The 72089-nt window shown below is 40.1% G+C and overlaps 2 non-coding genes across 2 annotated transcripts; both read left to right on the plus strand.

The window, feature by feature from the left end:
- Positions 1-24632: 24632 nt before the first annotated feature.
- Positions 24633-24739, plus strand: LOC118491952. Its single transcript, XR_004892397.1, has one exon. It is a non-coding gene; the product is annotated as a small nucleolar RNA R71 (small nucleolar RNA).
- Positions 24740-39411: 14672 nt separating this feature from the next.
- Positions 39412-39518, plus strand: LOC118491953. Its single transcript, XR_004892398.1, has one exon. It is a non-coding gene; the product is annotated as a small nucleolar RNA R71 (small nucleolar RNA).
- The last annotated feature ends 32571 nt before the right edge of the window (positions 39519-72089 follow it).

Here is a 72089-nt window from a genome sequence, read left to right on the forward strand (position 1 = left end):
ATTTTGGCGCTAGATCATGGATACATTAAGATAACTAAGTTCTTCCTTTGAATCTTCTATAAGCAAAACTTTGCCCTTCCCTTAGTAATTCAAACCTCCTAAAAGTGACACTAGCTTTATGTTCAAGGTCTAGTGAGTTCAATGGTGGTTGTGTAAATGTCATCAATAAAATAATCATGGCATTGAGTGGCTTTTACATCCATATAGGGCCTAGAAGTGGATGAAAACATGATTTATGTTGCAATTAAAATTTGTGACTTACACTAAGGGTTTTCTTCGGGTAAGCATTGGTTTTTGTTACTTGGTGGAGTTGTTTTTGGTCTTCCCAGGTTTGATCTTTGGGTTGTCAACACCAAATGAACTGTTAGAACTAGAAGGGAGTATGAGGTTACTAGGGGAAGCCTAGATGTGTTTTGTGAATGTATGTGCATCATGACTTCTATGCATGAGAAGTAAATGTGCAATTGAGAGAGGAGTATGAGGTTGCTAAGAGAAGCCAAAAGGAGATGAGGGAGGATTCACAAATTAGATAACGAGTGTGATTGGGTTGAAGCCTAATTGGCCAATCTTTAATTGGCCTAAGCCCAATGGACGTAGTCTAACTATAGAAGTCTAGATTGAAGGTATCGTGTACCATCTAAACAAAGAACGAAGTCAAAGAAATCGTAGCACATTCATGCTTCATTAGGCAATTCACCAATGTTTTAAAAACCGGTAAATACCGACTGGTTATACCGGTATTACTGTTTCCAGATGTAAATCCGGTAGGAAGCACCAGGGTAAATAAGTGAAACGGCATAAACTTTGTACCGGCGGTAAAATCCGGTATACCAGTTTGAAACGTAATACCGGTACCGGCCCATGATTATTTTAGTTTAGGTTGTAACTTATATTTATTAAATATGTTACTTATATTACGTAATTTTTATATATTATGATTATTCATAACTAATAGATCTTATCTAATATTGTATGAAACGAAAATAGTTATCCTCTAGTTGATGAAGATGGCAATAATAGTGAATTTCATCTTTTATGAGATCGTGAACTTGATGTATTCAACACTCAAATGGCTTAAACATATCGTACACTTTCATTTAAAAGAGCTTGTTGAAAAATTGAATGATTTTCGATTATCTTTTGGATTATTTTTATTATGGATTTACTTTTGGATTATCTTTTAATATGTAATCATGCATTTTTGGATTAACTTTTGAGTTGATGTTGTAATTATGAAATTATAGAGTTAGCTAGTCAATCCGGTTGAACCGCTCGGTACAACCTGGTTCAACCGGTTGAACCATTTTTTAGACTAATCCGGTTTGATTTAAAAACCGGTTTTTAAAACATTGCAATTCACCCACCCACACCCACACCCTCACCTTTTTTTTTTTTTTTTTGCTTTCTTTTACTGAAAATCAAATCAAACAAAGCAGTAGGTTGTAAGTAAAACATTTAATCCATAGTAGTCAATCTTTTTTGTAGCTAATTAGCTAAATGTGTGTAGGTCCGGCTAGGGGGGGGATCTAGTCGCCTAATCCTTGTTGTCAAACACACCCGGTTGTGCGGAATCCAACCGGAGATGCAAACCGAGATAGAGAAAAGGAAACACAAGATACAAAACACGGAGATTCAATGATTAACACCCTTGTCTTAATACTTGAAACAGTTACAACACAATGTTTACAAATTCTCTCTGTAAACTCTCTCTGGTTCTCTCACACTTGTGACCTCTCTCTTGTTAGTTGCTTCTGTCTAGTGATCTATTTATAGCACCAGTATGACGAAACAAGAGTGGACACGGCGAAACACAATGAGCTCTACGAAACAGGAAGGCAGACGACGAAATGGGATCAAGGTCGACGAAACATGTCTGTTTCGTCGACATTCACGTGTTTCGTCGACTTGGGCTTTGGCCCAAACAGTTGAGGCCCAAGCTTTCTGTTTCATCTACTTTGTTTAGCCCAATGATGTGTTTCAGCCCATGTCTGTTTTAGATGAACACGACGGAGGAATGTCGTGGCTCACACCCAATCACGTCGAGTCGCGTCGAACCGAGCTGCGTCCACAAATCATGTATCAACAAACTCCCCCTTGGACGCTACTCGTGAGATTCGTCTTCCATGTCTTCTATGTTGGAGGATCTTCAAAGTCTTCACGTCAAGCAGAAAGTGTATCAACAAACTCCCCATTGCATTTAGGAAGTGTGTTAACAAACTCCCCCTTTACATAAGCTCTCCCTTGAGTTATGCTCGTGAATCTTTTGGTCTTCAGTACTTGCGATCCTTGTGGTGTTGATGATGGTCAGCGGCAACTCGATCATCTTTATCTCTTGAGTGCCTCCATGTCGTGTCTTCATTCCGAAGCTTGTCATCGATCATGCTCTCCTTGCCTTTAGAATCTGCACATGCAAGAAATCTAAACGCGTAATGAGAACAACTGCTTGGAATATAGTTTAACATAAACAAATAACACACATCCGACCATTGTTCAATCAACTACCATCCGACAGTTTAAAAGTTTAACAAATTTATCAATTTTAGTTTTTAACTTTCAAAAACTTGCAAATTTCGACCGTTTATGAAGATTTAGTCGATTTGGTTTTCAATCAGGTTTCAGGTAACGAAGACTCAAGATCCAACATCGTACAATCGAAAATAAGATAGAAATAAAATCTTTTTGGCTTTTATAAAGTTTATATTAAAACACACCTAAAATCTTTTTGGAATTTTTGAATATTTCAAATGTAAAGACAGAAAGCAGTAAATAAATATACAGAGATGCAGAAATTGAAAGCAGTAAATAAATATTTATAGACATTCTTTTTGCGAGTTTCGAGGGTAAGAGAATCATATCAGTGTACGGTCATGTCAAAACGCTCTTGTTGTTTAATTAGTTAACATTTAGATAAGCATCCTATAAGGATTACCGGTATTGTTGTCCACTTAAGCTCAACTTATCAGATGTAATCATGGTGAGGGGATACGTTAAGGGTATGATTTATACTTACCGACCGGTGTTCATCCACACACGACACATTCCCGTATCAAGGTATGCACGCGGGTTCATCTTACCGGTGAGTATACCATTTATCATCTGTTTGACCGTATATGATGTGAGATTTTCACTTATTTTGATTTGAAAACAAGCCCTATGTGATAGAATCACTTATTGATGAGGAACTTGATTTTCGATGCATGAGGGCACAGGAGCAAGTCCGTGAACAGGTCAGTACTTTCGTACCGCAGAGAGACGAACTTGACTCCCGAATAAATGTGATATATTATCACTTATTTGTTGGACATGTGATTGTTGATCACTTATTGAGTTCGTATGCAGTATGTACACGTATGTATGGTATCATGGAAGATCTACACTTGCGTCCCCGTTATTTTTCGGTAAAAGATAGAACCATGATACCCAGATGATAAGCAGCATAAAGACCGAATATCTCAGATCCTTGGCAATATCTCAAACGAAATTTTGGTACTAAGACCATATGCCAATGAATGGTTCTCACCTGGTCATCAGTCGATTTAGGTTTATATCACCCTGCACACTTTAAAATGATTGTGAGCCTACCGATACATCTTATATAGAGCTGCTTATCGTTTTTCAGTTTAGGTTTAAAGAGGTTTGGACAGACCACTCATGTACTATCATTTTCTCTTTTTCTCGCCAGGAAACTCATTTTTGTTTTTCTATTGTTTTTGTGTTTTTAAATTTTTCGATGTTTTTGTATTTTTCAAATTTTGGATTTACTCCCCCTAAAATCAACAAACAAAGATAAAATTTAAATGACACAAAGATATGTACAAAAATGATTTTCCGATGTTGGTTTTACTCTTGCTTGACCTTAATGCCGTTTACCAATAATAAAAAGTTAAATCTTGATTTGTCAAATGCTTTGGTAAAAAGGTCGGCACGTTGGTCATCGGTGTGGACCTTAACAACATAGATTAGCCTTTTATCAAAGCAATCACGTATGAAGTGATATTTGATTTCGATGTGTTTGGTCTTTGAATGCTGCACAGGATTTCTAGTGATCTGTAAGGCAACAGAATTATCAACGTAAATAGGAGTAGTTAGGAATTCAAAACCGTAGTCGCGCAATTGTTGTTGGATCCACAGGACTTGGGAGCAACAACTTGAGGCAACACTGTATTCAGCTTCGCATGTTGATGTAGCGACACACGTCTGCTTCTTGCATTGTCATGTGACTAGGCGATTTCCCAAAAACTGACATCCAGCCGTTGTGGATTTGCCGTCGATTTTGCATCCGCCAAAATCAGAATCACTGAAAGCGATCAAATCAAAGTTATTATCCCTAGGGTACCATAGACCGGTGTCAGGGTAACCCTTCAAATAACGAAAAATCCTTTTTACAGCTGCAAGATGTGAGGCCTTCGGGTTGACTTGATATCTGGCAAGCAGGCACGTTGGGTACATTATATCTGGTCTTGATGCTGTGAGGTACATAAGAGATCCGATCATTGCGTGGTAGTATGAGGGGCTAACAGCTTCACCTTTCAAGTCTGGATTAATTCCGTGATTTTGCTGCAATGGGGTACCGATGGGCGTTGCATCAGACATCTGGAACCGGCTCAAGATGTCACCAACATATTTAGTCTGATGGATGAATATCCCAGACTCAGTTTGTTGCACTTGTAGGCCCAAAAAGAAAGTCATTTCCCCCATAGCACTCATCTCGAATTTATCCTGCATAATGCGCTCGAAATTCCTACACAAAACATCATTAGTAGAACCAATATAATATCATCCACATATACCTGTACCAGTAGAAGATCTCCATCTTGTTCTTTGATGAAAAGAGTACAATCGATAAGACCTCTGCGAAATCCATTCTCCAGCAGATAATTAGATAAGGTTGCGTACCAAGCTCGCAGTGCTTGATGTAGACCATATAGAGTTTTGTTGAGCAACCAAACCCGATCGGGATGGATATGATCTTCAAAACCTGGAGGCTGTTCGACGTACACTTCTTCTTCAACCACACCATGTAAGAATGCACTTTTGACGTCCATCTGGTAAACCTTGAATCCTTTGAATGAGGCATAAGCCAGAAAGATCCGAATTGCTTCCAGACGTGCAACAGGTGCATAGACTTCGTTGTAATCGATCCCTTCAATCTGACGAAAACCTTGAACGACTAATCTTGCTTTGTTTCGAATAACGACTCCACGGTCATCCTTTTTGCATTTAAACACCCAACGGGTACCAATCTTCTTATAACCAACAGGTTTCACTACGAGTTTCCAGACACCAAGTTTCTAGAATTGTTGCAGTTCTTCCTGCATTGCTTCAACCCAAGAGTTATCTTTCAAAGCTTCTTTCCAAGTTCTTGGCTCTTCCTGTGAGACATAACACGCGAAAGACCAATCGTTTTGTTGACCGGATTCTCGAATAGCTGCATATAGGCCTGCATTGTTGTTGTTTCGCAATATGTTTCTTGTTTGAATGCCACTTTGTATATTTCCGATGATGTTTTGTTGAGGATGGGTATTGTGAATCCTTGTTTCTGGATTATCTTGAACTGGAATATTTGTACCCAGATTGTTGAGATTGAGATCAACAACCAATTCAATACCCGGAATTGACGAAGAGGATGATGCAGTAGCTTCAGCTGTTCTAGGGGCGTCCACTAGAGGTGTACCCTCTGAAGTACCATGAACTGCTGCTGTTGGAGCTTTTTGATCTGCATCGAGAAATTCATCATCCTCTGAAGATTCGTTCAATTCGGTAGCATCGTGAAAATCCTCATTGTCGAGAGCATTATTGTTCACTGAAGATGGTTCTTGATTGACAATAATTGGACGAACCAACGGTGAATCTGTTGCGTTGTCACTCTTGAAAAACATCCTTGCCGCAGCATTTTCTTCAACTGCTTCAACATTGATCGAATTGAAAAAGTCATCGTACTCAAACATCCAAGGCTGACCAGGACATTTGACTGGCAATGTGTGCCTTTGTACTCTGACTTCAGACCATTCCTCGACCCTTTTAGTCTCTAGATTCCAGACTCTTAAGTTCGCGGTGGCATACCCAAGAAAGTATCCCTCAATTGCTTTTGCCCCAAACTTTCCATTAGGATCAATTATAGTGCACGGAGCTCCAAACGGTTCAAGATATGACAAATCTGGTTTCCGTTTGTTAAGAAGCTCGAAGCAGGTCTTGTTGTGCCTTTTGACTGTAAGGACTCGGTTCAACGTGTAACATGCAGAGACCACAGCTTCACTCCAGAATGGAATGGGCAACTGCAATTCTACCAACATAGTCCTAGCAGTCTCGATCAATGTACGGTTCTTACGTTCAGCGACGCCATTCTGTTGAGGAGTATAAGCCGCACTAAATTCATGAAGAATACCTTTTGAAGTGCAAAACTCTGCCATGGCATGATTTTTAAATTCAGTACCATTGTCGCTGCGTATCCGTCTAACTTTCAACTTATACAAATTCTCAATCTGAATGATCAAGTTTTTGATAATACCGAAAGTTTCACTCTTGTGTGCCATAAACGCCACCCAAGAAAATCTTGAATAATCATCAGTTATCACGAGGCAATATTGATCATTTCGGATGCTTTTATGCTTGACAGGACCGAACAAATCCATGTGCAAACGTTCGAGCGGAACGGCCACCGTGTTGATTTTCTTCATAGGGTGTCGCTTCTTCGTTTGTTTTCCTTTCTGGCACGAAACACAGACATCTTGAAGATGGAAGTTTTTAAGAGGAACACCATTCACCAATTCATTTGACACCAAATGATTCATTTTGCGTAAGTGAATGTGACCCATTCGTCTGTGCCAAGAGATTGAGTCTTTTCTGTGGCTTTGGAAACGAAACAGGTTGCTTGTGCATACGTTGTAATAGCTTGGCTCATATCAAGGACATACAAATCATTTATCCTTGGAGCAGATAAGAGAATCCATTCTTTTGGAATTTTGAAGCCGGGTTTCAGCACATAACATCCATTTGCATCAAAGTGTACCGAAAACTTCTTATCACAGATTTGTGAAACGCTGAGAAGATTGTGATCAAGTTGTTGTACAAAGTTGATTTTGTCAAAGCTTACAACCCCGTTGGATATCATTCCTTCATCAGTAATATATCCGCATTTATCTCCAGCAAAAGCAACATAACCTCCTCTAATAGATTTGACATCGTAGAGAAGCTTCATGTCGCCTGTCATGTGCCTGGATGCCCCACTATCAACAATCCAATGACTACTGATAGTTACTCCTGGAACACCCTGCACATGAACTCACTTGATTAGTTAGAGATGGGGACCAAGCCATTATGGTCTTGGGTCTTCCATTTTCATCAACAACAATAACTTCCACTTTTTGATGATTAGGAAATTGTGATGGTCCCCCTGAATTTGTGGTCATCTTAGGTTTCCATGTCTGTTGAGTTTTACCAATTTGACTGTTTGAAAGTTTAACTTCGTGATTGTTTGAAGTTTTTGAAAATTTTGAACTTTCTGGTTTAACTGAAACAGATTGTTTTTGAACCACATCAGTTTTAAGTGCTTTCTCAATCACCTTGACTTGTTGACGTTTCTGTTTCTTTTCCTTTTCCCTTTCTCTTACAAGTCGGGGATCTTCTTTTACAGAAACAGATCACTTTTAGTGATTGCGTTCACGGGGATCAACTTTGGCCTTTAACTTATGAAGATATGGACAATTTCGAATGATATGCCCAATTTCACCACATTCAAAACATGATCTTCGTTCAACAAACCCCGAAGTAACATGTGATTGTCTTGTTGATGATGAACTTTGTGATCCCGAGGTACTTGGCTTTGAACTGTTTGATTCATTTCTTTTCAACACTTTTGTTTGCTTAACAAAATCTAAGTTAGATTTGTTCTCAAAGGTTTCAATTTTGTCCGTTCCCTTTGATTTCACAAAGTTCACCTTCTTGTCCCTTTTCTGACTCTGTTTCTTTTGACCTTGAGTCGATGATTTACCTTTTAGTTTGGTATGATTTTGCTGCTTTTTCACTGTCGGTAATTTCTGATTGCCATATTGTTTTCGAACTTCAGCCTTTGGAATCGGAGGGCACTGTGTTACCACAACGTGTGAACCCGTCTTTCCCAAGAACTTACTCGTCGAATTTTCAAAAACTTTACTGATTAAAGATTGATTTACATTCTTAATCGGAAAATCTTTGTCAGAATAAATTTTATCATCACCAACAAGAGTGTACAGCAAATTCACACTCTCAGACTCTTTTGCAGACGTGGACTTGACTGAAACAGTCTTAGCGGGTTTTGCGGGAGGATCACATAGAATATGATTCTCAAGAGGTATGTCCTCTTATTTGATTACCGCATCAGACTTAGCTAAGTCAGTATCATCGGATTCATCATCAGAAGAATCAGCATCCTCAACAACAACTGGAGGATCCTGATTCTGTTCAGCAGAAAACACACATGTATCTGCTGACACATCCGAATCTGATGATACTTCCTTCTTGTATCCGAGTCTTGTTGCAAATTCCTCAACGTCCAAAGGAACAGATGGTTCAAAGTAAGTTCTATCCTCCTCATCAGGCATGGCATCATAATTTTGTCTAACAGGTGGTGGACATTTCTTATATCCGATGCACGTGACATCCTTTTTCTCTTTCTGAACATCAATGATGTGATCCAACACATAGCTAGAACTTAAATAACTGTCTAACTTGAGCTGGATCGCCTCACTTTCAGTTTTAACACAAGCCATTTCCTTTTGCATTATCTCGAGGCGATTGATATACAAATTTATGTCCGTTTGTTTTCTTGAAACCATTTTTGTCAGCTCAGTTTTATCTTTCTTTAATTTTTTAATCACCGATTTAAATTCCTTTTCATGGTTTTCATAAAACATGTTGGCTTCAGTGCATTTAGAAAGATCTACTGTTAACTTTTGGTTATGGATGAATGTCACATCATACTTGTTTTGCAAAGCCTCATGTTTGCTTTGCAAATCACACCACCTATCATTCAAAGAAACATGCTTGTCTTGCAAGTCAAACAAATTAGCTTTTAAAGCATCATGTTTGCCTTGCAACTCAGACATATTTGCTTCCAAATCAGCACATTTAATACTTAATCTATCACAATTATCACAATTTACAACAGTAGATTCATCGACACATACCTGACTTGATGAACTGTCGGCATTAGCCATAAAGGCTGAATGGAGAGAAGAAGAAGAATAAGCATCTTGATCCACCAATATAGATCTCCTATGATTTCCTGCTGCAGCTTCTCCCAATAGCTCATCAACCTCCGCATCGACTGACACACTTGACGTGTCATCCAAATGATCATTGCCCGAAGTTGAGGATTTTTCATCTGAGCTTCCACTGTAGCTGGAGCTGTCTTCATCTTCAGAAGATTCATCACCATTGGTGGAAGATTCTCCACCACTGGCGTGTTTAAGATCCTTGACAACCACAGCAAAACAAGCTGTTCCATCCGGAGCATCATTTCCCAACTGAATTGACCAATCACAACCTTCATCTACTTGAACCATAAGTGCCTGGTTGGCATTTGATGGTCCTGCCTGACTTGGGTTGTTAACAGGTATCAACGTACGCTCGTTATTCCTGTTCTGATTCTGTTGGTTGCCTTGATTTCTGAACGGATTCTGGTTCCCATGCTGAGCTAGCTTTGTACATTCCCTTTTGAAGTGACCCCGTTCACCACAGTTGAAGCACTTGACAGCCTGTTTATCGAACCCATACTTGGTGTCTTTCTTGCTTTCCAAGCTGGTTCTGCCCGTCCTTTCCATGAAATCCTTTGCCCGCCTTACAGCACTTGCGAAAGCCCATTTGATATCCATCAAATCCATTTCCTCCTTATCGATCTGTTGGTAATCTTCTTGTGTCAGATTGATGTTTCCTATCTGACCTTCTACTAACCCACAATACGCGCTCACGAAGGTGTTCAGTAGCTCCATATGTTCCTTAGCTACTTCAACACTTACTTTTGAAAAGCTTGAAGTGTCGAGCCGTACTGTATTTGACTTTGATGGCTGACCAGCAGATGATGTGCTTCCATAACAAGATTGTTGTTGAACAGGAAGTGGATTCCCATATAGATCAGTTGCTACGGTAGATGGCCGATAGACTTGCTGTTGTGGAACTGGCGATAGAGGATTTCCATACAAGTCTGTTGTTGGAGCTGGCTTTACAGGAGCCTGTATCGGATTGCCATATAAATCTGTGCTTGTAACAAACGCCGTTTGAAGTGGAGCATGTGAAACGGGTCTTGCAGAAGAAGTACTGGAAGTTCCATAATACATATCAGGATTCTATGGCACTGGAACTCTTTTCGCCTTTAGGGTTTCCTCCTGATCTTTGTTTTCCAAGAGCTGAACAAAGTCATTGATGTTTGTCGTAGCGAAAACTCCATTATACTTCAGAATTTCCATGAAACTATTCCATTGAGGTGGCAAAGCATCTGCAAACTTTTTCACTACCTCTGCTGGAGTTGTTACTACCCCATAATTACCCAATTCAGTCAGTAAGTGATAAAACCGACTAGTCATATCTCCCAAGGATTCCTTTTCCATACACGTGAAGCCCTCAAACTCTTTCTTAAGTAGGTCGTGTCGCAATTGGCGTGTCGCTTCATTTCCTACCCCTCTTGTCTTCAATGCATCCTATAATCGCTTTGTTGTTTTGAAGCTGACGAATTGATGATAGATATCCTTGCTCAACGCCTGAGTGAGAATGGCATATGCTTTCTTTTCTAAATCATATGCCTTTTTCTGATCTTCTGGAAGATCGGCAAATGTAGCAGCAGTTGAAGCGGCAGTCTCGATAGCTTGATCGAAATCTGTGGTAAAACGTAACCACAATTCTGTGTTTTGCCCAAGGACGTATGTATGAAATCTATCAACCCATCCCGGATATTCGTTTATGTGCATCAATTTCGGTGGTCGATTTAAACTTCCGGTTTCGCTCTCGCTTAAGAGAATGCTTTGAATACTTGGAGTTTGATTTGATACGAATGCCCATTGACCGGTTGAAATTGGATTCCCTTTTGAAGAAACGGGTGCAGGAGATTCGGCCCACGAAGGTGACAAACCCGTGCTTCGATACTTGCTTTCAGCAGTAGATGGATTACCCTACCAATCCGGGTTCATATTGTATATGTAAAGAAGAATTCCACTTGAAATCACACGAAACAGACAGTTAGAACAATTTTGCAACCCTTCTGTTAAAACTTGACAACACTCACGACGAAACTCATTCCACGAAACAGACTTTGATTCTTTGAAGTTGACGAAACACTTTTATTTGATTCAAACGACGAAACACTTATGTAATCAGATATGTCAACGAAACAGGCCCACTTCTAGTTCAACGAAACAGATTGAGTATTGGACGACGAAACTGAATTGTTCTTTTGGGCTCCCAATCGACGAAAACGGCCCAAGACTCGATCGACGAAACAAGCCCAAAACACTTGTGACGAAACAGGCCCAAACAAGGTGCGACGAAAATGGATATCGACGAAACTGTTTTGTGTTTCGTCGAAGATGATTTTGTTTCGTCTGCTTTTCCATTTCGTCGTAAAAGCTACAGTGAGTTGGTGAAAAAGTTGGTAACACTTTCGGCTGGACCTTATCACATCTGACACTTGTTCAAACTATCCCCATACCCAACATACCAACCAAAGTATGTCTTACCAATATTTTAATCAAGTTGCAATTTTCAAGACACAAACAACTTTGACAATTTCTTTTACCAAGATCAAAAAAAGGTGAAAACACCAAGAACACTTTGAAGATGAGATGAATATATGAAGATCAACCCAGAAAATATGAGTTCTCTGGTGAACCGTAACCTTTTTAAATACAAGTTTTTGCTAGAAACTTCGCTAAAAACCCTAATAAACAAGGTTTTCTATGAACTAACAACAAAAACACTAGAAATTTCGAAGTTATAAACTGATTTTTCAAGAAAACTATAAACTTCAAAAGTCCGGAAAACACTCGAAACAACTCGGTTTTAACAAGGAGAAGAGCCAAGGCTCTGATACCACTTGTAGGTCCGGCTAGGGGAGGATCTAGTCGCCTAATCCTTGTTGTCAAACACACCCGGTTGTGCGGAATCCAACCGGAGATGCAAACCGAGATAGAGATAAGGAAACACAAGATACAAAACACGGAGATTCAATGATTAACACCCTTGTATTAATACTTGAAACAGTTACAGCACAATGTTTACAAATTCTCTCTGTAAACTCTCTCTGGTTCTCTCACACTTGTGACCTCTCTCTTGTTTGTTGCTTCTGTCTAGTGATCTATTTATAGCACCAGCTTATGACGAAACAAGAGTGGACCCGGCGAAACACAATGAGCTCTACGAAACAGGAAGGCAGACGACGAAATGGGATCAAGGTCGACGAAACATGTCTGTTTCGTCGACATTCATGTGTTTCGTCGACTTGGGCTTTGGCCCAAACAGTTGAGGCCCAAGCTTTCTGTTTCGTCTACTTTGTTTAGCCCAATGATGTGTTTCAGCCCATGTCTGTTTTAGATGTACACGACGGAGGAATGTCGTGGCTCACACCGAATCACGTCGAGTCGCGTCGAACCGAGTTGCGTCCACAAATCATGTATCAACAATGTGATATAGTATTATTTTAGTTTTTTTTTGTTCCAAGACTAGGGCTGTTCACGAGCCGAACCAAACCGATCGGACCTTTGCTCGTGCTCGGTTTGTTTACAAACCGAACCGAATCGATCCGAACATTTTTCAACCGAGCCAAATTCGAACGAGCGCCTTTCGATCCGAGTATTTTCGAACGAGCGAGTACCGAGCATCGCATAACAAATAGAAAGGTGACGATGGGGTTGTTAGTTTTTAGAATTAAGTGCAGTTTTCATCTCTAAGATTTCGTCCTATTATAACAGAGGTATAAATTTACTAAGTAACAAGGAATAGAGAAAAAAATCACTCAGCCGGTTCTACTGAGATCATCTAAGCAAGAAAGATGAATCGTTGACTAGTTGAAACAGACATTTGATCTATGAGAAGGTTAAAATCTAATGAACTGATTGAACCAAACCCTAATGGAGTTGGCGTCTTGGTGACAAAGAATTCGAATTGTGATGGTTGATGCGGGGTTGTAACTAAGATTATATACTTCTAAATTGAATGATTGGTTGACACTTGAGTATCGATCGACACTTCACATTTGGTGTTTTGACATTTTGACTCAATTACTCTGATTATTGGGCAACAGACTATTGGTATTAGCCTTAAATTCTATAATTAAATGGGCTCTAGTTGGATCTTGGAGCAAACATTATTAATGTGCGCCACTAATTATTTTATTAATATATATATATATATATATATATATATATATATATATATATATATATATATATATATATATATATATATATATATATATATATGGTAGGGATCCTAAGAGAAGTCCACTCTATTTGAGAAACTTGAAAAGCAATCTGGACCACACATTTTCTCTAAGCAAAAATAAAAAAAATAAAAAAAGGTGAAAAAAATGCATTTTTTTGGAAAAATCGCAGCTTTTTCTTTAAGGATTTAATTTTTTATTTTTTTTTAATTTTTTTATTTATACACATGTGTATATTGTTAATCTTTTAAATATACATATATGTATATTGTCAATTATAAATATATGTATATACATGTTTAAAATTGAAAAAATATGTGTTATAAATTCTAAACCTTAAACTCTAAACAGTAAAGCAAAACCTTAATGCTAATCCCTAAAACCCAAACCCTAAACCCTAAACCCTAAAGCTAAAGCCTAAATCTAAACCCTAAAGCTAAACCCTAATGTTAAACCCTAAAGCTAAACCCTAATTCTAAACCCTAAAGCTAAAGCTAAACCTAAAGCTAAACCCTTAATGCTAAACCCTAATACAAACCCTAAAGTTTAAGCTAAACCCTAATGTTAAACCCTAAATACTATTGCTAAACCCTAATGCTAAACCCTAAAGCTAAACCCTAAACCCTATTGTTAAACCCTAAATACTAATGCTAAACCCTAAATAACACTTATTTTTCAATTTTAAACATGTATGTACATATATGTATAATTGACAATATACATATATGTATAGTTAACAGATTAACAATATACACATGTGTATATATCCCAAAATTTAAAAAAAAAACAAATAAAGAATTAAATACTTAAAGAAAAAGCTGCGTTTTTTCCAAAGAAAAAAAAATAAAAAATAAAAAAATTTGTATTTTTTTCACTTTTTTTTGCATTTTTTTGCTTAAGGAAATATGTAGTCCAGAATGTTTCTCAAGTTCTCAATTAGCCTACTACTTCTCACATGATCCTTATCCTATACATATATATATATATATATATATATATAGTTTTTGTATATGTATATTACATGAAACAATTAAGACAAGAAAATAGATTTATCCCGCTGCTTATGTAGAAGATGTGTGAAGCTTTGAGCTCCGGATCGATTCCTCATTTGGTGAGCAGAAAACCGAAATAATCAAACCGTAACCGAAATAACCGACAAAACCGAAACGATAAAACCGAGACGAAACAAAAACCGACAGTTCGGTTTTCAGATTTTTAATAACCGAAAATTTTGGTTCGGTTTTCGGATTACCATTTTCAATAACCGAAAAATCTGAACCGAACCGAAACAAAAAAAACATATATTTTTATGTTTAAGGTTAAGTATTTAATCCATGCTATTAGAAATTATTAATTTTATTCTTGAATATTAAGTACTTATAATAAAAACATTAAGATGTTTATTTATAATTGAGATGATTTATTTATTGCCTATAACAAATAACAAAATTTAATATAAAAATTAAACAATATTCAAAGTATTATAAAAGAAAAAGTCCTAATAAAAACTTTGAAGAAACATAAAAATAGATTAGAAGATTAGGTTTATGTAAACATTTTTAGTTAAAAAGATTAAGTATAATACCTCAAATGTAACTAGGCCTGTTGATGTGCTAAAAGTTGTCAAATAAATATTAACTAAATTAACCCTAAATTAGACACCTAAATTTTAAATTTATAAAACTAAGACTCTCTAATCTAGACCACACAACCGGCAAGTGTACCGGTCAATGTAGTATAGCCTAAGTAAGTCCGAGTGTCGAACCCACGAGACTCTCTACTTACGTTAACGACTCTGTCTAACTTAACTGACCTAACTGAATTACTTGTTTTTATTGTTTTGGGGGGTTTTCTAACAATCATAAAATTGCAATTAAATTTACGCGACTTTGGGCGGAGGTTTTATTCAGAGGTGATAAACGACTACCTAGGCTAGAATCCTATTTAACTAGGAATGGATTTCTATTCGAAACTAAAGTGGTATGGAACCGGGATCTTTGTGTGCTAAACCCTAAGAAATCCCTACTAAGACCTCCCGACCCTTCTCAGGAAGAAACCTGTGAGACTCTACAAGGCTGTTATGACTACCGGTTGGTTAGACTTCCCCTCAGTTCTCTAACTTCTTTAAAAGTGCCTTAATCCGACAATCTACCTCTCAGCGCGAAAGTCTAAGGCAACTATGGATTTTAATTTAGTTTAATAGACACGAATAAGATTAGGGAACTAAGACCGATTTCTCTCAAAACCTAATCCTAGTTATATATCAAACCGAGACCTATTAATAACCTCGAGCCTCTCAGCGACAAGATTAGCAGAATATCAAGTTTTAAATATATTTTATTTACCATTTCTAAGGTTATTGGCCAATTCACCCAAAGACTACCCGAACCCGCAAAGACTCAAACAATCAACACAAACCTATCCTATAAAAGACATTCACCAAGGTTCATGTGAAACGAATAAACAATCAATAATCAAAACTAGATACGCATACGCACTAAGTTAAAGATTCCAAAGTTCTTTACTTTTTAAGAAAAACCCATACACACGATAATAAACAAAAAGAAATCCAAACTTCATTAAATATTCATCTTAACCTAGGTAGCAACGAAAGGTTTAGCTAGAAAACATGGTCTTAATGTAATATCCGCCAAAAACGAATATCTAAAATCCGAATCCTAACCCTTGAAACTTCATAATTTTTTCGCGAATTTATTTAGATATTTTATGCTTTTTAAATCTAAATTATCAATATAGTTGTTTATCTAATTAATTTAACTAATTTAAAAGTTTATATATATAATAAATAAACTAGTTAATTATTTAACTATTGAATTTAAAAAAAAAAGGTTTTATATGTGTAAACTAGTTAGGTATGAGTTTTAGGATGAATAACCAAGTTAGTGGCAATTATTACAAACATATAAGTCAAGGGGCCTTATTGTAACATTTTAAAGTCTAAACTAAATATGGAAATAAATATGCAGACCGCGGGCTCGAACACGGTTCTCCACCGTGAACAAACGACAATCAAACCGCTGCAACACAATAGATGTTTGGTGCAAATCATATAACTATTTAAATCTTACATGCATGTTATATGTTTCTTCTTTGAAAACTGAATTGCCGCCCAAAAGGTTGATCACAGCGAGTAACAGGCTGTGTTTCCTTTTCTTTTCAATAATTCTGATTTCCCGATTGATTGGTCGTTTCCTTATTTACGTATGATGAATCTAGACACTTTCACCACCAAAATACTACACATACCATCCCTCGCAACTTGTTTCCATTTCTGTTTCGCTGAATTTACGAGACCGAAACGTGTAGAGTTATCATCCTTTCCTTTTCGGCTTGAACTTGATTGACGAGATGGAATAAGATTACGCGTTTCCTATTTTGCCTTCGATAAAACAAGCTTATAAATATCTCCCTTGTCTTCATTCTTAAGAGCCATGACCTTTCTCTTTTCTTTCTTGAACCGCCGCAAACAACCACCGCAACCACCTGTTTCGAGCACCATCACACACACATCTCGACAACTGACCTCTCATACTCCTCTCTCGCTAACTGGACGTCGCCAGAAATTCATCGGAGAGGAAGGCCCTTGCCGGAAAGATCTGCACGTTGCCGGAGCTCGTTTCCACGCCGGAGTTTCGACGTCGCCGAACTGTTTCGGTATAACTTCTTGTCCCTTTTGCTTTTTCGTTTAATCATCAGTTCTTTCATATATCATTCTAACACTATACAATGATAAAACAACTAAAATTTGTGAGTCTTAAAACATAACAGTTCGTATGTGGTTGGTTTAAAAAGCTTGCAATCTGATATGGTAGACCAGTGGTTGACTTGGTGTTTTCAAACTCAGAGGTCGCAGGTTCGAACCCGGACCTCCGCTTTTGTCGCTGCAACTTAAACCTTTTTTTTATATATAAAACCTGATTATGTAACTTTGTAGCGACGGGTAAGTTTTATAAAATCCTAATCCTACACAAAAGCTTATACAGATCAGTTGGTTTGGTATTGTTGCTGAGATACAAGGGGTCTCGAGTTCGATCCTTGTTACAGCCACCATTGGGCTGGCTGACTAGTTTTTGATCATTCATTCTCTTTATTTATTTATTTTCTTTTTTTTTATTTTATTTTTTTTTATGTAAAACCCTTATTCAATAAAAACATTCTTAATTAAAATAGTTCTGCTTTTAATTCTTTTTTTTTTCTCTCTTAAAATGTTATCAACATAAATAAGTATCATGTTCATTTTTTTTCTTTTATAACAATCCTCTAACGTAAATAAATTGTCAAAATTATATCTATAAAGATTATAGTGATATAAAATAAAATATACAAATTATTAATTTATAAACAATAGATATTAGGATATTTATTTAAAACTTATAGTAACCACCTCTCGTGTGGTATTTCATATCTAGGTTAACCTCTACGTTCATTCTCTTGGAAGTCTCCATCCTTACTAGTGCGTTACTTAAAAGAAATCGCAATGCAACCAACGTGAGTATACTCGATCCCATTTTCGTTTTAAACACATTTGGGTGCAACATGTATTCCATATTCAAATTACACGACACTTGAGTCTTGTTTTTAATCACACTCTATCCACATTTAAACATGAAATAATTTGATGCTTGTTAATCTCTTATGCTATGCAAGTTGAACGTGTTAATCTCAATTCCCTTGAGTCTTGGGGTATTGCGATGTTGAACGATATTTGAACGATATTTGAACGATATTTGAACGATGTTGAACGATATTGAACGATGTTGAACGATATTGAATGGCAAAGTAGTAACATGTATCATTTTATTCATGTTGGATATGAGCACATTTAAACATTTTATTCTACTATGCTATGTATCAAACTTGTATACTCGCCAACGTTTTTGTTGATTGTACTTTAATACATGTTGCAGGTTGATAGATGAAGAATTCAAGAATCAAGTTAGGGTGGACTAGAAACTCACCTAGGAAATAAACTATGGTTGAAAGATGATTTATGTTTTAATCATGTTGAAAGAATGTATTGTTCTTTAGTTTTAATAAAATGATTTAATCTATATTGTCACAATTAGTGTTATGTTGTTTTAAGCAATTTGTTCGTCTCATCCCGATGTTTCCGCCATCGGTTGGGGTGTGACAGATTGGTATCAGAGCCATAACTATAGGGAATTAGGTAGGATTGCCTTATTTTTGCCTAGTCTATAGTAGGAATACTCTGATACCAGATTGGTACCAGAGCCATAACTATAGGGAATTAGGAATGGCTTGCCTAGTCTATAGTTTAGGAGCTTATTCACTATGTGTTGCTTAAAACAACTTCCTTTCTATCTTCTTTGCTTCCCTCTACTTTCTTTTGGACTCTTAATATACATGCCTTTCCTAAGGCTAACACAATACCAACTTGGAGGCTTTGAAGACACTCTTACAACACAATCGAAATGATTCATCAAGATAGGGGTGATTCCCACACTTGGTGATGATTTTCACTCAGCTATACTTTGATTTTTGCATGAAATCTACCCTCAAGTTAGGAGTGATATCCAAACCTTGATGGGAGTTTCCCATTTCATATTCCAGTGGACCCTTATCTTTTGATAAGTACCGACCACACTAGGGTACGATGTTATTAAGTTAGAGGTGAAACTCGCATCTTGTTTAACTAGTCCCACTCCTTGATTTTCATTCTCGCCAAAGTTTCGATTTTCCCAATCGATTAAGGACGTGTAGTAACTGGAAGGACAAATATCGTTAATCGCTTCTCGACGAGAGTATTTGTCCATTAGGCCAAAGCATGTTTCCTTAATTTGAAAAGGACTTCGATTTACTTTGGAATAGTCATATGTTACGTTCCGTGACAATCCATGTTTTACGTTAAATCTCTTTTTATGCTATCTCAATTTTCATGTGTTTTACATTTGTACGATATATCATTTCAATCTAATACATGCATGCTAGTATGTTATACTGGATTCGTGAATACTGGGTTATTCTTATGTGATGAACTTGTCTTTTAACCCACACCTTAACATGTATAGCACTATGCGTAGTGCTATAGGAGTAGTGCCCGCCCGTATTCTAGTGGTTGATGTACGTGAAGTGTGTTATATTTTTGATGAGTATTTAAGCCCCTTTTTACACTTTTAGCCAAGTTTTAAATTTATAAAACACGATATTCACTAACACTAAACACACATATGGGCAAGTGCACCCATCGTGGACGTAGTATAGTGTTGGTAAGATACCGAGGTCGTCCAAGGACACAAGAGCTTTTAATACCGGTTTATCCTCAACGTCTAATCAAATCAAAAAGTGAGAAAAATGTTTTAAACTAAGAAAAATAAAAACTAACTAAATGCTGAAAATAAAAATAAAATAAAAACAGATAGACAAGATGAATCACTTGGATCCGACACGTGTATTAGTATAACCTTTGATTATTTTCGCACTTTTGCACTTGTTTAAGAGATTATCTTAGTTATTGTAGTAGGCCCCTCTTTTGAAGGCGACGTTACCCTCAACCCAGTAGTTTGAGTCAGCAAGGATACAATCCTAAAGGGTCGGATTATTGAAAGATAATGAATTAAGTTATTAATGCAAATTGTGGTAGGCCCTGCTTTTGGCGGTGACGTTACCCTCGGCTAAGTAGTCTGAGTCAGCAGGGATACAGTCCTAAATAGCCGGGTTATAGTATTAATAGTAGTTAACTTATGAGGGGGTCAAAGAGTTTGGATCCCCGCCATCCAATACCTATGGGCATTGAAGGAGATCCTAATAAATTTGACCCAGGTCCCAAGCAGGACCTCTAAACGCTGAACAAGGGCAAGACCCTTACCAAACCGTTCCCTTAACCCCCGACCAGGTAGCCAACATACCTCCATATAGACCGTGGAGATATGAATGGTGAAAATCTTTTATTTTATATAGACAGTAAAATAATGCCAAGACACCACGGACAAACGATAAGGAAAGATCACCTTCAACATAAGTAACTAGTTATTAAAGTCATTAATACAAAACCAAATAAAAAGTGCAAAAGATTAAAAATAAAAAGTATTATACTAAACACTTGTCTTCACCAAGTGATGTAAGAGACTTAGGCAAACATGGCCTTGATTGTCAAGAACTCTTACGATCAATCTTGGATCCCGAGACGACTCACACACTCTATGATGGACAATGGATGATGGTGGTGGATGATGGTGTTATGGTGGTGGTGGGTGGTGGATGAAGTGTGAGAGAGGTGGTGTGCCAAGGGATGAGAGAGAATGAAGCCAAGCTCCTCTATTTATAGGCTGAACAGAAGGCTGGACACGGCCCCGTGTCCAGCGGACACGGCCCCGTGCCCGTCTGACATTCTCTCACTTCATTAATTGTAATTGCGAATTACAATTAATGCGCCTGCTGTACTTTCACCACGCCCCTGTGCTCGCTGGACACGGCCCCGTGGTGGGCAATGGAAGCTTCTACTGGTTTGTCTTTTCTGCTGCTTCCTGGGCACGCCCCCGTGTTCACTGGACACGGGGCGTGTTCAGACTCTGTTTCTTCTCCTTTGCTTTGGGAGGTGCCGTTGAGGGTCCGGGCAGTCTACTTTTGTTCCTTTTCTTGTATTTATGCTAGAATTAGTTGTCTTTTTGCTTCTTTTGTGATTTTGAGCTCATTTAATCCTGAAAATACAAAAGGAAGACAAAAACACTCTTTTTCCAACATTAGTACTTAAAAAGGGTTAGTTTTATGCCTTAATTGATGTGATTTATATGTTGCATTTTACACACATCAAATATCCCCACACTTGAACTTTTGCTTGTCCTCAAGCAAAACTCTTTAAATGTGGCTTACACTCCCAAATGGAATAGGTAGAAGAGAAAGTTTTTGGCTTGTCATAGAGTGTCGGGAATCCAAGGTCTTTGTAAGTTTTATTTTTATTTATTTACAATCCTATTCGTTATGATTTATTTTGAACGTTTCATAAGATAAATTACTTATTTGGGCATAGCATGCCTTATTAAAATTCCATTTATATACAAGTTCACATACCTCACGGGAGATCACTCAACACTCGGCCGAAGGTGTATATTTTAGTGAATCACTCGAGAGCGGCACGGAACTTACGCCTTCCATAGGCTTGCCAAGCAATCAATCCTCCTCCTTTTTAACTTTTTACCTTTGTAAATATCAAGAGGACTTTTGGGGTGAAGGGTTAGGCTTGGGTTAAAGGTGGGTGGTTGGTTAGTGGTTAGTAAAAAGGGCGAAAATCGTAACAAGCGTCGGTTTTCGTGAAGTACCTTGTTTTTAGTGACTTTTTATTTTGAAGTATTTCTCCAAACAAGCTTTTATAGCTTTTGTTTGTTTTTGACTTCATCATCAATTTATTTTATTTTATTTTATTATTTTTTTTTGATCGTCACATAAAAAGGTGAGTTTACGAAAAAGCGAGCTTGTTACTAAAATAAAGGGTGAAAAATAAAAAGGTTTTTGGTGGGTAAAAAGGGTTTTGGGGTAATGAAATGAAAGGTTTAGGCTCAAAGGGGCTATCTAGGGGGATTTTGGGTAGGTAAAAAAATGAGAAATAATGGTTTTGAAAGAAAAATGGTTAGTCCTAATGCCTCCATCATTTACTTACTTGGGTTTAAGTTGGTAAGGACCGGGAATGTATCGTCGTGGCAAGTTCTAGATTTGTAAGAACCGAGCGGCTATTCACACAAGAAATGAAAAAAAATGAGCATTTAATCTAAATATGTGTATTTTTATGCTCAATAAAGGCTCAAAACTCACTTTTGTGGGAATGGGTTTTTAATGTGACCAAGTATATATAATCGAATTTTTAACTAGACTTGTTATACCGTTTCATAATTTTCTTATGTTGGTTCTTTTTTTTTATCACGACGCTATCGGTTGTAAACTTGTAAAAATATAACCTTTTTAGAACTTGTTATTCCCAACTTAAACTAAGATAAGTAAATAAAAAAAATGAAAAAGTTTTTGAAAAAAATTTGGGGTGTTTAGCGGTTCCAATAGAGTTTTGTGTAAGGCTTGTGTTTAGGATTTTGCAAAATTTCAAGGTTTTAGCATCCCCCCCACACTTAAATTACACATTGTCCTCAATGTGTCCAAAAATAAAGTTTTTGGTTGATTAGAATGTATAAAAGTGGGTTAAAAAGCAAAGATTTATGTTACTGGCATCCTGGACACGGCCCCGTGTTGACCGGGCACGGCCCCGTGGTCAAGTGCCAGTAACAAAAATTACAGAATTGAAACAGAAGCCTGGACACGGGGGCGTGTCCGCTGAACACGGCCCGTGTCCAGTTACCTGAACTGGGTGATTTTCTGCAGGGGCTCAGCACGGGGCCGTGTTGGTTGGGCACGGCCCGTGCTGAGCCTTCTGTGATGGAGATTTTTGTCGGGTTGCTCTGTTCTTCGTGCATGGTTCCATTTTTCTCGTTCCCTTTTTCATCCATTACCACCATGAGTGTGTTTTATTCTGCAAAAACTAAAAGATTAAACTAAACTAAGGATAGATCCGCGGAATGCCTCCGTGGTGCGCCACGTTTATAAGGGTCCTTGGCTAGACCCGATTCCAGGTTATATATCTTCTGAGTGGAGTGCCTTGCTTCCCAAGTTACACCGTCGGAGAGCGGCATCCAAGCTTGAATCAATAACCTTCATGTAATTGACTGGGTCGTCGTCCTCTATTCTCTTCCCAACTCCGAACTTCACCTCATCATCCCCATACCTCAAAGTCAGTGTCCCGTCATTCATGTCTACCACTGCTTGTGCTGTGGCAAGGAAGGGTCTCCCTAGTATAAGGGGGACCTCGGTGTCTTCCTCCATGTCGAGTATGACAAAGTCAACTGGATAAACGAATCTGCTTACCCTTACCAAGACATTCTCGATGACACCTTGTGGGAACTTGACTGATCGATCAGCGAGTTGTATGCTTATTTTTGTAGGGCTCGTGGTTCCCAAGCCAAGCCTTTTGAACATCGATGAGGGCATGAGGTTAATGCTAGCCCCTAAGTCGGCCAAGGCATTGCGAACGGGTGATTCCCCTATTGAGCATGGAATCGTGAAACTTCCGGGATCGATTTTCTTTTGGGGTAGTTTATTGAGTACGAGGGCAGAGCATTCTTCGCCTAAATTAACTAATTGCAAATTTTCAATTTTCTTTTTATGTGTAAGGAAGTCCCTCATAAATTTAGAGTATTTGGGCATTTGGGTTAGGACTTCGATAAAAGGAATATTGACATGCAATTGTTTTAACAGACTTTCGAATTTTGCGAACTGCTCATTGGTCTTTTGACGAATTAACCTACCGGGGTACGGAACTCGAGGAGCCTTGGTAGGCTCTGGTGATGGGGGAGAGTTCTTTTCCTGCAGATGTGTTGGCATTGTTTCTTCCGCAGGTGGAGGTACTTCTGCAGGCCCTACGGTGCGGTTTCGTAGTGTGATGAGGTGAACTTGCGCCTTTGGGTTTGTTTCGGTATTGCTAGGAAATGCGCCTTGCGGTCTCTCGGAAAAATTTTGTGCTAGTTGATTTATTTGTTTTTCTATGTTTTGAATGCTAGCTTGTTGATTCCTAAAATTAGATTCTAATTGTAGAAATCTTTCCGAGTTTTTCTTATCAGTGTCAGAGACGAGGCGAGATATAGTATCTTCGAGCCTTTCTCGTCCACCTTGTTGTTGAGTGAAATTTTGTGACTCATTTCTTGATTGCTGAAAGTTTGTTCGTTGGGTTTGTTGGTTACTACTATTGCCGGTTTCCCTCCAACCAAGGTTTGGGTGGTTTCGCCATCCTTGGTTGTAAGTTCCCGTTGGAGGACCCGACGGCCTAGGTCTATTATCAATGTAGTTTACCATTTCTTGTTGATCGTCCGTTTCTTTCATGCAACTCCAATTTTCATGTGACCCACCACACCCTTCACAAGCCATAACCGAGACTGTTTTTGTCATTTCTAATTTTTTTATTTTTGAAGAAAGGGCCTCGATTTGGGCTTGTAAAGAAGTGCTTTCGTCGACCTTATGGGCGCCCGGGGCGATAGACTTATTTCCCCGGGGAGTGTGCCATTGAAAATTGGTTTGAGCAATTTCCTCAATCTGATTATATATTTCGTGTGGGCGTCGATTACCTAAAAGTCCCCCGGAGCTAGAATCAAGTGTCTGCCTAGTGTGTGGCAACAATCCATTGTAGAAAGTGGATACTTGTTGCCATATTGCGAGGCCGTGATGGGGACACTTGCGTAATAGCTCCTTGAACCTTTCCCAAGTTTCATATAAGGATTCCCCGTCCTCTTGTGAGTATGTATTAATTTCAGCCATTAATTTAGCAGTTTTAGCAGGAGGGAAATACTTATATAGAAATTTTTGGGCTAGTTCATCCCAGGTGTTTACCGATCCAGCTGGGAGGGTGTTGAGCCAAGCTTTCGCTCGGTCTTTCAGTGAGAATGGAAACATACGGAGGCGGATGGCGTCGTCTGATGCTCCATTGATCCGAAAGGTATCACATATTTCTAAGAAATTAGTTATATGTAGATGAGGATCCTCGTCCGCAAGCCCGTGGAAGGTTGCGGAGTTTTGGAGCATTTGTATCAAACGCGGTCGAAGTTCGAAGTTATTGGCTTCGACATTCGGAGCATTGATAGCGGCGCCTAGATTACCTACGGTGGGCCGTAGATATTCCATAAGGGTACGTTGGTCCGCCATTGGGGGTGGATCACCCGAAACCTTCTCTTGGTTTTTGGCTTTTAACCTTTTTCTGAGAAAGCGTTCGGGTTCTTCTAGCGGTTCCTTTATGTCTTTATTGGAACTGGAGCTCATACACTACGTGAGGATGGCGTCGGGTTCCAAGTCCTGCAATAAAAACAAAAAAGAATGTCGGTCAGAAGGTTCACCACGGCCCCGTGTTGAGCGAACACGGCCCCGTGGTCGGAATTACAGTGATTGTTTTTCAGATCCCAGTTACTGGAAGTTGGACACGGCCCCGTGTTGCACCGGCACGACCCCGTGGTCAGCCTTCTGTAACTTGAAAAACAAAAACTGCCAGTAACGATGCTGAGCACGTCCCGTGTCCGACCAGGCACGGCCCCGTGCTGAGCTCTGCAGAAGCTGAAAATCTAAGAAAAAATCCTAAAATATTAAAGAAAAATAAAAATATGATTAGGCCGTTGATTCCTAACTTTCTTAAAATCCTTGTGTCCCCGGCAGCGGCGCCAAAAACTTGATGTGCGTGAAGTGTGTTATATTTTTGATGAGTATTTAAGCCCCTTTTTACACTTTTAGCCAAGTTTTAAATTTATAAAACACGATATTCACTAACACTAAACACACATATGGGCAAGTGCACCCATCGTGGACGTAGTATAGTGTTGGTAAGATACCGAGGTCGTCCAAGGACACAAGAGCTTTTAATACCGGTTTATCCTCAACGTCTAATCAAATCAAAAAGTGAGAAAAATGTTTTAAACTAAGAAAAATAAAAACTAACTAAATGCTGAAAATAAAAATAAAATAAAAACAGATAGACAAGATGAATCACTTGGATCCGACACGTGTATTAGTATAACCTTTGATTATTTTCGCACTTTTGCACTTGTTTAAGAGATTATCTTAGTTATTGTAGTAGGCCCCTCTTTTGAAGGCGACGTTACCCTCAACCCAGTAGTTTGAGTCAGCAAGGATACAATCCTAAAGGGTCGGATTATTGAAAGATAATGAATTAAGTTATTAATGCAAATTGTGGTAGGCCCCGCTTTTGGCGGTGACGTTACCCTCGGCTAAGTAGTCTGAGTCAGCAGGGATACAGTCCTAAATAGCCGGGTTATAGTATTAATAGTAGTTAACTTATGAGGGGGTCAAAGAGTTTGGATCCCCGCCATCCAATACCTATGGGCATTGAAGGAGATCCTACTAAATTTGACCCAGGTCCCAAGCAGGACCTCTAAACGCTGAACAAGGGCAAGACCCTTACCAAACCGTTCCCTTAACCCCCGACCAGGTAGCCAACATACCTCCATATAGACCGTGGAGATATGAATGGTGAAAATCTTTTATTTTATATAGACAGTAAAATAATGCCAAGACACCACGGACAAACGATAAGGAAAGATCACCTTCAACATAAGTAACTAGTTATTAAAGTCATTAATACAAAACCAAATAAAAAGTGCAAAAGATTAAAAATAAAAAGTATTATACTAAACACTTGTCTTCACCAAGTGATGTAAGAGACTTAGGCAAACATGGCCTTGATTGTCAAGAACTCTTACGATCAATCTTGGATCCCGAGACGACTCACACACTCTACGATGGACAATGGATGATGGTGGTGGATGATGGTGTTATGGTGGTGGTGGGTGGTGGATGAAGTGTGAGAGAGGTGGTGTGCCAAGGGATGAGAGAGAATGAAGCTAAGCTCCTCTATTTATAGGCTGAACAGAAGGCTGGACACGGCCCCGTGTCCGCTGGACACGGCCCCGTGCCCGTCTGACATTCTCTCACTTCATTAATTGTAATTGCGAATTACAATTAACGCGCCTGCTGTACTTTCACCACGCCCCCGTGCTCGCTGGACACGGCCCCGTGGTGGGCAATGGAAGCTTCTACTGGTTTGTCTTTTCTGCTGCTTCCTGGGCACGCCCCCGTGTTCACTGGACACGGGGCGTGTTCAGACTCTGTTTCTTCTCCTTTGCTTTGGGAGGTGCTGTTGAGGGTCCGGGCAGTCTACTTTTGTTCCTTTTCTTGTATTTATGCTAGAATTAGTTGTCTTTTTTGCTTCTTTTGTGATTTTGAGCTCATTTAATCCTGAAAATACAAAAGGAAGACAAAAACACTCTTTTTCCAACATTAGTACTTAAAAAGGGTTAGTTTTATGCCTTAATTGATGTGATTTATATGTTGCATTTTACACACATCAGTGGTCATGTTAAATCTTTCAATTGCGGTACACGATGGGTTGACATGTTTATTCACATGTAAGTGATACGTTAATCTTGTTAACTAAGTATGTCATGTGAATTGTTCTAAATTTTATGCTACTACTCATATTACCCAAAAATGGAAAGTTATAATCAAGATAGGAGTGATTTCCTTACCTTCACGATTAACTTCGCTCAAATTTCAACTTCACCAATGAGCTAGGGGTGATTTCCTTACCTCAGAGGTAGTTACCAACTCTTTTTCGTTCTCAATGAAACTTTATATTTTAACGTTATTTTCATTTCAAGCTTGAAGACACGAATTGCACTATCTTCGCAATCTAAAACAAATAATAATATTCTCTCGCGAACAAACTAAATTTACGATGCTTGCATATCTATGTAACACTACGTGAAATGCATGATTATGCTATGTGAAACTAGTTAAACCTTTTATATATGCTATGTGAAACTAATTGAACATTTTGTATGCCATGTGAAACTATATATGCTATGTGACGCATTCATTATGCTATGTGAAACTCATCTATTCTTTCTTTTGAATCTTGAAGTCTTTCTCTTAGATTTCGAGGACGAAATCTCCTAAAGTAGGGGAGACTGTAATATCCGCCAAAAACGAATATCTAAAATCCGACCCGTTTTGAAATCCGAATCCTAACTCTTGAAACTTCATAATTTTTTCGCGAATTTATTTAGATATTTTATGCTTTTTAAATCTAAATTATCAATATAGTTGTTTATCTAATTAATTTAACTAATTTAAAAGTTTATATATATAATAAATAAACTAGTTAATTATTTAACTATTGAATTTAAAAAAAAGGTTTTATATGTGTAAACTAGTTAGGTATGAGTTTTAGGATGAATAACCAAGTTAGTGGCAATTATTACAAATATATAAGTCAAGGGGCCTTATTGTAACATTTTAAAGTCTAAACGAAAAATGGAAATAAATATGCAGACCGCGGGCTCGAACCCGATTCTCCACCGTGAACGAACGACAATCAAACCGCTGCACCACAATAGATGTTTGGTGCAAATCATATAACTATTTAAATCTTACATGCATGTTATATGTTTCTTCTTTGAAAACTGAATTGCCGCCCAAAAGGTTGATCACAGCGAGTAACAGGCTGTGTTTCCTTTTCTTTTCAATAATTCTGATTTCCCGATTGATTGGTCGTTTCCTTATTTACGTATGATGAATCTAGACACTTTCACCACCAAAATACTACACATACCATCCCTCGCAACTTGTTTCCATTTCTGTTTCGCTGAATTTACGAGACCAAAACGTGTAGAGTTATCATCCTTTCCTTTTCGGCTTGAACTTGATTGATGAGATGGAATAAGATTACGCGTTTCCTATTTTGCCTTCGATAAAACAAGCTTATAAATATCTCCCTTGTCTTCATTCTTAAGAGCCATGACCTTTATCTTTTCTTTCTTGAACCGCCGCTGTCGAATACCCAACCTCCGGCTGACGTTGGCTGGATCTTCGGTGACGTCAAGAGCTTCTGTCCTTGCTTACTACAAAAGAATAAACCGTTAGCCTCGCCACGGGGGACCCCGGGAGGGGGATCCGTGACCAAGCTCCGGCGTGAGAGTAAGTAAACTTGCCGGGAAAGATAAGGAGTATTTTCCGATGAAGATATTCACCGGAAAGTTCCTCTCTTGGTGTGAATCTAGTTAACGAGTTATATGCAATAAATGTGAGGAATGTTGGTCGGGATTTAATGAGGGAGGAGTTAATGAGAGTAGTAAATGAGAAGTTGCCGGAGATTATGCTTACTTGAGCTCTATCTTCCTCCCTTCTTATATAATGGCTAACCCTTATCTTATCGAGGACTTTCCCCATGTTATTGGACGGTATTCGGAGTTTCTTGGGAAAGTCAGACACGTGTCTGACCCTCAATGGTGCGCTGCCCCCTTTCCATTAATGCTCAGCCGGATAAGTACAATGATTTAGACCGGATACTCTTTCTATCAAGCATTAAATGAGCCTGTTTCTCCTTAGCTGTTTCCCGCTCATCTCAAACGAAGGAGAAACCTTAATGAACAAGGATATTCTATCCGATGGGCTTTTAAGTAATTGGGCTCCAAAAGAGAAAGGCCCAAAGCGGGTAAAGTGGGCTTCCCCACTGGCCCGTCGTCAAGTCATCTTTAGTCCCTGGTTCTGAGACCCGAGGCTCATGATCCGGGGCTGAGTCACAACTGCTTAAGAGAATTGGTTTCTCTTTTGGTGGGCCCACTCCGGGTCAGTTACTGCTTGCCGTCTCCATTAATCATGATATCGCCGAATCGACTGTAGCGGGAATTAACTCCCTAGTAGCACGTGCCCATTTTTAAATTTTTGAAGCGACCACTGATGTGACGGTTACTTGCATGTCAGCAATGATCTCTTTAAATACCCCCTTTTAGTCTCTTCCGATTTCTCATTCAAATTTCCCAACTTCCTTTTCTTACCTGTAACCATCTTCCCCATTCATCATTTCCTCTAATCCTGAGTCGTTGTGGCCGGTCCTCGATAAGGTCTATCTTGACGGTGAAGGACCTGAAATCCTTCGTTGAGGCATACAATATTCCAGATAGGTTTTCTCCTTCCTTGCCCGGCCCCAGTGAATCGGCAGAATGTACGCCGGACAAGATACCCATTTACACTCTCGCCTTTTCTTCCTGTGGGGTCCGATACCCCCTTTCTACCTTCAAGATCTCTCTGCTCCGTCATTTTGGTGTTCATTTCTCAAAGATTCATCCTTTGGGGTTCATGAGGGTGGTTCATTTCGAACTGTCCTGTGCCGCTATCTCAGGGGAACCCTCTGTCCCTTTGTTCTGTATGTTTTACCGGCTTATTTCCGACGGAGACTGGTTCACCTTCGCTAAGCGGCAAAACAGTGTTTCGAGGCCTTGCTACAGTTTCATGCCAACCTCTACCTATCCAAAGGACTGGAAGTGCAGATTCATCTTCGTTTCTGCAGCCAAGCTGCCGGAGTCCCCAGTGCCAAAGGATCTTGACGCCGTTATTGAAGACACTATCCCTACCCTATTCGCGGGTGAGACCATTCAGTGGAAAAGGATGTGTGACAACCCAACGAGGGCTTTTACTTTCTCCGAAGGGATGCTTGCTATGGGCGGTCTCAGCCCCTCCTACCCAGTTCGTCCGAGAGCTTTTTTCGGCAAGAAAGGTACTTCCTTGCTCTTGGTTTGCTTCTTACAACCATCTCCTTTTTTATGCCTTTGGGAACCCGTAGTCATCTTTAGTGTTTTCTTTTTGTGCAGAGATAACTTTGTGGCGGCTTCTCCAGGGTGATTCTAAGGATGTAAAATATGTGGTTGATGATGAGGTTGATCCCAGGTTGAACGCAGAGGTGCAAGTTGCGGGGGGATCCGTCCAGGCAGGTGTGACAACCCTCACAAAACCAGGTATCCGTACGATTTAATTAATAATTAATTGCTACTTAATTACTGTGCTTACTTGAAATTACTGATGAACTGCTACTTGATTTCTGATACTTGTATATCCCTGCATCATACTTTACATACCGTCACTACATTATTTACATACTGAACTCTAGTGACAAACATGATGCACAAAAGCACAATAGCACTATGAACGGATAACCTATTGAACATGCTGATAAAGCCAGCATCAGGCAGATACTGCCTCTAAGGCCTGTATGAGCCAGAAATATTTTACTACACCCATAGTGAGTGCAGGGATACAAGGGTTGTAGAACTGCGTCTCTAGGAATAAGTTACGATGACTGGATGTGCCTAAAACATACAATGAGCACAAAACACAGCACTTTAATTTACCATTCAGCTTCTAGCTGGCTAATAAAGTGCCAAAACATGAGGAAAATATTCCTGACACTTTGGGGAATAAGTTGTGTCACTAAAAATGGTATTTATGACACTTTAAAGCTTTGTTAAGCGCTTTAACGGATTACTATCCAACCGAACAACCGGACTATACCCGGAACATAAAAATATTGACATTAACAATATTGATCTTTTTCTGAGCCAGTTAGGGTCCCTGAACACCCTAACACCCGCGTTAAAGCACAACACTCAACTAACCAAGTTAATCCCTAAATCTTACTTAGTTAACCTAACTAAACATCAACTAATCTAGTTGGAATCGAACTAGGGACCCCCCTCCCCCTTGGGCCGATCGGTCACCTTGTGACCTTGACATGTACCATTTCCAATATTTTATTTCCTTGGTCTCATATCTAGAGGACACAAGGACCAATGGTTCCTAAACTCACAAATTGCCTATAAGTAACTAGTGGTGGCACAAGAGATCTTACACTCCACACAACTCCACAAAATTACTCTCTCCCTCTTGCTCTAAGTCACGGCCGAACACCCCCCTTGACACCCCATCCATTTTCGAGTTTGGTCTTCAAGTTCCAAGCATATACAAGTGTTACGGGTCACATACGAGGAGCCTTGGAGCAAACGGAAGACGAAGGACCTCTCTATCTAGCTTTTATCCACGCATTTTTCGCATAGATTCTTCCCTAGCCTCGAGCTAGAGGTATAATGCTTAAAACACTCTCTTGAACTATTCTAAAGTGGTTAATATGTTATGTAACGGTTAAAATTGGGAAACTTGCAATTTGAAGCACAAAAGTTGTCACACCCCGATTTCCACGTGTCACCGGTGGGCCCGGTGTGGGGTACAGTGACGTAGTTGGCATCGTCATAGACAAACAACACAATATAGTAATGCACAGCGGAAGCAGAATAGATACATTTCAACTTTAATTAAAATGACATAATAAACATCATAAGTAGTTGAAACGGATCCACAGGCGGATCAAATAAAAATAAGAATAAATTGTTCAACAGATATTTTGTCGTCCGAGCTTGCGGATCCACACGCTCTTATGTTACAGCCACCATTGGGCTGGCTGACTAGTTTTTGATCATTCATTCTCTTTATTTATTTATTTTCTTTTTTTTATTTTATTTTTTTTATGTAAAACCCTTATTCAATAAAAACATTCTTAATTAAAATAGTTCTGCTTTTAATTCTTTTTTTTCTCTCTTAAAATGTTATCAACATAAATAAGTATCATGTTCATTTTTTTTCTTTTATAACAATCCTCTAACGTAAATAAATTGTCAAAATTATATCTATAAAGATTATAGTGATATAAAATAAAATATACAAATTATTAATTTATAAACAATAGATATTAGGATATTTATTTAAAACTTATAGTAACCACCTCTCGTGTGGTATTTCATATCTAGGTTAACCTCTACGTTCATTCTCTTGGAAGTCTCCATCCTTACTAGTGCGTTACTTAAAAGAAATCGCAATGCAACCAACGTGAGTATACTCGATCCCATTTTCGTTTTAAACACATTTGGGTGCAACATGTATTCCATATTCAAATTACACGACACTTGAGTCTTGTTTTTAATCACACTCTATCCACATTTAAACATGAAATAATTTGATGCTTGTTAATCTCTTATGCTATGCAAGTTGAACGTGTTAATCTCAATTCCCTTGTGTCTTGGGGTATTGCGATGTTGAACGATATTTGAACGATATTTGAACGATATTTGAACGATGTTGAACGATATTGAACGATGTTGAACGATATTGAATGGCAAAGTAGTAACATGTATCATTTTATTCATGTTGGATATGAGCACATTTAAACATTTTATTCTACTATGCTATGTATCAAACTTGTATACTCGCCAACGTTTTTGTTGATTGTACTTTAATACATGTTGCAGGTTGATAGATGAAGAATTCAAGAATCAAGTTAGGGTGGACTAGAAACTCACCTAGGAAATAAACTATGGTTGAAAGATGATTTATGTTTTAATCATGTTGAAAGAATGTATTGTTCTTTAGTTTTAATAAAATGATTTAATCTATATTGTCACAATTAGTGTTATGTTGTTTTAAGCAATTTGTTCGTCTCATCCCGATGTTTCCGCCATCGGTTGGGGTGTGACAGATTGGTATCAGAGCCATAACTATAGGGAATTAGGTAGGATTGCCTTATTTTTGCCTAGTCTATAGTAGGAGTACTCTGATACCAGATTGGTACCAGAGCCATAACTATAGGGAATTAGGAATGGCTTGCCTAGTCTATAGTTTAGGAGCTTATTCACTATGTGTTGCTTAAAACAACTTCCTTTCTATCTTCTTTGCTTCCCTCTACTTTCTTTTGGACTCTTAATATACATGCCTTTCCTAAGGCTAACACAATACCAACTTGGAGGCTTTGAAGACACTCTTACAACACAATCGAAATGATTCATTAAGATAGGGGTGATTCCCACACTTGGTGATGATTTTCACTCAGCTATACTTTGATTTTTGCATGAAATCTACCCTCAAGTTAGGAGTGATATCCAAACCTTGATGGGAGTTTCCCATTTCATATTCCAGTGGACCCTTATCTTTTGATAAGTACCGACCACACTAGGGTACGATGTTATTAAGTTAGAGGTGAAACTCGCATCTTGTTTAACTAGTCCCACTCCTTGATTTTCATTCTCGCCAAAGTTTCGATTTTCCCAATCGATTAAGGACGTGTAGTAACTGGAAGGACAAATATCGTTAATCGCTTCTCGACGAGAGTATTTGTCCATTAGGCCAAAGCATGTTTCCTTAATTTGAAAAGGACTTCGATTTACTTTGGAATAGTCATATGTTACGTTCCGTGACAATCCATGTTTTACGTTAAATCTCTTTTTATGCTATCTCAATTTTCATGTGTTTTACATTTGTACGATATATCATTTCAATCTAATACATGCATGCTAGTATGTTATACTGGATTCGTGAATACTGGGTTATTCTTATGTGATGAACTTGTCTTTTAACCCACACCTTAACATGTATAGCACTATGCGTAGTGCTATAGGAGTAGTGCCCGCCCGTATTCTAGTGGTTGATGTGCGTGAAGTGTGTTATATTTTTTATGAGTATTTAAGCCCCTTTTTACACTTTTAGCCAAGTTTTAAATTTATAAAACACGATATTCACTAACACTAAACACACATATGGGCAAGTGCACCCATCGTGGACGTAGTATAGTGTTGGTAAGATACCGAGGTCGTCCAAGGACACAAGAGCTTTTAATACCGGTTTATCCTCAACGTCTAATCAAATCAAAAAGTGAGAAAAATGTTTTAAACTAAGAAAAATAAAAACTAACTAAATGCTGAAAATAAAAATAAAATAAAAACAGATAGACAAGATGAATCACTTGGATCCGACACGTGTATTAGTATAACCTTTGATTATTTTCGCACTTTTGCACTTGTTTAAGAGATTATCTTAGTTATTGTAGTAGGCCCCTCTTTTGAAGGCGACGTTACCCTCAACCCAGTAGTTTGAGTCAGCAAGGATACAATCCTAAAGGGTCGGATTATTGAAAGATAATGAATTAAGTTATTAATGCAAATTGTGGTAGGCCCCGCTTTTGGCGGTGACGTTACCCTCGGCTAAGTAGTCTGAGTCAGCAGGGATACAGTCCTAAATAGCCGGGTTATAGTATTAATAGTAGTTAACTTATGAGGGGGTCAAAGAGTTTGGATCCCCGCCATCCAATACCTATGGGCATTGAAGGAGATCCTAATAAATTTGACCCAGGTCCCAAGCAGGACCTCTAAACGCTGAACAAGGGCAAGACCCTTACCAAACCGTTCCCTTAACCCCCGACCAGGTAGCCAACATACCTCCATATAGACCGTGGAGATATGAATGGTGAAAATCTTTTATTTTATATAGACAGTAAAATAATGCCAAGACACCACGGACAAACGATAAGGAAAGATCACCTTCAACATAAGTAACTAGTTATTAAAGTCATTAATACAAAACCAAATAAAAAGTGCAAAAGATTAAAAATAAAAAGTATTATACTAAACACTTGTCTTCACCAAGTGATGTAAGAGACTTAGGCAAACATGGCCTTGATTGTCAAGAACTCTTACGATCAATCTTGGATCCCGAGACGACTCACACACTCTATGATGGACAATGGATGATGGTGGTGGATGATGGTGTTATGGTGGTGGTGGGTGGTGGATGAAGTGTGAGAGAGGTGGTGTGCCAAGGGATGAGAGAGAATGAAGCCAAGCTCCTCTATTTATAGGCTGAACAGAAGGCTGGACACGGCCCCGTGTCCGCTGGACACGGCCCCGTGCCCGTCTGACATTCTCTCACTTCATTAATTGTAATTGCGAATTACAATTAATGCGCCTGCTGTACTTTCACCACGCCCCCGTGCTCGCTGGACACGGCCCCGTGGTGGGCAATGGAAGCTTCTACTGGTTTGTCTTTTCTGCTGCTTCCTGGGCACGCCCCCGTGTTCGCTGGACACGGGGCGTGTTCAGACTCTGTTTCTTCTCCTTTGCTTTGGGAGGTGCCGTTGAGGGTCCGGGCAGTCTACTTTTGTTCCTTTTCTTGTATTTATGCTAGAATTAGTTGTCTTTTTGCTTCTTTTGTGATTTTGAGCTCATTTAATCCTGAAAATACAAAAGGAAGACAAAAACACTCTTTTTCCAACATTAGTACTTAAAAAGGGTTAGTTTTATGCCTTAATTGATGTGATTTATATGTTGCATTTTACACACATCAAATATCCCCACACTTGAACTTTTGCTTGTCCTCAAGCAAAACTCTTTAAATGTGGCTTACACTCCCAAATGGAATAGGTAGAAGAGAAAGTTTTTGGCTTGTCATAGAGTGTCGGGAATCCAAGGTCTTTGTAAGTTTTATTTTTATTTATTTACAATCCTATTCGTTATGATTTATTTTGAACGTTTCATAAGATAAATTACTTATTTGGGCATAGCATGCCTTATTAAAATTCCATTTATATACAAGTTCACATACCTCACGGGAGATCACTCAACACTCGGCCGAAGGTGTATATTTTAGTGAATCACTCGAGAGCGGCACGGAACTTACGCCTTCCATAGGCTTGCCAAGCAATCAATCCTCCTCCTTTTTAACTTTTTACCTTTGTAAATATCAAGAGGACTTTTGGGGTGAAGGGTTAGGCTTGGGTTAAAGGTGGGTGGTTGGTTAGTGGTTAGTAAAAAGGGCGAAAATCGTAACAAGCGTCGGTTTTCGTGAAGTACCTGGTTTTTAGTGACTTTTTATTTTGAAGTATTTCTCCAAACAAGCTTTTATAGCTTTTGTTTGTTTTTGACTTCATCATCAATTTATTTTATTTTATTTTATTATTTTTTTTTTGATCGTCACATAAAAAGGTGAGTTTACGAAAAAGCGAGCTTGTTACTAAAATAAAGGGTGAAAAATAAAAAGGTTTTTGGTGGGTAAAAAGGGTTTTGGGGTAATGAAATGAAAGGTTTAGGCTCAAAGGGGCTATCTAGGGGGATTTTGGGTAGGTAAAAAAATGAGAAATAATGGTTTTGAAAGAAAAATGGTTAGTCCTAATGCCTCCATCATTTACTTACTTGGGTTTAAGTTGGTAAGGACCGGGAATGTATCGTCGTGGCAAGTTCTAGATTTGTAAGAACCGAGCGGCTATTCACACAAGAAATGAAAAAAAATGAGCATTTAATCTAAATATGTGTATTTTTATGCTCAATAAAGGCTCAAAACTCACTTTTGTGGGAATGGGTTTTTAATGTGACCAAGTATATAATCGAATTTTTAACTAGACTTGTTATACCGTTTCATAATTTTCTTATGTTGGTTCTTTTTTTTTTATCACGACGCTATCGGTTGTAAACTTGTAAAAATATAACCTTTTTAGAACTTGTTATTCCCAACTTAAACTAAGACAAGTAAATAAAAAAAAAATGAAAAAGTTTTTGAAAAAAATTTGGGGTGTTTAGCGGTTCCAATAGAGTTTTGTGTAAGGCTTGTGTTTAGGATTTTGCAAAATTTCAAGGTTTTAGCATCCCCCCACACTTAAATTACACATTGTCCTCAATGTGTCCAAAAATAAAGTTTTTGGTTGATTAGAATGTATAAAAGTGGGTTAAAAAGCAAAGATTTATGTTACTGGCATCCTGGACACGGCCCCGTGTTGACCGGGCACGGCCCCGTGGTCAAGTGCCAGTAACAAAAATTACAGAATTGAAACAGAAGCCTGGACACGGGGGCGTGTCCGCTGAACACGGCCCGTGTCCAGTTACCTGAACTGGGTGATTTTCTGCAGGGGCTCAGCACGGGGCCGTGTTGGTTGGGCACGGCCCGTGCTGAGCCTTCTGTGATTGAGATTTTTGTCGGGTTGCTCTGTTCTTCGTGCATGGTTCCATTTTTCTCGTTCCCTTTTTCATCCATTACCACCATGAGTGTGTTTTATTCTGCAAAAACTAAAAGATTAAACTAAACTAAGGATAGATCCGCGGAATGCCTCCGTGGTGCGCCACGTTTATAAGGGTCCTTGGCTAGACCCGATTCCAGGTTATATATCTTCTGAGTGGAGTGCCTTGCTTCCCAAGTTACACCGTCGGAGAGCGGCATCCAAGCTTGAATCAATAACCTTCATGTAATTGACTGGGTCGTCGTCCTCTATTCTCTTCCCAACTCCGAACTTCACCTCATCATCCCCATACCTCAAAGTCAGTGTCCCGTCATTCATGTCTACCACTGCTTGTGCTGTGGCAAGGAAGGGTCTCCCTAGTATAAGGGGGACCTCGGTGTCTTCCTCCATGTCGAGTATGACAAAGTCAACTGGATAAACGAATCTGCTTACCCTTACCAAGACATTCTCGATGACACCTTGTGGGAACTTGACTGATCGATCAGCGAGTTGTATGCTTATTTTTGTAGGGCTCGTGGTTCCCAAGCCAAGCCTTTTGAACATCGATGAGGGCATGAGGTTAATGCTAGCCCCTAAGTCGGCCAAGGCATTGCGAACGGGTGATTCCCCTATTGAGCATGGAATCGTGAAACTTCCGGGATCGATTTTCTTTTGGGGTAGTTTATTGAGTACGAGGGCAGAGCATTCTTCGCCTAAATTAACTAATTGCAAATTTTCAATTTTCTTTTTATGTGTAAGGAAGTCCCTCATAAATTTAGAGTATTTGGGCATTTGGGTTAGGACTTCGATAAAAGGAATATTGACATGCAATTGTTTTAACAGACTTTCGAATTTTGCGAACTGCTCATTGGTCTTTTGACGAATTAACCTACCGGGGTACGGAACTCGAGGAGCCTTGGTAGGCTCTGGTGATGGGGGAGAGTTCTTTTCCTGCAGATGTGTTGGCATTGTTTCTTCCGCAGGTGGAGGTACTTCTGCAGGCCCTACGGTGCGGTTTCGTAGTGTGATGAGGTGAACTTGCGCCTTTGGGTTTGTTTCGGTATTGCTAGGAAATGCGCCTTGCGGTCTCTCGGAAAAATTTTGTGCTAGTTGATTTATTTGTTTTTCTATGTTTTGAATGCTAGCTTGTTGATTCCTAAAATTAGATTCTAATTGTAGAAATCTTTCCGAGTTTTTCTTATCAGTGTCAGAGACGAGGCGAGATATAGTATCTTCGAGCCTTTCTCGTCCACCTTGTTGTTGAGTGAAATTTTGTGACTCATTTCTTGATTGCTGAAAGTTTGTTCGTTGGGTTTGTTGGTTACTACTATTGCCGGTTTCCCTCCAACCAAGGTTTGGGTGGTTTCGCCATCCTTGGTTGTAAGTTCCCGTTGGAGGACCCGACGGCCTAGGTCTATTATCAATGTAGTTTACCATTTCTTGTTGATCGTCCGTTTCTTTCATGCAACTCCAATTTTCATGTGACCCACCACACCCTTCACAAGCCATAACCGAGACTGTTTTTGTCATTTCTAATTTTTTTATTTTTGAAGAAAGGGCCTCGATTTGGGCTTGTAAAGAAGTGCTTTCGTCGACCTTATGGGCGCCCGGGGCGATAGACTTATTTCCCCGGGGAGTGTGCCATTGAAAATTGGTTTGAGCAATTTCCTCAATCTGATTATATATTTCGTGTGGGCGTCGATTACCTAAAAGTCCCCCGGAGCTAGAATCAAGTGTCTGCCTAGTGTGTGGCAACAATCCATTGTAGAAAGTGGATACTTGTTGCCATATTGCGAGGCCGTGATGGGGACACTTGCGTAATAGCTCCTTGAACCTTTCCCAAGTTTCATATAAGGATTCCCCGTCCTCTTGTGAGTATGTATTAATTTCAGCCATTAATTTAGCAGTTTTAGCAGGAGGGAAATACTTATATAGAAATTTTTGGGCTAGTTCATCCCAGGTGTTTACCGATCCAGCTGGGAGGGTGTTGAGCCAAGCTTTCGCTCGGTCTTTCAGTGAGAATGGAAACATACGGAGGCGGATGGCGTCGTCTGATGCTCCATTGATCCGAAAGGTATCACATATTTCTAAGAAATTAGTTATATGTAGATGAGGATCCTCGTCCGCAAGCCCGTGGAAGGTTGCGGAGTTTTGGAGCATTTGTATCAAATGCGGTCGAAGTTCGAAGTTATTGGCTTCGACATTCGGAGCATTGATAGCGGCGCCTAGATTACCTACGGTGGGCCGTAGATAATCCATAAGGGTACGTTGGTCCGCCATTGGGGGTGGATCACCCGAAACCTTCTCTTGGTTTTTGGCTTTTAACCTTTTTCTGAGAAAGCGTTCGGGTTCTTCTAGCGGTTCCTTTATGTCTTTATTGGAACTGGAGCTCATACACTACGTGAGGATGGCGTCGGGTTCCAAGTCCTGCAATAAAAACAGAAAAGAATGTTGGTCAGAAGGTTCACCACAGCCCCGTGTTGAGCGAACACGGCCCCGTGGTTGGAATTACAGTGATTGTTTTTCAGATCCTAGTTACTGGAAGTTGGACACGGCCCCGTGTTGCACCGGCACGACCCCGTGGTCAGCCTTCTGTAACTTGAAAAACAAAAACTGCCAGTAACGATGCTAAGCACGTCCCGTGTCCGACCAGGCACGGCCCCGTGCTGAGCTCTGCAGAAGCTGAAAATCTAAGAAAAAATCCTAAAATATTAAAGAAAAATAAAAATATGATTAGGCCGTTGATTCCTAACTTTCTTAAAATCCTTGTGTCCCCGGCAGCGGCGCCAAAAACTTGATGTGCGTGAAGTGTGTTATATTTTTGATGAGTATTTAAGCCCCTTTTTACACTTTTAGCCAAGTTTTAAATTTATAAAACACGATATTCACTAACACTAAACACACATATGGGCAAGTGCACCCATCGTGGACGTAGTATAGTGTTGGTAAGATACCGAGGTCGTCCAAGGACACAAGAGCTTTTAATACCGGTTTATCCTCAACGTCTAATCAAATCAAAAAGTGAGAAAAATGTTTTAAACTAAGAAAAATAAAAACTAACTAAATGCTGAAAATAAAAATAAAATAAAAACAGATAGACAAGATGAATCACTTGGATCCGACACGTGTATTAGTATAACCTTTGATTATTTTCGCACTTTTGCACTTGTTTAAGAGATTATCTTAGTTATTGTAGTAGGCCCCTCTTTTGAAGGCGACGTTACCCTCAACCCAGTAGTTTGAGTCAGCAAGGATACAATCCTAAAGGGTCGGATTATTGAAAGATAATGAATTAAGTTATTAATGCAAATTGTGGTAGGCCCCGCTTTTAGCGGTGACGTTACCCTCGGCTAAGTAGTCTGAGTCAGCAGGGATACAGTCCTAAATAGCCGGGTTATAGTATTAATAGTAGTTAACTTATGAGGGGGTCAAAGAGTTTGGATCCCCGCCATCCAATACCTATGGGCATTGAAGGAGATCCTAATAAATTTGACCCAGGTCCCAAGCAGGACCTCTAAACGCTGAACAAGGGCAAGACCCTTACCAAACCGTTCCCTTAACCCCCGACCAGGTAGCCAACATACCTCCATATAGACCGTGGAGATATGAATGGTGAAAATCTTTTATTTTATATAGACAGTAAAATAATGCCAAGACACCACGGACAAACGATAAGGAAAGATCACCTTCAACATAAGTAACTAGTTATTAAAGTCATTAATACAAAACCAAATAAAAAGTGCAAAAGATTAAAAATAAAAAGTATTATACTAAACACTTGTCTTCACCAAGTGATGTAAGAGACTTAGGCAAACATGGCCTTGATTGTCAAGAACTCTTACGATCAATCTTGGATCCCGAGACGACTCACACACTCTATGATGGACAATGGATGATGGTGGTGGATGATGGTGTTATGGTGGTGGTGGGTGGTGGATGAAGTGTGAGAGAGGTGGTGTGCCAAGGGATGAGAGAGAATGAAGCCAAGCTCCTCTATTTATAGGCTGAACAGAAGGCTGGACACGGCCCCGTGTCCGCTGGACACGGCCCCGTGCCCGTCTGACATTCTCTCACTTCATTAATTGTAATTGCGAATTACAATTAATGCGCCTGCTGTACTTTCACCACGCCCCTGTGCTCGCTGGACACGGCCCCGTGGTGGGCAATGGAAGCTTCTACTGGTTTGTCTTTTCTGCTGCTTCCTGGGCACGCCCCCGTGTTCGCTGGACACGGGGCGTGTTCAGACTCTGTTTCTTCTCCTTTGCTTTGGGAGGTGCCGTTGAGGGTCCGGGCAGTCTACTTTTGTTCCTTTTCTTGTATTTATGCTAGAATTAGTTGTCTTTTTGCTTCTTTTGTGATTTTGAGCTCATTTAATCCTGAAAATACAAAAGGAAGACAAAAACACTCTTTTTCCAACATTAGTACTTAAAAAGGGTTAGTTTTATGCCTTAATTGATGTGATTTATATGTTGCATTTTACACACATCAGTGGTCATGTTAAATCTTTCAATTGCGGTACACGATGGGTTGACATGTTTATTCACATGTAAGTGATACGTTAATCTTGTTAACTAAGTATGTCATGTGAATTGTTCTAAATTTTATGCTACTACTCATATTACCCAAAAATGGAAAGTTATAATCAAGATAGGAGTGATTTCCTTACCTTCACGATTAACTTCGCTCAAATTTCAACTTCACCAATGAGCTAGGGGTGATTTCCTTACCTCAGAGGTAGTTACCAACTCTTTTTCGTTCTCAATGAAACTTTATATTTTAACGTTATTTTCATTTCAAGCTTGAAGACACGAATTCCACTATCTTCGCAATCTAAAACAAATAATAATATTCTCTCGCGAACAAACTAAATTTACGATGCTTGCATATCTATGTAACACTACGTGAAATGCATGATTATGCTATGTGAAACTAGTTAAACCTTTTATATATGCTATGTGAAACTAATTGAACATTTTGTATGCCATGTGAAACTATATATGCTATGTGACGCATTCATTATGCTATGTGAAACTCATCTATTCTTTCTTTTGAATCTTGAAGTCTTTCTCTTAGATTTCGAGGACGAAATCTCCTAAAGTAGGGGAGACTGTAATATCCGCCAAAAACGAATATCTAAAATCCGACCCGTTTTGAAATCCGAATCCTAACTCTTGAAACTTCATAATTTTTTCGCGAATTTATTTAGATATTTTATGCTTTTTAAATCTAAATTATCAATATAGTTGTTTATCTAATTAATTTAACTAATTTAAAAGTTTATATATATAATAAATAAACTAGTTAATTATTTAACTATTGAATTTAAAAAAAAGGTTTTATATGTGTAAACTAGTTAGGTATGAGTTTTAGGATGAATAACCAAGTTAGTGGCAATTATTACAAATATATAAGTCAAGGGGCCTTATTGTAACATTTTAAAGTCTAAACGAAAAATGGAAATAAATATGCAGACCGCGGGCTCGAACCCGATTCTCCACCGTGAACGAACGACAATCAAACCGCTGCACCACAATAGATGTTTGGTGCAAATCATATAACTATTTAAATCTTACATGCATGTTATATGTTTCTTCTTTGAAAACTGAATTGCCGCCCAAAAGGTTGATCACAGCGAGTAACAGGCTGTGTTTCCTTTTCTTTTCAATAATTCTGATTTCCCGATTGATTGGTCGTTTCCTTATTTACGTATGATGAATCTAGACACTTTCACCACCAAAATACTACACATACCATCCCTCGCAACTTGTTTCCATTTCTGTTTCGCTGAATTTACGAGACCGAAACGTGTAGAGTTATCATCCTTTCCTTTTCGGCTTGAACTTGATTGATGAGATGGAATAAGATTACGCGTTTCCTATTTTGCCTTCGATAAAACAAGCTTATAAATATCTCCCTTGTCTTCATTCTTAAGAGCCATGACCTTTCTCTTTTCTTTCTTGAACCGCCGCTGTCGAATACCCAACCTCCGGCTGACGTTGGCTGGACCTTCGGTGACGTCAAGAGCTTCTGTCCTTGCTTACTACAAAAGAATAAACCGTTAGCCTCGCCACGGGGGACCCCGGGAGGGGGATCCGTGACCAAGCTCCGGCGTGAGAGTAAGTAAACTTGCCGGGAAAGATAAGGAGTATTTTCCGATGAAGATATTCACCGGAAAGTTCCTCTCTTGGTGTGAATCTAGTTAACGAGTTATATGCAATAAATGTGAGGAATGTTGGTCGGGATTTAATGAGGGAGGAGTTAATGAGAGTAGTAAATGAGAAGTTGCCGGAGATTATGCTTACTTGAGCTCTATCTTCCTCCCTTCTTATATAATGGCTAGCCCTTATCTTATCGAGGACTTTCCCCATGTTATCCGACGGTATTCGGAGTTTCTTGGGAAGGTCAGACACGTGTCTGACCCTCAATGGTGCGCTGCCCCCTTTCCATTAATGCTCAGCCGGATAAGTACAATGATTTAGACCGGATACTCTTTCTATCAAGCATTAAATGAGCCTGTTTCTCCTTAGCTGTTTCCCGCTCATCTCAAACGAAGGAGAAACCTTAATGAACAAGGATATTCTATCCGATGGGCTTTTAAGTAATTGGGCTCCAAAAGAGAAAGGCCCAAAGCGGGTAAAGTGGGCTTCCCCACTGGCCCGTCGTCAAGTCATCTTTAGTCCCTGGTTCTGAGACCCGAGGCTCATGATCCGGGGCTGAGTCACAACTGCTTAAGAGAATTGGTTTCTCTTTTGGTGGGCCCACTCCGGGTCAGTTACTGCTTGCCGTCTCCATTAATCATGATATCGCCGAATCGACTGTAGCGGGAATTAACTCCCTAGTAGCACGTGCCCATTTTTAATTTTTGAAGCGACCACTGATGTGACGGTTACTTGCATGTCAGCAATGATCTCTTTAAATACCCCCTTTTAGTCTCTTCCGATTCTCATTCAAATTTCCCAACTTCCTTTTCTTACCTGTAACCATATTCCCCATTCATCGTTTCCTCTAATCCTGAGTCGTGGTGGCCGGTCCTCGATAAGGTCTATCTTGACGGTGAAGGACCTGAAATCCTTCGTTGAGGCATACAATATTCCAGATAGGTTTTCTCCTTCCTTGCCCGGCCCCAGTGAATCGGCAGAATGTACGCCGGACAAGATACCCATTTACACTCTCGCCTTTTCTTCCTGTGGGGTCCGATACCCCCTTTCTACCTTCAAGATCTCTCTGCTCCGTCATTTTGGTGTTCATTTCTCAAAGATTCATCCTTTGGGGTTCATGAGGGTGGTTCATTTCGAACTGTCCTGTGCCGCTATCTCAGGGGAACCCTCTGTCCCTTTGTTCTGTATGTTTTACCGGCTTATTTCCGACGGAGACTGGTTCACCTTCGCTAAGCGGCAAAACAGTGTTTCGAGGCCTTGCTACAGTTTCATGCCAACCTCTACCTATCCAAAGGACTGGAAGTGCAGATTCATCTTCGTTTCTGCAGCCAAGCTGCCGGAGTCCCCTGTGCCAAAGGATCTTGACGCCGTTATTGAAGACACTATCCCTACCCTTTTCGCGGGTGAGACCATTCAGTGGAAAAGGATGTGTGACAACCCAACGAGGGCTTTTACTTTCTCCGAAGGGATGCTTGCTATGGGCGGTTTGAGCCCCTCCTACCCAGTTCGTCCGAGAGCTTTTTTCGGCAAGAAAGGTACTTCCTTGCTCTTGGTTTACTTCTTACAACCATCTCCTTTTTTATGCCTTTGGGAACCCGTAGTCATCTTTAGTGTTTTCTTTTTGTGCAGAGATAACTTTGTGGCGGCTTCTCCAGGGTGATTCTAAGGATGTAAAATATGTGGTTGATGATGAGGTTGATCCCAGGTTGAACGCAGAGGTGCAAGTTGCGGGGGGATCCGTCCAGGCAGGTGTGACAACCCTCACAAAACCAGGTATCCGTACGATTTAATTAATAATTAATTGCTACTTAATTACTGTGCTTACTTGAAATTACTGATGAACTGCTACTTGATTTCTGATACTTGTATATCCCTGCATCATACTTTACATACCGTCACTACATTATTTACATACTGAACTCTAGTGACAAACATGATGCACAAAAGCACAATAGCACTATGAACGGATAACCTATTGAACATGCTGATAAAGCCAGCATCAGGCAGATACTGCCTCTAAGGCCTGTATGAGCCAGAAATATTTTACTACACCCATAGTGAGTGTAGGGATACAAGGGTTGTAGAACTGCGTCTCTAGGAATAAGTTACGATGACTGGATGTGCCTAAAACATACAATGAGCACAAAACACAGCACTTTAATTTACCATTCAGCTTCTAGCTGGCTAATAAAGTGCCAAAACATGAGGAAAATATTCCTGACACTTTGGGGAATAAGTTGTGTCACTAAAAATGGTATTTATGACACTTTAAAGCTTTGTTAAGCGCTTTAACGGATTACTATCCAACCGAACAACCGGACTATACCCGGAACATAAAAATATTGACATTAACAATATTGATCTTTTTCTGAGCCAGTTAGGGTCCCTGAACACCCTAACACCCGTGTTAAAGCACAACACTCAACTAACCAAGTTAATCCCTAAATCTTACTTAGTTAACCTAACTAAACATCAACTAATCTAGTTGGAATCGAACTAGGGACCCCCCTCCCCCTTGGGCCGATCGGTCACCTTGTGACCTTGACATGTACCATTTCCAATATTTTATTTCCTTGGTCTCATATCTAGAGGACACAAGGACCAATGGTTCCTAAACTCACAAATTGCCTATAAGTAACTAGTGGTGGCACAAGAGATCTTACACTCCACACAACTCCACAAAATTACTCTCTCCCTCTTGCTCTAAGTCACGGCCGAACACCCCCCTTGACACCCCATCCATTTTCGAGTTTGGTCTTCAAGTTCCAAGCATATACAAGTGTTACGGGTCACATACGAGGAGCCTTGGAGCAAACGGAAGACGAAGGACCTCTCTATCTAGCTTTTATCCACGCATTTTTCGCATAGATTCTTCCCTAGCCTCGAGCTAGAGGTATAATGCTTAAAACACTCTCTTGAACTATTCTAAAGTGGTTAATATGTTATGTAACGGTTAAAATTGGGAAACTTGCAATTTGAAGCACAAAAGTTGTCACACCCCGATTTCCACGTGTCACCGGTGGGCCCGGTGTGGGGTACAGTGACGTAGTTGGCATCGTCATAGACAAACAACACAATATAGTAATGCACAGCGGAAGCAGAATAGATACATTTCAACTTTAATTAAAATGACATAATAAACATCATAAGTAGTTGAAACGGATCCACAGGCGGATCAAATAAAAATAAGAATAAATTGTTCAACAGATATTTTGTCGTCCGAGCTTGCGAGACTATAGTGGACGCTCTTATGAAACAGCCAGCCTATTTTCGTATAGTACCTGCACTTAACCTTTTGGGAAAAATACGTCAGTTTACACTGGTAAATACAAATTGACTGACTCATTTTGAAAATGATTGAAAATTTATTTAAATGCACAAGGCATAAATATTTTTTTATTAACTTGGGATATTTATGCAATATAAACTTGTGAACGATTTACATGTACCCGTACTTATGGTGGCCCGGGATCTGCTGTCCGGGCTAAAGGTTAAATAACACACCACATTAAAGAGTTATACACGTCGGGTGTACGCCTACACCCCGTGCTCTGGTCGTGGCCATCTCGTAAGATAATGCCAAGGATATCCGGGACACGGTCAATAACCCCCCACAGCCTAAAGTAAGACAAGACTGTTTAAACGAGTCGCACAAGCTATTCAAGACTGTACACCCATAAGGTGCAGGACTTGTGCGCCCGATCAAGCGGTATTTTAAATACCGTACCCCAAGCCCGTATAGGGAAAATAAGTCAAAATGTATTTACCTGAGCAAGTATAAGTCACAAATGATAAGTGTTGGTAGCTTTTACTGGGCCTCCTAATCTGGAACAAAGGTTTATAATTAACCTATTAAATTCCTAACGGGTCTTTTATTTAAGCCTAAGCTTTGACCGGTTAGTTTTAAGAATGATACGGTTTACGCACGATTAAGCGAAAGACCGGATAGAATGTGATTTAGACCCGACAAGTTTGAATACTTGTATAATATGGGTATACTAAATACATTCTGGATTTTGAGATAAAAATGATAACGTTTGACCCGTTTCGGTCAATTTACGCAAACTAGTTACGTAAACCGAACCGAACGCAAAAAGGGCGTTACGGGTAGCCAAAAGAGTCAAATGCAAGTTCCCTGAGATAATATGCTTTAAATATGATATAACATCAGTAAGTTATGTTCTATATTGCCCGGAATAATTTTAAACTCAATTTATGCCTTAGAAGGGCATTTTGGTCATTTAAAAGATTATAAAAGAGTCAAATTAGAAATCTGAGTTTCAGGTCTGGTTTATACAGAAAATATACTTCATTTAACATATTATAACAGTAGGGTATGATCCATATACCAAACTTAACATTTAAAATCAAACTATGCACCGTAGGGGTATTTTAGTAATTTCACAAGGGCTAAAACTGCCAAAACTGGAAACCTGAGTTCATATACTTATACTTACTGTTATTATATGAAAATATACCAATTACATCAGTAGGTATGAGTCTTATATGTTTAAAACGGGTATAACGCTTACTATGCGTTAAAAACGCTAAAAATGCGATTTAGAGCCGTTTCCGGGTTTTTAAAAGAAAGCTGAGATTTTTATATTTCCAGAATGCTCAAAATAATATATTTAACATATAAAATCAGTAGAAAAAGGTTTCGGGTCAAAAGGATGTATAAAACTCATTTTATGGCCTAAACGGTCAAAACCGACATAAACCGAAATAACTAAGCGATCTAAGATACGACCAGCCAAAAATTAAATAAAAATCATCTAAAATCCCAAAATATTATATAACATCAGTGGGTAAAAAGTTTTATATCAAAACGTGGCCTGAAATGGGTTATACGCGAAAAGTGCCGTTTATGTAACTTAAGAACATAGTTTTACGCTAATGGCCATAACTCAAAATCTGGACCACCGACTGATCCGAAATTTTCGGTGCAAGTTTATATATTAGAAATAAAGATTTCTACTCTTTCACTTTTCCAAAAATCACGTTTTATATCAAAAAGGGCAAAATAGTCAACTTTTAAGCATAATCGGAAACATGCAAATAAATCGGCTAAGTATAGACTCAAACAACAAAAATTCCAGAAAGTTTTACCAAAATAAAAATGGTCAAAAATACTCTCCAATACAGATCTCAAACATGCATGTACGAATCCGAATCGATAGTCTACGAAATAGTCGTTTTACAAGACTTTCGGTTCCGATTCGTATTTATACTATAGATTGTCGAGTTGGTTATGATAAAACACATTCCTACATATATTATAAGTTATTTATGATGATCAAACAGATTGCATGTCCTCTACATTATCATTTAAGCTTATTTTTGCAAAAACAACTTCTGTTGACTTTTTAGAAACAAGTTTGACTCGACAATTAGCATGCATATAGTGGGAATCAGAGAATACCCTTTTGAGGGTTTGTTTCCCACATAAATACCAACGTATATGTGGTTTCAATTTGAGAAATGACTGAGTAAAACTCGTTTAATCAGAAAGTCAAAGTATAAGAACAATCAGTTTGACTTTTAGCAATAATCAAAGCAAGAACGAATTTGAGGATGATATAAAAGATTACCAAGGTCCTAATGAAGCCTAGCAAGTACTTGGAGTCGGCCTTGATGATCAGAAATGCTCCTGGAATGCTCTGAGAATTTTTGCAAGTTGAATGTTCTTGTTACTATCACAAGTGCTCAACAAAAGTGGTGAATGATCTGCTTTAAAGGTGAATTTAGAGGTTTGTGATTAGCTTACTGTTGCCTTAGGCATGCAAGGGTTTTCATTGGAGCATTTGGAGGTGCATACAGCTGTTTAACACTTCAAATTCGGACCAGAATTGCAATTTTCGCGAATTCCTGATGCTGGGGGGTTCACGCGGCCCGCCTAAGGATTCCCAGGCGGGTCGCCTGGGGTCTGCAGGCCCAAAAATGTTTCAAACTTGGGAGCTTTGGTCCCTGTTCTTGCACGCGATGTTTCGGCTAGTTATTTTGACTCGTAAACCCCCAAACTTGGTTTCTAAGAACCTTAGGACATTTACCAACATGGTAATGTCCTCGGATAACTTTGCGCTCAACCGAAAAGCCATGAAATTCGACGTTGATGCTTTTAACCCCTCAAGTACGGTTTTGGCCATAACTTTCTCATACGTTGACGAAACTTCACGAAATTTTAACCACATATTCTAGTGAGTATATTTTAGCTTCTCAAAGCTTCGGGTCTGCCAAAAGTTCACTCAGAGGTATAAATTAAACATGTTGACACTTTTGGCCCCTATAGTTTGCAATTCCTCACTTTTGTGCAATTTCCGCGTCGTATGATCCATGAACCATCCGTTTAAGGTTATAAACATTATGTAGGGTTATCATAGAGTCTATTTATCCATTGTTGACACTTTGGACCCTTACGTTCCATAGTTTTCACTGTTTGTCACTTTTAGTCCCTCTAAAGTTTGTTTTCACATACCGGAACCTTATGACACGTGTCAAGACATTATTGGACGAAATTTTTCGAGGTGTTACATCCTCACCCCCTTAAAAGAAATCTCGACCTTGAGATTTACTGAAACAAATGGGGATATTTCTCTTGCATCGTGGATTCCACTTCCCACGTGTATTCGGGACCTCTACGGGCATCCCATTTGACCTTAACAATAGGCACGTGCTTCCTTCGAAGCTTCTTTACCTGTCGATCCTCAATCGACAAAGGTTTTTCCACAAATTTCAGACTCTCGTCTATGTGTATATCTGTATGCGGTATAACCAGTGAATCGTCAGCGAAACACTTCTTCAAATTACAGATGTGGAACACATTATGAATAGCGCTAAGTTCTTCAGGCAAGTTTAACTTGTAAGCGACTGACCCGACACGTTCGATGATCTCGAAAGGTCCTATATATCTCGGGCTTAGCTTGCCTTTCTTACCAAATCGCATCACACCCTTCCAGGGCGATACTTTAAGCAATACCTTATCACCTACATCGAAGTGAAAATCTTTGCGCTTTGGATCCGCATAACTTTTCTGCCTATCCCTGGCAGCTTTCAAACGATCGCGAATCTACACGATCTTGTCCGTCGTTTCAAAAACGATATTTGGTCCTGACAATTGGACATCTCCAACTTCTGCCCAACAAATGGGCGATCTACACTTTCTACCGTATAGGGCCTCAAAAGGCGCAACCTTTATGCTGGAATGGTAGCTATTGTTGTAGGAGAATTCAATCAGTGGTAGGTTCTTATCCCAACTACCACCCAAGTCGATCGCACATGCACGAAGCATGTCTTCCAAAGTTTGAATAGTACGCTCACTCTGACCATCAGTCTGAGGATGATAAGCCGTACTAAAATTCAAACGAGTGCCCAATGATTGTTGGAAACTCTTCCAAAAATGCGATGTATATCTAGTATCTCTATCGGAGATAATAGATACAGGTATACCATGTAGCGCTACAATCTTATCGACGTATAATTGTGCTAACATATCGGAGCTATACGTCTCCTTGATGGGTAGAAAATGAGCTGACTTAGTCAGTCTATCTACAATGACCCATATGGTATCATTTCCCTTTTTCGTCTTCGGCAACTTGGTGATGAAATCCATTGTCACCATTTCCCATTTCCACTTGGGAATTTCAGGTTGTTGAAGCAAACCTGACGGCTTCTGATGCTCAGCCTTGACTTGCGCACAAGTCAAACATTTAGCTACATGCTCAGCTACTGACTTTTTCAAACCAATCCACCAGTAGTTTGCTTTCAAATCCTGGTACATCTTATCAGCTCCAGGATGAACGGAATATTTAGAGCTATGGGCTTCCTGGAGGATGACATCCCGAAGTCCTCCATACACTGGAACCCATATTCGTCCGTTTAGTCGTAGCATTCCATCTTTGTCGTAGGATAACTGTTCCTCCGTTACTCCTAACTTCTCTGCAGGATAGTTAGCTCCCAACACAGCTTCCTTCTGTGCAGCTAACATCCTTTCATTCAAATTATTTCTTATTTCAATGCGCTTGGCATTGATTCTGATCGGTTTCACCCTTTCCTTTCTGCTTAAGGCGTCGGCAACTACATTTGCCTTGCCTGGATGGTATCTTATCTCATAGTCATAATCATTTAAAGTTTCCATCCATCGCCTTTGACGCATGTTCAATTTCTTCTGATTGAACAAATGCTGAAGACTCTTGTGATCTGAATATATTATACACTTGGTTCCGTACAAGTAATGTCTCCATAGCTTTAAAGCAAACACAACAGCACCCAATTCCAAATCATGGGTGGTGTAGTTCTTCTCGTGCACCTTTAGCTGTCGAGAAGCGTAGGCAATGACTTTGCCTTTCTGCATGAGTACACAGCCCATACCAGTGTGCGATGCATCGCAATATACTATGAAATCTTCTATGCCATCGGGCAGTGTCAACACTGGAGCATTGCTCAACTTCTTCTTCAAAATATCGAAGGATTCCTGCTGCTTAGGGCCCCAATCGAACTTAATCTTCTTACGAGTCAACGAAGTTAGGGGCGCAGCAATTCTTGAAAAGTTCTCGATAAATCGCCTATAATATCCTGCCAATCCGAGGAAACTGCGAATCTCGGTAGGAGTCTTCGGCTCCTGCCAGTTCATGACTGCTTCTACTTTAGCGGGATCTACTTGGATACCACGCTCGCTTACTACATGTCCAAGGAACTGGACTTCTCGAAGCCAAAATTCACACTTCGAAAATTTGGCATAAAGCTTCTCTTGATGCAGAAGTTTGAGAATACAACGAAGGTGTTTCTCATGGTCAGCTTGGCTCTTCGAGTAGATAAGGATGTCGTCAATAAAGACGATGACGAATTTATCCAAATAAGGCTTGCAGACGCGATTCATGAGATCCATGAATGCGGCTGGTGCGTTTGTGAGCCCAAAAGGCATCACTAGGAACTCGTAATGTCCATAACGAGTCCTAAACGTTGTCTTGTGCACATCTTCGTCTTTGACCTTTAGCTGCTGATAACCTGACCTCAGGTCGATCTTGGAGAAATAGCTTGCTCCTTGCAACTGATCGAACAGATCGTCGATCCTGGGTAACGGATATCTATTCTTGATAGTGACCTTGTTAAGCTCACGGTAGTCGATGCACAGACGCATCGATCCATCCTTCTTCTTAACGAACAAGATCGGCGCTCCCCAAGGAGACGAGCTAGGTCTAATAAAACCTTTAGCTAACAAATCATCCAACTGCGTCCTCAACTCCTTCATCTTCGTTGGTGCCAATCTGTATGGTGCTCTTGCTACAGGTGCAGCGCCTGGAATGATGTCTATCCGAAACTCCACTTGCCTATCTGGTGGCAAACCGGGTAGTTCTTCTGGGAAAACCTCGGGATATTCCGAGATAACAGGGATATCCTCAATCTTCGGCTTCGGCTCATCAATGGTAACTTGTGCCATATAAATGACACATCCCTTCTGCATGCACCTGGATGCCTTGAGCATGGACACTTGCTCAGGCAATCCATGCTGGGTATCCCCTTGAATAGTAAGTGACTCACCAGACGGAGTCTTAACTATTACTTGCTTTCTGTTGCACAGAATCTGGGCTTGATTACTCGACAACCAATCCATGCGTATCACTATATCAAATCCAGCTAGCTTAAAGGGAAGCAAGGATAACGGGAAAGAATGATTCCTAATGGATATAACACATCCATCTAGAACAGTCGAGGCGGTTTCTATGGTTCCATCGGCTAATTCCACCTCATATTTCACGCTTATGGTTTTAACAGGAAGGTTCAACAATTTACAGAACTTATCATCTACAAACGACTTATCAGCTCCTGAATCAAACAAGACTCTAGCAAAAACATCATTTACAAGAAACGTACCTGTAATGACGTTGTCGTCAAGAACTGCCTCCTTGGCGTCCATTCTGAAGACTCTCGCATTAGTCTTTTTCCCATCATCAGCTTTCTTTGCATTCTTTGGGCAGTTGGGCCGAATGTGCCCTTTTTCGTTGCAACCAAAACAAGTTGCATCCTTCATCTTCTTGCAATCTAGAGCTTTATGGTCTGTGGACTTGCAGATTCCACATCGCTTTTCGTGAGACTGGGAATTCGCTTCCAAACGACATTTCCCAAAATGGTGTCTCTTGCAGTTCTTGCATCTGGGTTTTTCACCCGACTGATCTCCTTTCTTGAACCCCGACCCTTTCTTATGGTCGTTGTTCCCCCTGTGTCGCTTCTCAGATCTACGTGAGGTGTCATCCTCACGTTTCCTTTTGTTTTCCTCTGAGCTCTTCATAGCTCTCAGTCTGACTACATCTTGAGTGAGGGAGAGGGATAGATCAGCTACGGATCTAAATGTCGTAGGCCTTGAAGCCTTGACGCTTGCCTTTATCTCTGGTGCCAGACCCCCAATAAATCGAGCAATCCTTCGCGGCTCCGGGGTCACCAGATAAGGCACTAACCGAGATAAAGTGTTGAACGTAGTAAGATACGCTTGACAATCGAGGTTCTTCATAACCAGAGATACGAAATCCGATTCAATTCTTTCGACCTCATGCTGCGGGCAGAAATTCTCCTTGATCAGGGCCACAAACTGTTCCCATGACAAACCGTACAGTGTGGCCTTACCGGCAGCTTGTAGGAGTGACTTCCACCATGCTAACGCATCTCCCTTGAATGACTGGGACACGTACTTCACGACGTCCCTATCAGCACACCCGCTGATATCAACCACAGTATCCATCTCATCAATCCATGTCATGCAATCAACTGCCCCCTTTTCCCCAGTAAAATCTCTGGGTTTGCAAGATACAAAATATTTGTACGTACAGGACTTGCTGTGCGTATCATGCTTCAGCTTGATCTCTTGCTTAGGAATACTGCTGTGGTTGGAGGAGTGATTATCATCCTCATCCTTCTTCGGCTCACTCTTTTTAGAAGGTGGCTTACTATGAGCCTCAGAGTGAGTCTTGGGCTTTACGTGCGTTACTGTTCGGGTCCTACTCCGAGTACCGCTAGATTCTCTGAATTGCCTATCCATAGCTTTGGCAACAACGTTATCTATCAGTGCTTGCAATTCTTCACCAGTGACGTGAATCCTGGTATTATCTGGGTGTTCTCCAGAATGACTGTTGGTCTCCTCCGATTTGGCCATGTAGCTTTAAGCTACATAAAAGGACAAGGTCTTATTTAGAAACCTAACAGTATTATCGTTCTAGACGATTTATTAACCATGATATTAAGAATCATAATAGTTAATTTATTTAATTTCATTCAAGGCTTTTATTAGCAACTATATTATGGAATGAAATATATATTGGCACAATGGGCCTAGTCACTTCGGACAACTTACTAAATTATAAATTTAGATTTTTATAGGATTAGAAATTGTATAATTAAACAAATAATCCTTTACTAGGCAGGGAGTCATAAACCACAACTGCCACTATATGACATAGTCATAACCCGTAGGTATCAAGTCATAAACAGACTTGTGTACAGATATAATCTGTAGATAATTTATTAAAAAGGGTGGCTTGTGTGATTTTACAGATCACGCTTGGCCAGGAATGTTAACATGTTTTCAGATGTTAACAGAGATTTGAATCTTTTCAACCAGGTTTTACCATATTGGCTAGGCCTGTGAATAAGGCATTCAAGCTAGGTTCTACCTTACTAAGATTCTTATTAAAATGGCAAATCAAATAAAAATTGATATTTTCCATTTATTTTAATATTATATTCATGCACATAAAAAAAATGAGAAATTCAAATTAACCATTTCAAATTTTAAATAAAGTAACTAGTACATCTTTGCCCTAAACGGGACTTTAATTCAAATAACATGAATAACATGCCCGCGCAGGGGCTAAACAAATAACAACAACAACAAATAAAATAAAACAAACCCACGCAGGGGTTAACAGAACAACATACCCACGCAGGGGTAGAATAAGAGAAATATACCCACACAGGGGTAGAATACAGGAATAAATGTCCACGCAGGGACATGAGTAAAAGAGCTGACAACAAAGGATTTAATAATCCTTCTTACTCTTACCCTTAATCAAGTCAACCATCTTTTTGAACATACCGCGGTTGTGTCGGCGATCATTTTGCAACTCCCGTCGCACGTCGTGTATCCCTTGCAGGATTTCTTGGACTTGCGGTGGCGACATCATTGGCGCCGGCGGCGGTGGCTGATACTGCTGTGGCTGTGGAGGAGGCGGCTGCTGGTATCCCTGTGGTGGGAATCCAAAAGCTGATGGTCCCGTAGCCCAGGGACCTCCAAAAGTACTCTCCTGATTGAGAGGGTTGTAGCCTGAAGCTAGCCAGTAGGGATCTCCCGTATAATCATAACCGGGAGGAAAAGTCGGCTCGAAAGGGTTGAACTGAGCTGCGCTAGCATACGCAGGAATGGGCTCTCCAAAGTTCTGCGGCGGTAGTGGCGCAATAGTCGCAGAAGTAACCTCTGAGACGGGATGCTGAGACTCTCCCGTCTCGGACTCCTCGTGGAGCGGCGAGTAGCGGCCGCTACCAGAATGTCGAGGGGTGGCAATGCGAATCCCTCATCGCGTAGACATACGCGCGTTCCTCCTTGGCCTCTGAGGCGGAGGAGGCAAAACCGGTGGTGGTGGTGGCGACGGAGTAACCACGTCGCGCCAAAAGGCCTCAGATGGGTCCTGCTGCAAGGGCGGCTGCTGAAGCTGCTGCTGCTGAGAGTGGTGCTGCGAGTGCACCAGTGAACCAAGGTGAGACTGGAGCATCGAAGAGTTGTGGTGGCTGGGGGTGTAATACCAATCGTGCTGCCTGAACTTCTCCTCAAAGCTATCAACACCATTGAATGGTGATCCCCTGTATGGTGACCCATCCGATATCTCAATGGGATGGTTAGGCGTGCCGGACGGTGGCAGGGAAGGGTCAGTGTCCTCGTCGACCTCCATCTCGTTACCACCAGAGAAGTGGTCTTCAGGTCCTAGTGGGTTATGACCCACTGGTTCATCCAAGTAAGCATCAGGGTTGTATAGGCCCTGATAGGCTGGTGCTGGGTAGTGGTGAGGTGACTGGTGCAATGGAATGAAAGATCCATGGGAGTCATGGGGCCCATTTTCAGAGTGGGGCCCAAATGAGTGGGGTAGGGAAGGCGAGGTGCTCAAAGATACCGAGTGCCTGGCTGGCTCGGTGAATGATCTCCAAAGATCATGGGCTGCAGTGTTGTGCGAAGCTGATGGGGCACGCCTGTGTGAGGGTCCTGCCTCGTGGTCATGTGATGTGGCGAATCCTCCTCGTCCTCGCATACGTGGCGGCATGATGAACCTGTCAAAAATTAAACAAGTTGCACAACAAAATATATAAGACAAAGCTAATAATAAAATAAAGATAAAATAAACGAAAAGTTGATTTCTCACAGATTCATCCTTTGGGGTTCATGAGGGTGGTTCATTTCGAACTGTCCTGTGCCGCTATCTCAGGGGAACCCTCTGTCCCTTTATTCTGTATGTTTTACCGGCTTATTTCCGACGGAGACTGGTTCACCTTCGCTAAGCGGCAAAACAGTGTTTCGAGGCCTTGCTACAGTTTCATGCCAACCTCTACCTATCCAAAGGACTGGAAGTGCAGATTCATCTTCGTTTCTGCAGCCAAGCTGCCGGAGTCCCCTGTGCCAAAGGATCTTGACGCCGTTATTGAAGACACTATCCCTACCCTTTTCGCGGGTGAGACCATTCAGTGGAAAAGGATGTGTGACAACCCAACGAGGGCTTTTACTTTCTCCGAAGGGATGCTTGCTATGGGCGGTCTGAGCCCCTCCTACCCAGTTCGTCCGAGAGCTTTTTTCGGCAAGAAAGGTACTTCCTTGCTCTTGGTTTGCTTCTTACAACCATCTCCTTTTTTTATGCCTTTGGGAACCCGTAGTCATCTTTAGTGTTTTCTTTTTGTGCAGAGATAACTTTGTGGCGGCTTCTCCAGGGTGATTCTAAGGATGTAAAATATGTGGTTGATGATGAGGTTGATCCCAGGTTGAACGCAGAGGTGCAAGTTGCGGGGGGATCCGTCCAGGCAGGTGTGACAACCCTCACAAAACCAGGTATCCGTACGATTTAATTAATAATTAATTGCTACTTAATTACTGTGCTTACTTGAAATTACTGATGAACTGCTACTTGATTTCTGATACTTGTATATCCCTGCATCATACTTTACATACCGTCACTACATTATTTACATACTGAACTCTAGTGACACACATGATGCACAAAAGCACAATAGCACTATGAACGGATAACCTATTGAACATGCTGATAAAGCCAGCATCAGGCAGATACTGCCTCTAAGGCCTGTATGAGCCAGAAATATTTTACTACACCCATAGTGAGTGTAGGGATACAAGGGTTGTAGAACTGCGTCTCTAGGAATAAGTTACGATGACTGGATGTGCCTAAAACATACAATGAGCACAAAACACAGCACTTTAATTTACCATTCAGCTTCTAGCTGGCTAATAAAGTGCCAAAACATGAGGAAAATATTCCTGACACTTTGGGGAATAAGTTGTGTCACTAAAAATGGTATTTATGACACTTTAAAGCTTTGTTAAGCGCTTTAACGGATTACTATCCAACCGAACAACCGGACTATACCCGGAACATAAAAATATTGACATTAACAATATTGATCTTTTTCTGAGCCAGTTAGGGTCCCTGAACACCCTAACACCCGCGTTAAAGCACAACACTCAACTAACCAAGTTAATCCCTAAATCTTACTTAGTTAACCTAACTAAACATCAACTAATCTAGTTGGAATCGAACTAGGGACCCCCCTCCCCCTTGGGCCGATCGGTCACCTTGTGACCTTGACATGTACCATTTCCAATATTTTATTTCCTTGGTCTCATATCTAGAGGACACAAGGACCAATGGTTCCTAAACTCACAAATTGCCTATAAGTAACTAGTGGTGGCACAAGAGATCTTACACTCCACACAACTCCACAAAATTACTCTCTCCCTCTTGCTCTAAGTCACGGCCGAACACCCCCTTGACACCCCATCCATTTTCGAGTTTGGTCTTCAAGTTCCAAGCATATACAAGTGTTACGGGTCACATACGAGGAGCCTTGGAGCAAACGGAAGACGAAGGACCTCTCTATCTAGCTTTTATCCACGCATTTTTCGCATAGATTCTTCCCTAGCCTCGAGCTAGAGGTATAATGCTTAAAACACTCTCTTGAACTATTCTAAAGTGGTTAATATGTTATGTAACGGTTAAAATTCGGAAACTTGCAATTTGAAGCACAAAAGTTGTCACACCCCGATTTCCACGTGTCACCGGCGGGCCCGGTGTGGGGTACAGTGACGTAGTTGGCATCGTCATAGACAAACAACACAATATAGTAATGCACAGCGGAAGCAGAATAGATACATTTCAACTTTAATTAAAATGACATAATAAACATCATAAGTAGTTGAAACGGATCCACAGGCGGATCAAATAAAAATAAGAATAAATTGTTCAACAGATATTTTGTCGTCCGAGCTTGCGAGACTATAGTGGACGCTCTTATGAAACAGCCAGCCTATTTTCGTATAGTACCTGCACTTAACCTTTTGGGAAAAATACGTCAGTTTACACTGGTAAATACAAATTGACTGACTCATTTTGAAAATGATTGAAAATTTATTTAAATGCACAAGGCATAAATATTTTTTATTAACTTGGGATATTTATGCAATATAAACTTGTGAACGATTTACATGTACCCGTACTTATGGTGGCCCGGGATCTGCTGTCCGGGCTAAAGGTTAAATAACACACCACATTAAAGAGTTATACACGCCGGGTGTACGCCTACACCCCGTGCTCTGGTCGTGGCCATCTCGTAAGATAATGCCAAGGATATCCGGGACACGGTCAATAACCCCCCACAGCCTAAAGTAAGACAAGACTGTTTAAACGAGTCGCACAAGCTATTCAAGACTGTACACCCATAAGGTGCAGGACTTGTGCGCCCGATCAAGCGGTATTTTAAATACCGTACCCCAAGCCCGTATAGGGAAAATAAGTCAAAATGTATTTACCTGAGCAAGTATAAGTCACAAATGATAAGTGTTGGTAGCTTTTACTGGGCCTCCTAATCTGGAACAAAGGTTTATAATTAACCTATTAAATTCCTAACGGGTCTTTTATTTAAGCCTAAGCTTTGACCGGTTAGTTTTAAGAATGATACGGTTTACGCACGATTAAGCGAAAGACCGGATAGAATGTGATTTAGACCCGACAAGTTTGAATACTTGTATAATATGGGTATACTAAATACATTCTGGATTTTGAGATAAAAATGATAACGTTTGACCCGTTTCGGTCAATTTACGCAAACTAGTTACGTAAACCGAACCGAACGCAAAAAGGGCGTTACGGGTAGCCAAAAGAGTCAAATGCAAGTTCCCTGAGATAATATGCTTTAAATATGATATAACATCAGTAAGTTATGTTCTATATTGCCCGGAATAATTTTAAACTCAATTTATGCCTTAGAAGGGCATTTTGGTCATTTAAAAGATTATAAAAGAGTCAAATTAGAAATCTGAGTTTCAGGTCTGGTTTATACAGAAAATATACTTCATTTAACATATTATAACAGTAGGGTATGATCCATATACCAAACTTAACATTTAAAATCAAACTATGCACCGTAGGGGTATTTTAGTAATTTCACAAGGGCTAAAACTGCCAAAACTGGAAACCTGAGTTCATATACTTATACTTACTGTTATTATATGAAAATATACCAATTACATCAGTAGGTATGAGTCTTATATGTTTAAAACGGGTATAACGCTTACTATGCGTTAAAAACGCTAAAAATGCGATTTAGAGCCGTTTCCGGGTTTTTAAAAGAAAGCTGAGATTTTTATATTTCCAGAATGCTCAAAATAATATATTTAACATATAAAATCAGTAGAAAAAGGTTTCGGGTCAAAAGGATGTATAAAACTCATTTTATGGCCTAAACGGTCAAAACCGACATAAACCGAAATAACTAAGCGATCTAAGATACGACCAGCCAAAAATTTAATAAAAATCATCTAAAATCCCAAAATATTATATAACATCAGTGGGTAAAAAGTTTTATATCAAAACGTGGCCTGAAATGGGTTATACGCGAAAAGTGCCGTTTATGTAACTTAAGAACATAGTTTTACGCTAATGGCCATAACTCAAAATCTGGACCACCGACTGATCCGAAATTTTCGGTGCAAGTTTATATATTAGAAATAAAGATTTCTACTCTTTCACTTTTCCAAAAATCACGTTTTATATCAAAAAGGGCAAAATAGTCAACTTTTAAGCATAATCGGAAACATGCAAATGAATCGGCTAAGTATAGACTCAAACAACAAAAATTCCAGAAAGTTTTACCAAAATAAAAATGGTCAAAAATACTCTCCAATACAGATCTCAAACATGCATGTACGAATCCGAATCGATAGTCTACGAAATAGTCGTTTTACAAGACTTTCGGTTCCGATTCGTATTTATACTATAGATTGTCGAGTTGGTTATGATAAAACACATTCCTACATATATTATAAGTTATTTATGATGATCAAACAGATTGCATGTCCTCTACATTATCATTTAAGCTTATTTTTGCAAAAACAACTTCTGTTGACTTTTTAGAAACAAGTTTGACTCGACAATTAGCATGCATATAGTGGGAATCAGAGAATACCCTTTTGAGGGTTTGTTTCCCACATAAATACCAACGTATATGTGGTTTCAATTTGAGAAATGACTGAGTAAAACTCGTTTAATCAGAAAGTCAAAGTATAAGAACAATCAGTTTGACTTTTAGCAATAATCAAAGCAAGAACGAATTTGAGGATGATATAAAAGATTACCAAGGTCCTAATGAAGCCTAGCAAGTACTTGGAGTCGGCCTTGATGATCAGAAATGCTCCTGGAATGCTCTGAGAATTTTTGTAAGTTGAATGTTCTTGTTACTATCACAAGTGCTCAACAAAAGTGGTGAATGATCTGCTTTAAAGGTGAATTTAGAGGTTTGTGATTAGCTTACTGTTGCCTTAGGCATGCAAGGGTTTTCATTGGAGCATTTGGAGGTGCATACAGCTGTTTAACACTTCAAATTCGGACCAGAATTGCAATTTTCGCGAATTCCTGATGCTGGGGGGTTCACGCGGCCCGCCTAAGGATTCCCAGGCGGGTCGCCTGGGGTCTGCAGGCCCAAAAATGTTTTAAACTTGGCAGCTTTGGTCCCTGTTCTTGCACGCGATGTTTCGGCTAGTTATTTTGACTCGTAAACCCCCAAACTTGGTTTCTAAGAACCTTAGGACATTTACCAACATGGTAATGTCCTCGGATAACTTTGCGCTCAACCGAAAAGCCATGAAATTCGACGTTGACGCTTTTAACCCCTCAAGTACGGTTTTGGCCATAACTTTCTCATACGTTGACGAAACTTCACGAAATTTTAACCACATATTCTATGAGTATATTTTAGCTTCTCAAAGCTTCGGGTCTGCCAAAAGTTCACTCAGAGGTATAAATTAAACATGTTGACACTTTTGGCCCCTATAGTTTGCAATTCCTCACTTTTGTGCAATTTCCGCGTCGTATGATCCATGAACCATCCGTTTAAGGTTATAAACATTATGTAGGGTTATCATAGAGTCTATTTATCCATTGTTGACACTTTGGACCCTTACGTTCCATATTTTTCACTGTTTGTCACTTTTAGTCCCTCTAAAGTTTGTTTTCACATACCGGAACCTTATGACACGTGTCAAGACATTATTGGACGAAATTTTTCGAGGTGTTACAAAAGTCTACTAAAACATGAATAATGTTGGTTAAAAGCTCACTAGTTGTGTAAATGTTGTAGTATTGATTTTGTGTGGTTATCTAGACCCGATCTATGTTGTGGTAGCTCGGATCATCATTTAACCCGGTTTGGTTAAGGTCATGGATCTTGATATAAGCTTGTTTTGAATGAAACAAGGGTTAAAGGGTGAAACTCTACCACACGCGAATCATGAACTTGTGTAAAAATATTTTACTTGTGGAATAGTGTTTAAAACTAGTAGATCTACGTATCTGCAAGTGGTATTTTCAAAGGACCGAGTGTCAAGAAAAATCATGTTTTCTAAAAATAGATCTTACACTTACAAGCATGATTTTTATAAACCACAAGTGTGTAAACACTTGTGAAATGAAAAGTTTCGACAAAATAACAATCTTTGTAAAAGATGACGAGAAGTTGTAAAGATGGATTTACTCTAAAAACGAGGTTTTTACGAGATCAAATTACTTTATATAAAGATCCACAAAATATAATGGGATTTACACTATAGTTTCGGAAAAACTACAAGTTCATGTACTTATGCGATTTACATACTTGTCGACTAGTTGATGTGTTGGAAATGGTTTGATTGAATAAAGAAGTTGTTGAAATTGATTTTGTAAAAGAAAAATGATACGCTTGAAAGCGTGGCCACCTCCAGTTACAGAGGAAACTCTGGCGAAATTTTTCTAAAAACCTAACACTTAAAATTATTTACACTACAAGTGTTAGAATTATTTTAGTCATGTTTTCAAAATATAAATTTCGCCATGACTTTATTTACAAAATATCAGAGGTGGGATTTTCACAAAAACTAAACGTGATAAATATATATTCGGTAAATATATTTTCACCACACTGTTTATGATTATTTTGTGAAAATACATAAATATTATTTTTAGAGTAAAAATAATATTTACGAACGTTAACAGATCCAAAATAATACGAACGCCTCTACGATAATTATATGAGTTACACCGGTAATTACTATTACCACTCGAACGCTAAAACGTAACTTACGCTTTATGCGGAAATATTTACGAACGCATATTTTATCAACGTATTATTTTTTTTTTGGGGAAAATTATGTGGAATGGAAATATAATATTTTTGAGAAAAATATTTATATTTTGGAATTAGAAATAAAAATATATTAAGTGAGACTTAATGTTATAATTCGAACGCACATGTATTAAATCCCCCATCCTTGGGAAGGAGATTAACTACCAAGTATATACGAAAAATAAACACGGAATAGTTGTCTAACTATTTCCCAAAAACTTAAACTATAAAGCTAAGGCACGGCCGTCCGTCTAATAGAATTAGCACATGTAGGTCGTTGCACAGCTGCCTGATTTGGAGTACTTGGTAGAGACGCACCGACTGTGAGTTCATGTCCCCCTTTTCTCTTAACTGTTTTCAGTTTTCTAAACTGCGGGGGTGAAATACATGTTACTATGATTACGAGTACTTTTTACATGGTATGGTTAGCGTAAGGCGGGTTACTACTTAGATCATGTGAGTGGGTAGGCGGGAACTGGAGGCCATTAATCCTCATTGTAGGACCGAGGGACGTAAGCGGTAGATCTATCTGGGTGTAGCGAGCCCAACCCCAGGTCCAGCATAACGGGCCTCGGGGTGACTTTGTGCCCCGACGCAAAATCGCAAGGGTTGAGTCTTCCTACTTGCACTTCACACGTATCAATGGCCTTGCAAACCATTGGTGATCTCTTTTTCCTTATTTGCTACATACCAGGATTTTGATAACTACAAAGGTTTATTTACTCACTTTCGCATGAACTCGCTCAACATTATTGTTGATTTTTCAACTTACATGTATTTCAGGGAATTAAAAGATCTGGCACGGTATGGCACGTTTTCCCGCTGCACTAGTTTCCAAGGTCATCCGGGGTTTAGGGAATGTGACTCTTTCCTGGACAAGTCACAGTCCTTAAACTGTGTTTATGTTATGTTTAAGTTGTAATGTTTGTTGAACAAGGTTATGGTTGTTAGGGCGTGTTCCCGTTAAAACAATGGTACTGTATTTGATTTTTAAAACTTAATGGACGATTCTTGCATGTTTTAATTCATATAGCTTTGTTATGATTAAGCTATGGTATTAAGAAGTCACACCAAATTAACCACGCTTCCGCAAAGCCAGGGTGTGACAGCTTGGTATCAGAGCTCTGATCATAGCGAACTAGAATTCTTTCTCGAGTCTAGACTATGATCACTAGGGCTCTCACGAAAACATTTTTACTGCATACCACTTAAGTACAGATCCAAAACGTTTTTACAAACACATGTTGAGCACATTTTATTATTTTAGGCTCAGTCTTGGAGGCTGAGGCTCGGTCTTGGAGGCCGAGGCTCGATCTTAGAGATCGAGGTAGATGTTTATTGTTTTAGGCTCAGTCTTGGAGGCTGAGGCTCGGTCTTGGAGGCCGAGGCTCGATCTTAGAGATCAAGGTAGATGGCTAGTGAGACTAGGAAGAGTAGGATCAGTCATGAAGGCTGAGGCTCGGTCATGGAGGCCGAGGCTCGATCTAGGAGGTCGAGGTGGATGATAAAGCAGTCTTAGAGACTGGGAGGAATTTGGCTAGTGGGACTAGGAATGTCAGTCTTAGAGACTGGGAGGAATTTGGCTAGTGGGACTAGGAATGTCAGTCTAGGAGACTGGGAGGCTAGTGGGACTAAGGAGAATTATGGTGACTTATGTGATTACCTGATTGTATGATTGATTCTTTGTGCATATTTGTGCTTATGTTACAGACATATGGCCTCGCCCTGCACCGGTGATTCGGACACCACCGTACCTATACCTGTAGTATCAGATGACCTAGCCTCTTCAGAGCACGAGGTGCACACGTCGGACGTTTCTAGCACTGATGAGGACGACTTCCAGCCCTTCGTGCTACCTGACAGGGCTGGTGAGCCTGCAGATGGCCCTTTTGTTGAGTACCTACCGTTGGTGGAGATTCCGGCTCCTATACCCTTAGCCGTTTATCCTGCGTACGATTTACTTCTTGACGCCGAGGCTGACGGCGACATTGATCTGTATGACGATGAGCCCATCGAGGATGAGATCCAGGACGCGGCCCTTCTTCCTGCTGGCGATCTTCTGATGATCGCTGATGCTCCCGCCGAGGATTCGCCTGCGCATTCTCCGGTCCCAGACTCCTTTGAGTCTGTGGCATCCGTACCTTCCCACCCTTTGAGCGCACAGCACTTTTCGCATGGTACGGACCCCGACCAGGCATCCTCTGTTGCTCCTATTCCCAGGTTTGCGTTTGACCATGATGACATAGAGGATTCGGATCCTATCTTTCCTCCGGGATTCGACCCGGATCATGATATAGAGTTCATACCGATGGATCAGCCCATGGAGGATCCAGCTGACCCAGTCGATCCTATTGACCCCGAGTTTGATTTCGAGATGGCTTTTGATGACCCTGAGCCTGCCTTGGCTCCTAAGCAGGCAGCCGCTCTAGACCCTATGCCTGAGCATGACCCCGTGCATGCTGGCATCCCTGTTGAGCCTGTTATAGCTGACCCGCCTATCGATGATCATCTGGAGGGTGATCATGTTATTGCTGCCGACCATGTCGATCCACCTCTTATTGCTGATATACCTGTTGACCATCCTGACGATCACATTGCACCCTTCACCCTATTGTTGCTCCCCCACCTGATCCCGTTCCACTAGAGCCCGAGCATGCACTGTTCGCGGCACACATGGATCCACCGGACGAGCACGCATAGCACGGATGGATTCCTGCTGATGAGGATGTTCCACCTATTCCCCCACACCACACTGATACACGACATGTTGATTTCTCTTTTCAGGTTCCTCAGTTTGTACCTCCAGCGAGACCTGGAGAGGGTTCTTCGGCCCATCCCTTTGGGCATATACCGACATCTGTTCCTGTTTTGCCACAGTTTCCACCTGTTGTACCCCCTGTCTCTCCTTTTCATGTGGCACCTTTTGATCCCACCAGTACGCCATTCCTTTGGCCGTCATCGCCTGTCATGCCACCTACTGATCCTTACCATCCGTTCCATGTGGGACACACTATAGAGGACGTTTTGATGTCTTTCGTTTTTCAGCAGTCACACACGCAGCGTATCCAGGAGCTTGAGAGAGCTCAGCTGCCACCATGTTCGTGCCATGGTCAGACACACTCTCCTTTGCAGCCATTTCGACCTGTACCCCCAGATTATGCTGCACGCCTCTTTGCTTTAGAGCAGCAGGTCGCTTCTTTTATCCGTACTCAGAGAGCCATGGAGGAGGACCGGCTCCAGTTACGTCGTTTGTTTTACACTCACTTTCCCCCTCCTCCACCGCCATCTGTATAGAGCTCATCAGTACCGTTTGGGTAGACGTTGGTGAGAGGACCGCGATTGCTTTTGACTGCATAGCCTTTTTGGAGACTACATGATGACTCTGACTTTTGTTGACATATATTTGATGTATTTGATGTATTTGACACTGACTTGGTATAGTTATGGACAGGGGTGATGTAGCCCCTAGTTGATTGATGATTGTATGACACAGTGATGTACTGATACACTTACTACGTGGTCTCGATATATAGCAATCGCAGTATTCTCATCATATTTGATTCGCTTGATTGCTTAATTATATTTTTATGACATGGGATATTGTGTGTATAATATTTGTGACATGGGATGTTGTGTGATTAGTATTTGTGATATATTGATAACATGAGATGTTATGTGCTATTACTATTACTATATACGTACGCTTTACTATGGCCTGACCGACGTAAACACATCTTTAGAAGATGCCGCCAAGACGTCAACAACAGCAAATGCCTACGACTCAGGAAGAACTACAGCAAGTCATTGCTGCTGCCATTGCTCAATATGCTGCCTCTCAAGGAGGAATGAGTGGAAGCAACACTGGCAACAATAACAATCCACCTCATGGTAACCCTAAGTCATTAAGACATACCATGACCTAAATGGATTTCCTTGGCGAAAATGCTAATGCCAAATGTATGTTATAATGTATGTGCAGGGTGCACCTACAAGCAGTTCTTGGACTGCAAGCCCGTAAACTTTGATGGCACAGGAGGTGCTGTCGCCTTTGTCCGCTGGGCTGAGAAAACAGAATCTGTTCTTCGCATGAGCAAATGCGCACTGGATCAGCAAGTCACCTATATCTCTGGGCTATTTTTGGATGGAGCCCTATCCTGGTGGAACTTGCAAGTACAGACACTTGGCGAAGCTGCAGCCTACGCGCTGACCTGGACCGAACTGAAGGAACTCATGCGCAAAAAGTACTGTTCCCGCGCTGAAATCCAGAGATTGGAGACCGAGTTCTGGAATTTGAAAATGGAAGGCCCAAAGATAGCAGAGTATGTTCAGAGATTCCACGACTTGTCGCATGTGGTACCCTACATGGTCACTCCTGAGTTCAAGAGAATTGAACGCTTCATTTGGGGATTAGCTCCTCAAATTATAAGCATGGTGACCTCCTCCAAACCTGCAACTATCACTGAAGCCATTGATTTGAGCGTGGCTCTCACAGAGGAGGCAATTCGTTTGAACAAGTTTGATGAAGTCGAGCCTAAGAAGAAAGAGACTCATGTGGAGTCATCAGGAGGGAACAAGCGGAAGTTTTCAAACTTCAAGCAGGGCACCGGGGTGGTGGTTAAGAAAGGAGAATCAAGTATGCCGGCTCAAGATACAGCTGGTGGTAGGAGGAAGGGTAAGGGATATATGGGTGCACATCCCAAGTGTAACTCTTGCCAACGCCATCACTCTGGTCGATGCGGGCTAAAAGTATGTGAAGCTTGTGGAAAGACTGGTCACCTGAACGATTCCTGTTGGGCTAGTGCTGGCCGGGGAGGCCAAGGAGGATTTGGGAATAGAAATAATCGTGGTAGTAATGGGAATCGCCCACAAGGAAACAATGGAGGTGATGGGAATCGGGTCAATAATGCAAACCAAGCGGGCGCCATAAATCGTAATCAGAGGAACAATCAAGCTGGAAGCGGTGGTGGAAATGGGCAGAGACCCGGATGTTTCAACTGTGGTGATCTTGGGCACTACAAGAGGAATTGCCCGGAATTAAACCAAGCCCGCAAAAGGGTTTTCAACATAGAAGCAAGGGAAGCGCGCCAGGATCCCAATGTTGTCACTGGTACGTTCCCTGTAAACCAACGCTATGCATCCGTTTTATTTGATACTGGCGCCGATTTTAGCTTCGTGTCGTTAGAATTCAAGAATATGCTTGGTTTAGCCACTAGTAAATTAGATGTTCCGTACTCGATCGAATTGGCGAATGGGAAGTTAGTAGAAGCTAATGAGGTGATTCGAGGTTGCGTAATCGAATTGGGAGAGCGTGAGTTCGCTCTAGATTTACTACCAGTTCAGTTGGGAAGCTTCGACGTGGTAGTAGGAATGGATTGGTTATCGAGTAACAAGGCCGAGATAGTTTGTCATGAAAAGGTCGTTCGTATCCCGACCGAAGATGGTGAGACCATTGTTGTTCACGGAGAGAAGCGTGAGACGCCGTTGAGGATTATTAGCTTCCTGAAAGCAAGAAAGTGTTTGCATAAAGGATGTGTTGCTTTTCTGGCACACATTGTAGATAAGAAAGCTGCAGAACCAAAGATCGAAGACATCCCTGTCGTGAGGGAATACCCAGAAGTCTTCCCAGAAGTTTTCAAACGTGAGCTCGATCTCTTGATGATTTTTAAGAACAACTGCTCCCCCTGAATTGTCACCCGACTTAGGTAACCAAGTTTGTCTTTGCCTACCAGTTTTTGAAGATTCTGGTTTTACAGGTTGTGACACACTTTGTTCCTTTTGCACTGTTTTAACTTCAGATTTTAAAGCTTTTTCAACAGTTTTCATGTTCTTACGTCGTTGTTTAGTTTCTTGTTCTTTTACAGTTCGTTTATCTTGTTTAGGTGAAACTGACCGACGTTGAGGGTGAACTGTTTCAGGTGGAGTTTTCTCAACAAATTTCTTCTTTGGAGCATTTGGGCAGTTTCTGATAATGTGCCCAATTTCTCCACATTTGAAACAAGTTCTCCTTTCAACAGACTTAGGAGAACTTGATCGACTTCCAGATGTTGAACCTGTAGAACCTGAGGTACTTGCTCTTTCATCACACCCGTTTGTGTGTTGGGTGTAATTGTTATCACTGTTACGTTTCAAAATCTTGACCTTTTGTACAAAATCGGTGTTTGATTTGTTTTCAAAAGTCTCAATTTTATCCGTACCCCTTGATGCTACAAATTTAACATCTTTTGCTTTCTTCTTGTAATGAGCTCCTTTTGATTCAACCTTAGCCTTTGGCTTTGGAGCTCGTTGTTGTTGTTTACCCTTAAAAGCAATTGGTTGTTGCTTTGTCGGTGATTTCTGATTTCCAAATTGTTTTCTGATTTCAGCCTTTGGAATTGGATCACATTGAGTTACAGTACCTCCAGGGATCGTCTTTCCCAAAAACTTGCTTGTGTTATCTTCAAAAACTTTATCAATCAAGGATGGATTGACATTTTTAATTGGAAAATCATTGTTTGAATAAATTTTAACATCTCCGACCAAAGTGTACAACAAATTATTGCTTTTAACAGCAAACACACTTTCTTTGTCATTCTTGACATCTTTGACAGGATTTATCACTTTCTTGGCAACAGGTTGCACGACAGGAGTAGGAGGATCACAAAGAATATGATTCTCAATTGGAATTTCTACTCCTTTCGCCTCATCAAGTGATTCATCCTGGTCATTCACATCTGATTCATCATCTGAAGAATCACATTCCTCAATAGTTGGAGGACTTTGATTTGAAGCACATGATGACTTTTCTTTGTCATCAGATGAGCCCTCCGATGAATTGTCCGGTTTGAACCCTAGGCCAGTAGCAAATTCCTCAACATTAAGAGGCACACTGGGTTCATACCGGGGCATTTCCTCTTCATCGGGCATTTTGGTATAGTTGTGTCTCAAAGGGGGTGGACACGCCTTATACCCTACGCCTTTCACATTACCCTTTGGTTTTTGAACGTCTATGATGTGATCGAGCACAAATTGGGAGTTAGAATAACTCTCCAACTTTTGCTTGATAGCATCATGCTCGCATTTGGCAATGGCTAACTCCTTTTTGGTTTCCTCAACAAGATTAATATAATTGTTAATACTAACTTGTTTATGATAAACAACTTTGTTGAATTCGGAAACACTTTTCTTTAGGGCTTCAATTACAGATTTAAAATCCTTTTCGTTTTGAGTTAACACCATGTTTGCCTCTCTGCACTTGGACAGTTCAATAACCAAACTTTGATTGTGACTATGAACCGTTTCAGATTCACGTTTCAATTCATCACATTTAAGTTTCATATCGGCACAATCACTACATATGCTAGGAGTTTTAGCTTGAACCTGACTTGTAGAATCTGTGACATTATCCACAAAGGCAGTCTGAGAAGAGAAAGATCCATCTTCAGTGAGAATCTTCTCCATTTCGCTCGATGTAGCATCAGCTTTCTTGATCAAGTCAGATTTTTGACCTTTTGTCTCCTTGGCATCATCCGACAAATTATCAGCTTCAGAATCAGTTCTTTCGGTTAAATCTGATTCTTCATTTAAACCTGATTCTTCATCCGAGCTGCCACTATATCCTGAACTGTCATCATTTCCCGAAGGTTCATCATCATTGACATTTTTGACAATTTCAGCATAGAACGCAGTTCTTGTTTGATCACCGTTTTCTAACTGTATATCCGGACCACAATCGACACTTTGATCAAATTGAGGTTGTGTTGTGGAAACTTGGGCTTGTGCTTGAGTTTGATTGAACTGTGGACACGGAGAAGAGCTTGTATTGGATTCAAACTCCATTTGAAGCTTCGGTTGCTGAACGGAACTAGAACTAGCTGAAGGACCAAAACCAGGCAAATACACTTCCGTGCTTTGAGTAGGTGTAATCCTTTTAGCTTTTCGAATTTCCACTTCGTTCTTTTGCTCCAACTTCTGAATGAATTCATAGATATTAACATTGACAGCATCTAAAACGCCTGTATGCCTTAAAAACTCTATGAATGTGCTCCACTTTGGAGGTAGAGCATCAGCAAACCGTGCTACCATTTCCTGTTGAGATGTACGAACACCAGAATAACACATTTCACACATCAAATGATAATAACGAGTAGTCATATCATTTAGGGTTTCATTTTCTAAGAAATGAAATGATTCGAATTTCTTCTTCAACAGATCCTGGCGTATCTTTCTAGTAGCTGCATATCCTTCTCCTTGTTCTACTACAAAATTCTGCATGTTTTGATTTTGCTTTGACACCAAAGCCCATTGACTTGCACTGATTGAAGGCTGTGGAATCATACTCTTTGCCCAATCTGCAGCAGTGACTAACTCTTGATTGGATCGTGAGTCCAAACTCCAATCCCACGGACTAGTACAACTCATTTTGATC

Source organism: Helianthus annuus, chromosome 4 (genome assembly GCF_002127325.2).
Source record: "Helianthus annuus cultivar XRQ/B chromosome 4, HanXRQr2.0-SUNRISE, whole genome shotgun sequence".
In the NCBI taxonomy this organism is placed as follows: domain Eukaryota; kingdom Viridiplantae; phylum Streptophyta; class Magnoliopsida; order Asterales; family Asteraceae; genus Helianthus; species Helianthus annuus.